Here is a 67,562-nt window from a genome sequence, read left to right as displayed (position 1 = left end):
GCAATGCGAAACCTGAGATACAACTATTTTAACACTAAGACAATAATTATATTTGTCTCTTATCTCATAAAAGTCAAATAAAAAATCACCATTACAAATAAGCGTGTTTCAGGGTCACGTCAGGTTTAAATAACAAATCCTGCAGGCGATGGGACACTTGCGATCGGTAATAATTTCTGAAACATCATGGGCTAAACTAGAGTGAATATCAATACTGTATGTTATCTTCCTACCAGAGCCTCCATTATCTTGACCCTCATTAATCCGATAAATATAACGATCTTAAAATAGTTATATTCTGCTAAAAATAAAACGCCGGGATACATAATTATAGCGCGGAAATAGCCGAACAAGCAAAAACTCATACTCGGACTGCAACACGACCAATCCATTCGTATGGTTTCGACGTCATTCTGCTAAACATAGAGCGCATTGAGACAAAAAAATGGGTTAAAACGACATGAATAGAAGTAGTTCTTTGGAGTTTGTGGTCTTAAGACTACCTGCGCGCATGCGCAGATAGTCTAAAAATAGTTGGAAGTAAAAGGAAATAAAGACAAGCAATTATGAGTCTCTGTAACAACATTCGAATCCTGGCAGGTAAGAAGGATGGTAAGGAGAGTTCAAGAGGTCAACTCCACCTCTTATTTACATCCTTATTCGTGAGTAAAACAATAATCAAACGGTCCTGGGTCCATATTCACTTACTAATTGCGTAAAGAGCGTTGGACATTTCGCTGATCGTAATTGAAAACCTTTATGGTTTGACATTTAATTTATTTCATTGATCATTTCAACTATTGCCGCAAATCGACTAGTTGCTGTTAACGGTTGTCGGTGAGAACGATGGAAGTTGCAAGAACGTATCGTTCATATACCAGATGCTAGTGTACAATAGGAAGATGGCAGAGACAAGGAGGACGTATTTCATATTATGCAAAGTCTTAGACTATGTGCAAGGTGGTTGTTCAAAACGTCATGGAAATCATGTCTTGGTCATATCAATCAGAATATAAATAGTTAATCAACCAAACCTGAAACGTTTTGCGAATGTGTCTATAACAAGTACAGAAATTTAGAACAAAACGGTGTGTTTCCACTGGTCGGCTCCTTTGTGCCATTGACCACGATCACTTAATGAGGATGATGTCAAAAGGTTCCCAAACCTTTTTCATGTTTATTTATTTTTTCACTTGGTACCGTCTGGAATTAAACCAACGAATAATTATTAGGATATTTGGTATAAACTTTATTGCATTCATATATACCGTTTAATCTGCACGAATATGCACTTTTGAGCTCCACCCCTCGTAACCTAAAACTGAGGATCTAAGTGTGTTACGTATACGGGTATTTGTACTACGGAATTCCGGAAAGGCCATTGCCTATGAATGTGTTAATCTTAAACGCGATAATCCGATAGTAGGATGATGAACACACAAAATCACGAACTGCGATAACGAAAACGCGACAGTACGATGACATTAACGCGACAGAAAGATAACGAAAACACGATAATACGACAGTACGATGAAGAGAATGCGATAAACTATCATGTTTTCACCATCGTTCTGTCGCGTTCTCACCATCGTAATATTGCGTTTTCGTTATCGAAGTTTCGTACTGTCGCGTTATCATTACCCTAATAATAATGCGATAGATCGATGATGATTACCCGACAGTAAGATAATGAAAGCCCGACAGTACGATGATGATCATGCGACATTACGTTGATGATAACGCGATAGTACGATAGTGATAATGCGACAGTTCTATGATGATCAAGCGATAGTACGATAGTGATAACGCGACAGTTTTATGATGATCAAGCGACAGTACGATGGTGATAGCGCGACAGTTATATGATGATCAAGCGACAGTACGATGTCGATAACGCGACAGTTTTATGATGATCAAGCGATAGTACGATAGTGATAACGCGACAGTTCTATGATGATCAAGCGATAGTACGATGGAGATAGCGCGACAGTTTTATGATGATCAAGCGACAGTACGATAGTGATAGCGCGACAGTTTTATGATGATCAAGCGACAGTACGATGGTGATAACGCGACAGTTTTATGTAGTGATAACGAGACAGTTTTATGATGATCAAGCGACAGTACGATAGTGATAACGCGACAGTTTTATGATGATCAAGCGATAGTACGATGGTGATAGCGCGACAGTTTTATGATGATCAAGCGACAGTACGATGGTGATAAAACGACAGTTTTATGATGATCAAGCGACAGTACGATGGTGATAACGCGACAGTTTTATGATGATCAAGCGATAGTACGATGGTGATAACGCGACAGTTTTATGATGATCAAGCGATAGTACGATGGTGATAGCGCGACAGTTTTATGATGATCAAGCGACAGTACGATGGTGATAGCGCGACAGTTTTATGATGATCAAACGACAGTACGATAGTGATAGCGCGACAGTTTTATGATGATCAAGCGACAGTACGATGGTGATAGCGCGACAGTTTTATGATGATCAAGCGACAGTACGATAGTGATATCGCGACAGTTCTATGATGATCAAGCGACAGTACGATAGTGATAACGCGACAGTTCTATGATGATCAAGCGACAGTTTTATTTAGTGATAGCGCGACAAATTTATGATGATCAAGCGACAGTACGATAGTGATAACGCGACAGTTCTATGATGATCAAGCGACAGTACGATAGTGATAACGCGACAGTTTTATGATGATCAAGCGATAGTACGATGGTGATAGCGCGACAGTTTTATGATGATCAAGCGACAGTACGATGGTGATAACGCGACAGTTTTATGATGATCAAGCGACAGTACGATAGTGATAACGCGACAGTTCTATGATGATCAAGCGATAGTACGATGGAGATAGCGCGACAGTTTTATGATGATCAAGCGACAGTACGATAGTGATAGCGCGACAGTTTTATGATGATCAAGCGACAGTACGATGGTGATAACGCGACAGTTTTATGTAGTGATAACGCGACAGTTTTATGATGATCAAGCGACAGTACGATAGTGATAACGCGACAGTTCTATGATGATCAAGCGACAGTACGATAGTGATAACGCGACAGTTCTATGATGATCAAGCGACAGTACGATAGTGATAACGCGACAGTTTTATGATCATCAAGCGACAGTACGATGGTGATAAAACGACAGTTTTATGATGATCAAGCGACAGTACGATGGTGATAACGCGACAGTTTTATGATGATCAAGCGACAGTACGATGGTGATAACGCGACAGTTTTATGATGATCAAGCGATAGTACGATGGTGATAGCGCGACAGTTTTATGATGATCAAGCGACAGTACGATGGTGATAGCGCGACAGTTTTATGATGATCAAGCGACAGTACGATAGTGATATCGCGACAGTTCTATGATGATCAAGCGACAGTACGATAGTGATAACGCGACAGTTCTATGATGATCAAGCGACAGTTTTATGTAGTGATAGCGCGACAGTTTTATGATGATCAAGCGACAGTACGATAGTGATAACGCGACAGTTCTATGATGATCAAGCGACAGTACGATAGTGATAACGCGACAGTTTTATGATGATCAAGCGATAGTACGATGGTGATAGCGCGACAGTTTTATGATAATCAAGCGACATTTCGATGGTGATAGCGCGACAGTTATATGATGATCAAGCGACATTTCGATGGTGATAACGCGACAGTTTTATGATGATCAAGCGATAGTACGATAGTGATAACGCGACAGTTATATGATGATCAAGCGACATTTCGATGGTGATAACGCGACAGTTTTATGATGATCAAGCGATAGTACGATAGTGATAACGCGACAGTTTTATGATGATCAAGCGATAGTACGATGGTGATAGCGCGACAATTTTTTTGATGATCAAGCGATAGTACGATAGTGATAACGCGACAGTTTTATGATGATCAAGCGATAGTACGATGGTGATACGCGACAGTTTTATGTAGTGATAGCGAGACATTTTTATGATGATCAAGCGACAGTACGATAGTGATAACGCGACAGTTCTATGATGATCAAGCGACAGTACGATAGTGATAACGCGACAGTTTTATGATGATCAAGCGAAAGTACGATGGTGATAACGCGACAGTTATATGATGATCAAGCGACAGTACGATGGTGATAACGCGACAGTTATAATCAAGCGATAGTACGATGGTGCTAACTCGACAGTTATATGATGATCAAGCGACAGTACGATGGTGATAACGCGACAGTTCGATGATGATCACGCGACAGTTCGATGGTGATAACGCGACAGTTCGATGATGATCACGCGACATTAAGATGTTGATTACGCGATGATAACGCGACAGTACGATAATGATAACGCGACATTCCGATGTTGAGAATGCGACAGTTCGATGATGATAACGCGACAGTACGATACTTAGATAACAAAAACTCGATTGCACGATATCACGATGGTGAAAACGCGACAATACAAACGGGAAAAACACAATAGTTTATCACAGTATTATCACTGTATTGCCGTTTTGTCGCGTTTTTGTTTTTGTTGGGTATCTTTAACTAATTTTACTATAAAGTGGTACATTTAATGCACACTGTTTCTACCATATTTAGAATACAACCCACATTTTCAGCCAATGAAATTGCAGATAGGCAATCATTAAGTACTAGGCTTAATCATTAAGAATTTCAACTTTCGCGGGTGTTTAAAGGTCCGCCTACTGCCACTCATCCGATACACACCCTCTGGGTCAGATTTTGCGTTGACAATGTATCAGCCAATGTGGTTCTATTATTGGACAGTTTGATGGCATGAAGTAGTATTTTATGATTAAGAAGGGCTCGTTCTTTACGCTCACTCCGCCCATTCATAATCATTGAAATGTTACTTCATATCTTTGATGATCAACATGCCGAACACATTCTTCTTCTTAATTCAGGAAGTTTTAAAAGTATGATTGTAGACCAGAGTTTTAACAAACAAATCTAGTTGAATATCACGACACAGAAATTTGAAATATTGCCAAAAAATACAGCTCACACAGAAAGGCAGATTAATTGATAAATAATAATAAATGCTTGTTTTATTAGCACGGAAACAAGACCGTATACGACCAGATACAAAGATAAAAAACATGAGCTCAAAATTTACAAATTCTAATTCTCATCTATTTCTTTAAATAATAGTATAACTTTATTATTTGATACATAAGCACTCAACTTTAAACTCCTTTTATCCATGCGGGAAACCGAGAGCAGAAGATTTTTTTGTTGGTTTAGAAATAAACAAAACAATGGAAAAATAAAATAAAATGATTGAGGTCTTTGTGTTTAAATAATCAAATCTTTGTCAACATTAATGAACTCTTGTCACTTTATTATAAAGTGACCAATGCATATGCACCAAAAAAAAATCAAACATCTTGGTGTTCGAAATTATATTTTATCTACTTGCTTAGCCTCATTGTATCACTGGTTCAAAGTATCAAAATGGTGATATGATATGTGTGTTAAATATAACGTTTTAATTAGATGGAGATGTTTGAGATTAATTTCTGTTAGGACATACTTTAATTATTATTGTTATTATTATTATTGTTATTAATTAGATCTGTGACAATTATCCTTGTTAAAAGGATCAGTTAAGGTGCTTTGCGTAGTTTTGAATTTTGTAAAGACTATTCGTTGAAGAGTACAGCGAGATACGATCGATAGGCTGAATAAAAAATAGAGTTCTGTAACGACAGTTTGTTCTTAAAGGGACAAGACACCAGATGGTCTCATAACTACAATTTTCCCCTCAAAAACAAGCAAATAATTTACAATGCGAGCTAGTATGAGGCGGATAATACATTATTTTATATTACATGTATTTAATTTTAATAAAGATGCACTCTTGCTCCCTAATACAATTTACCACAATAAAAACTATTGTTTTAATATTCAAAAAAGGATGAATAAATGTCGAAGCAATGGTTCTTTTGAAGGATACCGAGTTTAATTTGAAAGAAATGAGCATAAAACACGGTATGTCTACCTTATGAGACTATAGTAGACCACAGTAAATCTTTTAATCTCACCAATCATTTAATATTTTTGCGTTTTCAGCTATTAAATACATTGTTTCAATCTTGTTATCGGAAGTTCATATTTTTCATAAATGAATTATATGGTAACTAGTTAAAGGTTTATCAGTCAAATTAATGTTTGTTAAACATGTGTTTGCATTGATTTTGAATAAGAGTGTCACTTTAAAGAATAAACAATAATTATGTCGCTGTTTCAGCTGATTTTCCCCGTTTAGAAATAGCGCAAAATGGTTTTCCAGTTTAAAAAGCGCGGAATGTTTTTTTTTTCCGACAGCTATAATGTGATGGTTTCGCACACTAAACTGTCAATAAGCGTTTTAGCAACTCGCTGTTATTTTCAGCAGCCTCAAAATGTTTGTTTGATCAATTGCATCACCGATGGTAATGACGGATCTGTTTCTACGTTTGTTCGCAATGTCCGTTCTTCCGGTAAGCCATGAAGTGTGTATTATAATTTAGCATGTGAAAGTCATGTGATGAGTACAGATTCATATACCGAAGCTTATTTTTTAACGAACTGAATTTTACGTGGAATACAACCCCAGTAAATTTCGAATTGGAAAAAATGCGCAAAAACAGCGGAAGATGCATGTGTCGTCACCGATTTGATACATCAGTAAGTAAGATTCAATGCGTTGTACACAACGATATCAATTTTATGTAAGTTTTTGACAATTTTCTTTTTTCTTGCAACTGTGTAATCCGGTGTTTAGTCCCTTTAATGTATACATACAATTTGCCAATATATTTTTGATAACACTGCATTGTATCTGACATTTGTAAATCCTTTAGAATTAATGTTACCGTAATAAATGCTTAAGCTACTGTACAGCAGTTTGGATAACACCGGTTGTATGTAGCGGATTCGAAGCGACGATGATGCTTTCTATAATTGTTTTGCTGCAGCTCCTCAGATCAAGCAGTGCCGGACTTGGAAGTAAACATTTATTTAATACGAAATAAACTTAATTTTTTTCGCGAGAAATATAAGGTGTTTCAAAAGGGCACTAACGGGTACATTCCGTCAGAAAGCTGACCCTTAACCATCTGTTTGGCGTAAGTATGTTTGACAAATTTTGAGTTTTTTTATTGAATAATTAGTTTTGTAAACGACCGAATAGAATGTACATGTAACCTTATCATATTAATGTACACTGTTTAAAGTGGCACTCATGTTTAAAATGAATACATACACATGTATAACAAAGATAAAGTTTGAGTGATTAACCTTTAACTACTTACTAAATTATGCATTTATGGAAAAGATTGTAACCGTATATTTAATAGCTGAAAATGCACCAATTTAAAATGACTGGTGGGTCCTAAAAGATTTACAATGATCAACTATCTACTAATAAGGTAGAAATACCCTGTTTTCTGCTGCTTTCTTTTAAAATAATTACCGTATCATGCATTGTGTTTTACTGTTAATATATACAACATATTACATACTCTTACATGAACTTATTGTGTAAGTCAAACATTATTCCAGGTATGTTTAAGAGACTGATTTGCATTGAAATCTTGTACTTTTGAGTATGAATGTTTGTGGTCTATTACAAAAGTCTCGAGCTGAAGCTCAAGCCTTATAACCGTATCTCGGAATTAACCATCGGCAGATCGACTTAACATTTTAAACTTTTGACGAATTATTGCGTGCACGGGCGTATCAACCCTAGCGCTGTTAAAACTGCAGGAGTCAATGACCTTATTTACACTTACATCTTAATTACCTAGTTAAAATGTGCTCCAATAGCTACGGACTGCGATTTGCATATTAAGTGGCTTATTTATAATATTTTATGCGGTTAATATAGTGCAAATAAGCTGTGTTTTTGCATAAATACGCCATTAAACTCATAAAAAATGCAATAATTATAATATCAACGAGTTACAAAAAGGCAATATAAAAAGCAGAATACGCTAATACTTTCAAAATGAACGCGTACTGAAAAAAAATACATGTATTTATCTATGTTAAGATTTCGGGGAACTAGATCTATGTTCTATGTTAAAACAGAATCTGGGTCATCGGCATTCGGAACTCCTCGGCCATTTTTTTCTAAAACAACCTCGGATGTATATATCAGTTGAAGTAGTTCGTATTTTTTTGAATTATATCATTAATTAGATTTAATGTTTTAGAGTTGTATTTATTGATCTAAGTTTAAATTGATTGCCAGTGAAGTGTATTATTGCAAACATAATTAAGATTCTCAAGAGTTAAGACTTAAAGTTAAATAAAATTACTACGCGATCTACTTGAAGCGGACTTAAACGTACCTCTTTTTCAGTATGTAATCCGTCAAAATACATCCGAGATTGTTTTCGATAAAAATGGCCGAGGAGTTCCGAATGGGTCATCGGATTCAGACAGGTTTATTCCCCGGAAATTAACCCGGAGAACTCGTTAAAACCCGGAAAAAACATGGGTCGGATTGAAGGTGCAATTAAATGTTCCTTTTGCGTAAGATATCAAACCAAAATATGACCATGATCGTAGTATATTCATAAGTATATTTTCTATGTTAAAATTAGCCCAAATCAGCTCTTGCTTGACACTTTATGCTTAAGATTTTTATTGTGTAAGTACATACTAACAACATTTAACCATTACTCAATGGAATATAAGTATCTTCCATGGCCGAGAGTGTAAGATAGGTTCATTCCGACCCGAGTGTAGGGTGCGCGAGGGTCGGGATGAACCTATCTTACACGAGCGGCTATGATAGATGCTTTTTCTTCTTTCAACTGGGAATCTATGGTTTCTTGTTCTGAATTTGGCAATGCAATTTAAGTTTTTAGAAAGGTTGATTTAAAATGTATGGCTCGATGCCGAACTTTGTTTTAAATATTCTGTAAAACGTTGCTTTATTGGATGTTTCAGTTAAACTAAACCATTCATTTATAAAAAGATCTTTCAACTTTTGCTTTACCGTTGCCTTCAGCCATTTTTGATTCACAAAGTTTTAGCTTTCCCATATATTGTTTAGTCCACATTTGCTTAAAATCCATTTTAGATGATGGATCCATGGAAATTTTATTTTCAATACTTGCTCACTAAAGTTGACTGAATAATTGTACATACTATTAAATATTATAGACGAGAGTTTCCTAATTTAATTCAATTCAATAATCTTTATTTCCACCAAATGTTGATGATTACGAAACACAGTATAGTAGAAGTACCACAATACTACAAAACACAACAAATATACACTGTTATATACAATGAGCACATACACAGTTGTTATTTTCAACATGTATATGTATTCTCTCTTAACTTATATTTACACATACAACAAAAAACAACAACATAAGTTAATGATATTATTCATTTTCAAACTTGCGGATTGTAACTTATTGTTCTGTATGTGATATACATCTTTGTAGCCCACACATTTCATTGCAAACCGTAATAATATGATCAGGAAGGCTGAATGCATGTCTTTCAAATAGCTCCTTGGAGAACCAGGTACAGTTAGGTATACTGTTTCGACGTTTGCGTGCAATTAAGTTTTCGGTTATATTGATGTCCAGCTCGGCGAATTCACAAAGAAATTTCCATCTTAATCGTTCTATACTCCTGCAGGTGAGATGAAATTCCTCGCCCAGTAAACACATTTGCGAGCTGGCCTAATATTCGATGACAGTGTCTGTTTTATACGAACGAGTCCACAGTTTAGATGCAAATAGTTCTATCTCCTTTTCAGCATTTTTTTTCGAATACCTTGTAAATAATAGCGGGCGCTAATATGGGGTGTACTACTCGGAAATAATAAAAGTCCTCATCCGACAAAGTTCTATATGACCACAGCTCTGATTCTCTTGCGATGACAAGTTGTTTTACTCGTTATTTTTCCATTCGTAACTACTAGGAATCGACCTTGGATTAACAACTATGTTGTTAATAAAGCTATGGAGACCGTATCGAGGGAAAAAGCGAAAAGGTTCTATCTGCTTCTTTAATTAATGTCACTTAAGACCTTTTCGCATTCACCCATCGGTATGTACATAGTATGTTGCATATATCGGGAACAAACCCCAGAGTTACCTTAGTGCTTCCTGATATAAAATCTAAATAGCGTTTCTTAAATATATTTCTGCTGGTACTTTTACTGTCTAGTGACAAAAGCTTATGCAGGAATAGCAGCTTTCTAATAATGACGTTAGAGAATAAGTTGCATGTACACCCAGCATCGACTCGCACATATCCGATCTTTTTCTGATATGGAAACCTTGTATCTTTTTAACAATAAAATGTTGCAGTTTGTTGATAGTTATAATGTCGTATTTGGTGATATTGTTCCAAACTTAACTGCCATATTAGAGTATTGGCAGGATTATTTCCTTATAAAGGTTTATAGAAACTAAAGGGTTAAGACCGTAAGGATGTAAACCTTGTGCGGACGCATGTTTTTTTGCTTTTTGGCAGCGTTCCCCAATGCGAATTTTGCACTTTAAAGTTGAGTCTTGTCTTATCCCCAGATGATTTGCGCTGTTTGCATGTCCAAGGAACTTATCTCCGTATAGCATGCCAACGGGCGGTACATTTCGCTTCTTGGTAAACACTAACACAAGATAATTTATGACATTTATAGCTATCTTCCATTCGGTGCAGTAGTGATACACTATGTCCAGCATATGTTGAAGACTCAAGGGAGATAACGCAATTAAGGATAGGTCGTCAGTAAATGTCGGATTACTGCTCTTGGTAGAGAGCACTGAGTATCCATTGTTGCTTTTTTCAAGTATGTGAAGTAGTTCATCTAGCGAGGTAAAAAGAAGTTGATAAGACCCCACCTTGCCTTACAGATTTCATAATGTTTATCTCTTCAGACATGTCACCGTTTAGTCTTATAAAACACTTCAGGTCTTTATACGAAGATAATAGTATACGCAAAAGTTTGCCTTTAATACAGAGTCGACCACGTTTCAGGAAGAGTCCTTGGTGCCATACCGAGTCGAAGGCTGTTTTCTGGTCCAGCATGCCGACGTATACGTTGCTATTCCTTTCAACTTGGTGATATACGGTCTCTTGTAGGTTGCAGGCTGCTGTTATGCAGCTAAGTTTCTTCTGGAAGTCCTGTTGTAGAAGCGATGGGAACTTTGTCTGCATGAGTTGTAAGTAATTGTCTAGTCTACTTAGCACAATTTTTTTCGAAGAGTTTGTTGAAGCACGGCATAATGGATACAGGTCTGTGGCTATTCGGATCTGTTTTCGATTTTCCTTTGCCCTTATATAGTGGAATCAGTATGCTCGTTTTCCAGCGTCCTAAACATACTTCGCTTGAGAGTATGTTGTTAAATAGTGCCGTTAGTAAATATGTTAGGGCGTCGCCTCCGTGTATCACGTTTTCGTTCAGTATATGATCTATATCCCGGCCTTTTCTTGTTTTCAATAGTTTTATCGCTCTTTTGACCTCTTCTTGGGTAAAGTTTTCTGTTAAATGGTTTGGGAGTTTTATTGGACCTGCAGGATTAAGGTGATTTTCTAACTCGACAAGTTTATTCGATTCTGAATTTCAACGGCTTTGAAGACATTTTGAAAGTAGCCTTGAAATCCTTTAATTACATTTTCATTCGAATACACTGTATTATCAACGACGAGTTCACTTCATACTTCCGGTGACTTCTTATTTCCTTTGCGAAGCAGCTTCCAGAAGAGCCTATAATCCAGTTCAGCCGCTGTGTTAAGATCGTCGATCACTTTATTTTCGTATTCCATTTGCTTGGTGCGCTGTAATCTTCTGAACTCTCGTTTCGCTGCTTTATAGTCACGGAAAGAACCATGATGGGTTCCTCTAGGGCGCCCCTCTGTTATCCACTGCCTGCGCATTTTTTCGCGCTTTAGTATGAGCGGCTTTCACGTCCTGGTTCCAGTATGGTTTGGTATATCTGTTGAATTTGCTATGTTGGAGGTTTTTTTAGCAGCTTTTATAACTCCTGTGATAATATCATTTAGAGTACCTGGTTTCATCTCATGAAAGTTATTAATTGTTGATATATGTGCCAGCCGTTCGTTCATTTCTTCTGATGAATAACGATGAAAGTGTTCCTTGTTACACTTGAACCAGGCTACATTGTTCCGTGGGGGCGGAGCTGGCCTGCAAACGACTGTCGCCGAGATGGAATAGTGCAAAGTCACGTGAGCAGATGTTATAACACCGTCCGATGTCCCTAATCGGAAGTTAGTCACATTGCTGATAAATGATTTTTCAACGATAACATGGTCGATTATTTTGCCCGTCGGTATGAATGTGGCTTCCCGAACCTCCACTTATGTTGAACAGAGATCAAATTATTTTTGTTGATAAATTCAGTTAATATAGCTGACTTTGTAGACGGACATTTGATGGTGTTGACGATATATTGGCTATTAAAGTCTCCTGATGCAATTACGCTCCCCATCCGAGAATAGACAGAGATCAAAGATTGTAGGTCACTTAATTCATATTTAAAGTATTCTACATCATGGTTAGCAGGCATATATACGCAGAAAATATACAATGGTGCTCTATTTATGCATCTAACCTCAATGCCTATTATACGATTATTTTCGAAGGTATCTAATACAGTAATACATGGTTGTAATGATTTTCTATACATAATTGTTGTGCCCGCTTTACCACAGCGTAAAGGCCGTATTGGTCAATATTACAATCAACATTAACAAAGCTGCCATAATTTTCATGATTTGAATAATAGAAACCTATTGACCTTGTAACAGTTTATGTTAACTGATAGTCATGTTATGCCGAATAGTACGGAACGTGTGTGAAGATTTCCCAGTTTGTCTCAGTAATTTCATCCCAGAGTGTTAAGCATGTTGCATATCTTTCAAGTCAAGTTTCCTTTATTTTACTCATTCCAATACAAACATGGATAAATAAGGTTATATCATATGATAAATATCACAAAGATAAACGAATGAAATGCATACATATATAGATTAAGTTTCTCTAGTTTGAAAATATTATGGTGTCTGTAAAAGTAGGGCTTCAGATATTTCTTCCGTTCTTCATCAAACATATTACACTCGAAAAGATAACTCATCGCCTAATTTTTCGCAATTTCTACACACTCTTTTATTAAGAGGTGTTCTATTCCATCTTTAAGTTTCAACTGGGAGTCTATGGTTGCTTGTTCTGAATTTGAGAATAAAAGTTTTTAGAAAGGTTGATTTAAAATGTATGGCTCGATGCCGAACTTTGTTTTAAATATTCTGTAAAACGTTGCTTTATTGGATGTTTCAGTTAAACTAAACCATTCATTTATAAAAAGATATTTCAACTTTTGCTTTACCGTTGCCTCCAGCCATTTTTGATTCACAAATGTTTGGCTTTCCCATATATTGTTTAGTCCACATTTGCTTAAAATTCATTTAAGATGATGGATCCATGGAAATTTTATTTTCAATACTTGCTCACTAAAATTGACAGAATAATTGTACATACTATTATATATTATAGACGAGAGTTTCCTAATATTGTTATCAGTATTTGTTAATAATTTTGCCCAGAAGGCAGTCATTTTATCTTCAATATCGACAGAAAGCGGCGTTACCCCGGTTTCACCATAAACCAAATAATTGTCAGTAGTTCGCTAAAGCTTTAAAATATACTTAAGGAATCGAAGTTGAACTCTTTTTAAAACATCATTTTTGCCATAGCCCCACATTTCCGCCCCATAAAGCAGTATTGGTTTCACAGTTTTATCAAAGATTTCAATTTGTAAGTCTATAGGTAAAGAAAGGCGATTAGCGTTCTGTAATAAACTGTACATTGCTCTTGTAGCCTGATTTGCAATATGTACTTTGCTTTTTGAAAAGAGCCAGTTCTACTCAAGTATATACCGAGGTATTTATATTCATTTACTACATCGATTTGGCTTGTCTGAAAAGAGAAATTAAATGTAACCGGTCTTGCTTTTCTTTATACTAGTATTTTAGATTTGGATATATTTACTGTGAGTTTCCACGAATCGCAGTATTGTGCGTATGCATATTCAATTATTTATACACCACTGACATAAATCTGCTCATTTTGCCACCAGTGACATAGGATTAGGGCAATATCAAGATACATCAAACCCTACAGGGAAAATGTATGTGAGTGATTCATGAGCAAACTTATACTATCGTTAGATGTTTTTGTTAATTTGTTTTAAGATTAAATGACTATAATCGCAAAACTTAGCAGGCCGAAAACCTTGCAACGCTTTAAGCGCTTTGATCAACCATTGTCAATGCAGATAAAGCATAATTATAAGCACGGACAGTTTTTGTTATGTTAACTGTAAATATACTCAGAGTGGGACTCGAAATCTTGACGCTAACGACGAAAGAACATAGCAGCGAAATGACCTCGGCGACTCCTGAATAGATTAGGATAAAACATTTCTGTTAATAACATTTTTACCGGAGTGTGATAGTTTATGTAGTTGATATAGTTTTTAAACACTTATTCAAACTCAAATGTTAGTGTTGACAATGCTCCGACACTGGGTATTTCTTAAATTTGTTTCCGAGCATAATGCGGATAGTTCTATTTTTAGACAAATAAGAAGTTTATCATTCACGCTTCAATGGAATGCTAATTTCAGTACTGCTACAATAGACGGCATAGTTCAGTTTGATTTAGGACTTATAATTAATCAATGTTCTAGTCGTGTTTCATTAAAATTGGTGCAAAAACACAATTGTGACGTCATATACCACGTGGTATACATACGTTGTCTGTCATATTTACATCGAGTTATTTTATTGTTTAAGCAAGTGACAGCTGCCTAGAGGTGTCTTTTATAAGCCGGACCGACTGGAACGCCAGCGAACCAATCGTTGAAAGATCTAACATATACAGAGGGCGATTCCCACTGCCTTATTTCTTTGTCCACCACACTGCGTGGATATATGATGCTAAAGATGCGTTGTCTGGTATGCGACAATGGGAGGAAGTCTGGAAACTGCATGCAATTGATAAGAGTATGTTCAGTAACTCAAGTTTTGATACTTTTATTGTCACATGGAATTATTTCCATTGTTTCTCTTTTATTTATTTGATAAGCCTTTCGTGTCTTTAATTCAATATGACAGTTACTAGTATAACATGCTCACAAATTATACTCCATTCGTTTCAAATATATCTAGTCAATCACAACAACGCGCCGAAATAATGCATAACTTTATGCAGTTTAAATTATGACAAATCAATAAAGCAAACGTTAATTATTTGAAAGTAAATAAAAACTATTTACATGTATACCAATCTCTATAAAATTTCGATTTATTTCTGACGTCTACTGTCAAGTTAAAATTACTGCGCCTCCTGACGTCAGTAAAAACATGTACGCGCACATAAACATAAATTCGTTTGTTTTTCATAACCTGTAACAGGAAAATTGCAATTGTATGTATGGAATCCTATAAATATCTTTCATGTGTTTCCGGCACTTCACTTAAACGCGTGTACATGTTTTACTGAAGTCAATTGGTGCGTTATTGTGAGTGTCTCATCTTCCATAAGAGTGGAAAATCGAACTTCCTAGCACTGGTCACATATCTGGTGTGCAGGTATTACCATTGTAATTGTCGGTATGATACTTTGTTATGTCATTAAATAAGTCCTTATAAGTGGAGTGAAACTGTGTATTATTGAAATGTTTGTTTCTTTTAGAATGGAAGGATATCGGGTACAACTTCCTTGTGGATGAGGCAGGCAACGTTTATGAAGGGCGTGGGTGGAGAAAAGTAGGGGCTCACACTTTAGGATTCAACTGCAACGCGTTTGCTGTGTCTGTAATGGGCAGGTACTCGCAGAGACTGCCTGGCAAAAAGGCAACTGATGGTTAGACTCATAATTCTGGTACATTTTATTCCCACGCGTGTATTTGTTTCAGAGTACTGGCAATATACAATCTATGACTATTTATAGAAATTAATTTGCATATTGTTTTAAAACTTTGCTTTGTTGGTATTTAATATGCATCTTCAGGTAGATCATTTCAAATGTTGCAATACCTCGAGGGCAAGGAACATCCTCTTTTTTATTAAGCTTTCAATATATTTCTTTGAAATATTTTGGTACAAGACGTCATATAGAATTACTTCATTCGGTGTTTTGGACTAATTGGTTAATGTGTTCAGTTTTAAGCATGAAACACCTATAACATAAATCAGAACATGTCAAACTGGTTAACTTACACAAAGTTTAGAAATTTTGAAACCAAGTTCAAAAGATAATCTATCGCTGTTTATTTCCAACATCGATGTTATGGATGACAGAACTCTAAATACTTTTGACCGACAAATAAACCTTTTCTCTCATAGAAACCAACAAATATATCGGAAAGCCCAATAATACTTAAAGACAACATTTGGTTTCTGATCAAAATTTGGTTGCAAATAAAATCAAATCATTTTACATCAATATGGACGAAACTATTGGAATATCTGGAACTCAGCTAAAAATAAACACCCAAAAAGTCTGGACAAAATACAGGAACATTGCCAAATGTCACCTGGTTTTCATTTTAATCCGGTCACCGATAAAGATAATGGAAAACATATTGACCGGTTTAATCCAAAAACGCAACTGCAATAGATCTGATTCCTCCATAAATCATCATCGCTGGCAAAGACACTTTAAAAGCTCCCATCCGAAACATTGCCAATACAATTATAAATCAAGGACCATTTTCATATAGTCATGGGTAGCACAAGTAACCACTATTTTCAAGAATGATAACCCCTTTACAGAAAAGAACTATAGACCAGTCAGTATTTTACCATTTTTGGCAGTATTATATGAACGGGTCATAAGTGAGCAACTGATTAGTCATTTTTATAACATTTGTCATCCTTTCCTGGCAAATTTCAAAACAACATATGTATGTCAAACTACCTTGTTAAGGCTAATGGATATCCTCTATTTGATCAATAAAGCAGCCTTGTATATTTATGCAAATCACACTTTCTGTGTGTTATAAAAATCCTGATGTTGTTAAGACCAGTGACTCTTGAAGAAGAAAGTAACATTTTGAGAAACTGGTTTACTTCCAATCAACTGCAGGCTTACCCTGACACAATTTCAAGCAATTTTAGTTGGCTCAAAGAAATAAAACAATTCCATATACTTAACCACGCTATAATTTGTGAAGAGCAAGTTAAACTTGTAGGCGTTGAGTTAGATCGTTTATTAAATGTTGATGCCCAGATTTCTTAAATGTGCAAAAAAGCAGCTAAGCAACTGAATATCCTTCAAATACAAGGCAAAATTTTGACAATTAGTACTTATAAGTATAATAAAGTTTATTATCTTGAAACATTTTATCAAATCTGATTTCAACTACTATCCCGTAGTTTCGTATTTTTGTAGCAAGATAAAATCAGAAAAAAAGGTTAATTTTAACAAGTACACCTCAACTCTACTGAAAATCTTCTTGATATAGTTCAATTGCCAAAATTACATCTGAGCAGGGTAAGATGCATCGCTGTTGAAACTTACAAATGTCTGTACGGTATCTCACCAGTTCAAAACCTTGTAGCTTTTAAGACATGTAATTTTAATCAGATGTGTCATTATTAAGAACAACTAAATATGGGAAGAACCTTTTCCGCTTTGAGGCCAGTCTTTTATGTTAGTGAAAAAGAAAATAAGGTGCCTTTAAAACTACCTGAAATTTAGAAGGCTGATCCGGACCTGAGTAGGTACCTCTTGTAAATGCTCATTTTCCGAATAATCTTTTATAACTTAGGAAATAAGAAGAAGTTGAGAATGTTAAGGTGTTTCACTGAATACCTTTATCCTTTTTCTCCACGGGATGGCCTACACCTGCAGCCAATTGTATAAAAGTTGGTTAGATTTAACCGCTGGTTAAAGTTGTCCAGCGGTTAACTTTAACCAAGTTGGCCATTTTATCCAAACCGTTTATCCGTTTGTATAAAGGCAGAAAATGCGGCGGCTAAGTTAACCAACTTGGACAACTTTAACCTAACCAAAACCTCATGAAAATACCCACAATGCATTGATAAACATGGTTTCGGTCAGTGCGTGTTTACCGCATTTTTCTGTTAACATCGTTGACTTTTTCGGCATATACCACGACATTACGAAAAGGTCGTTGAATTTTAATGAAAAAAATACCGATCAAATCCATAACCGCGTTTAACACCACAGTAGCGTAAATATTTACCTATTATTTTAATATACAACAACATATAGGGCTTATGGTGTACCTTTGAAAATGTAAATGACAAATGAAAATCTAATATTTCATCATCACGGTACAGTAGTACCAATTTAATAATAAAATCGCACTTACCTGTTTCAAGTGCATATTTCCTCTTTACTGTATAGAATTCTGTGCATCAGCAGATTTAAAGACAAATTTCATTAATCTGCCCAGCATATTAAAATGGTAAATATTCAACCAAATACCTGGAAAAAAACTGTCAACAATGTATACGCTCCTTCTGTCAAAGATAGTTTTACAAATATTTCACATGCAACATCTGAAGGGATTTGCTCATTCCAGAAACAGGGGTGTTGAACTTTTACTTACCACAATATGGTTGATATTGCAGCAACTGAAAATGCATATGCCTGCAAACATCATTCATATAATCTTCTTCAATATACCGTAACAAGTTTTAAGTGAATACAAGCTGCCAATAAATTGTATTTGCTTACCCGAAAAAAAAATATCACTTTCATTAAAATGCAATGGCTTCGTCCATTCAAGTTTTGTTTTTGTGGAAGATGCCATCAAAGGAATGTATAGTCAGTTTCAACATTGTCCTTGAAAAAATAAAATGAGTTTTATGTGGGGCCATTCCTATTGATACTTATTTTATATAATTATCATGTTTTTTACATGTTGACATTAAAACGTTTAGTTTTAATTTATATGTTATTCAAAATAGTACCTTTGACAGTTATAGTATATAAACTATATGCTTTTATTTCCATGTCACCATCTCTTCGTTACGTTTTGATATGTAATGTATGTTTGCTATTCATGTCGGGAAAAAGTTAATTGAGCTAATGTTTCTTGTTAGCATATACCCGTGTATCTTGTATTTAACTACATCCAATGTAACATACCACCACTGAACCAATGACTTCGAATCGCCTTCATTACTTTATTTTACATTACAGCCATTCAAAAACTCATTCAGTGTGGTGTTGAAGAGGAACATCTTCACAAAGATTATATACTCCAAGGGCACAGAGATTCAAAATGTACAGCCACAGAATGTCCAGGAGAACGATTGTATAAAGAAATAAAAACATGGCCGCATTATCCAAATAGAGGTAACACAGTAACATTCCTTGAATATGTCTCATATTTCACTTATATATAGCAACCGCAAAATTAAAAATACAATGTCTTGTTAATGCATGGCATTAGGTACTTTGAATTGTATCCCTCTGTCTGCAGATAGAGTTGGATTCCTAATCAATGAAGTATTTGGGGTTTACCTATTCGTTTATAATTATTTGTTTTCTTATTAAGTTTCCTAAAGGTAATTCATACTTTTATGTACGTAAACTAGTTTAATCCCTAGAAAATTTATATATACTGACCGTTCCAAGGCGGTACCTAACAATCTTTGATAAACATGCCTAGTTTTTATATAGTATATATGCACTGTGTTGTTTGTAGAGTTTAGTGCTGTTGGTTCATATTTCTTGTTTGTGATTTTTGCTTTTGTGTTCTATGTCTTTGGCATTTGCCCAGTGCCATAAAACCGGGTTTATGTTTAAACTTTTGGCTACTGAGCTTGTTCCTGTAGCTTTTTCACATACATATTTAAAACCCGACGATTGTCGTGTTTATCTCAATAATTTGCATCAGTAGCATCGGCAGCGTCATTTGCAAGTACAATTTGTATAGATAGCAGGTAAAGGCTGCTATACCGCGGTTGCAAACCAAATGATAACTTTGAACCTACACATCCAATGAACTGTACAGTTAACAACTTTATTTTGGCATGTGATATATGTCCTACTTGTATCCCAAGGGGATATGTTGTATCCGATCCTGATAATTATCCGATATTTTCTAGATAATTGACTGATATATATCCGATATCGGTGAAATGTGTAGCCGACATTGAAAGGGAAAATGATATAGGTCCGATATCGTTCTTATATTTATCCTACATTAGATACTATATCGGCCGGATTTTTAAGCCATGGTCAAAGCAATATAAGTCCGAAAACTAAATCTATCTGTTTTTTGGAATATATCGGTCCGGTGTTGGACCGCTAATGTTTTCTGATCCGTTCAAAATAGATTTCAGTTTTTCGAAAACATTCTTTACATACTTTATTTTGTACCATACAAACAGGAAGAATATTGTGTTAATATCGGGCAGTTATCGGGTCAACCTAAGACTGATTTTCCCACATTCCGAAAATAACCCCCCCTCTCCCCCCGCCCCCCCCAACACACACTTTTTTTCCGATACGGTCATTATTATTTTTTTTGACTTAAAATTATTATGAATGATGATATTAGGAGTTTGTTTTTGATAAATATCTTTCGATTCTTTTGTTGTTGTTTTTCTTCAGGTGATGTTTGCTGGAAGTTTAGCACTATTGACAGATGCAACTGGGGTGGAAAAATTAGTTCTTTTAAAAAAATGTCAAACATTGCGAAGCCTGTCCCATATATTGTTATCTATCATACGGACCAAATTTGTAATGAACGTGAAAGATTTGTAAATTGCAGTGAGAGAATGAAAGAGATTCGTAATCTGAAAGGTAACCTCGACATCGTAACGTCGTTAATTTTCATATAAACATAAGTTTAAGAATACAATTGAAACATGACTATTTTCTGATCTTTTCGAATTGTTCAACCAGTGACAAATCTGACATTTTATTTCAATATAATTTTGCATTTTGACATTTTTTTTAGATATTCTTTTGATTATTTCGGACATACCTCATTTTTAGCATGCGATCCAAACTACGTGCCTTTTTAAATTAATTGATAATTATATATTTCTATCCATGAAGGAAAAATCGCCTACAACTTTGTTATTGGGGGCGACGCCAACGTTTATGTCGGTCGAGGTTGGGATAAGAGTGGGGATCACGCACCTGATTGGAACGAAAAGTCGTATGGGATTACTTTGATTGGAGATTTTACCTTTACCGAGCCGTTACCAGACATGTTAAGCAGTACGTTAAATGCCCATATACAAGTACATATTTGTTATAAAACTTATGCCCACATGTGCCTAGCTCTTGAATTAAAACTGAAAATTAACACAAAATCATCATCTATCTCGGTTTCAAGTCACTAAACCGCGGAATCTTCTGTTCACATAATAAACCGGAACTCGTTTTTAATATACTAGTTCACATTTATTCCATACAATCAAACAGTCAATCAGTCAGCATAACAGGATGTAATGGAACACAACATAACGCAAGTGTACGTAATGGAACGGTTATCTCAAATAACCCACACACAGTAATCAAGACACATACATCACATACACAATAACAACCACTCACTGACCAAATATACTTTCGCCCGGAGCCCCCGCAGCTGCCAGACAATCAAAAACAGGCTCATGGAAACTATGCAAATTATACTTTGCATATCCTGGTCTAATTATGAAAACAATGGGTCTTATTAATTTCTGCTATCATTCGCACAATGAATCATACTCGCTAGCGACCAACAAGCTTATGAATTTAATAAACATATTCCTAGCTGCGGCACATCATACTTCGTGAATGTGGCAAAATGTAACGCGGAAGAGTTTTCTTTGAAATAAAAAAGAGATAACACTTCATTCTTTTGTTTCGCAATTTGCATTTTCGGTGTTTTACCTTTCTGGCATTGGTATAATTATACGAATTTGTCAATTAATTTACGAAATAATTAACATTGTTCAGGGCAATTGAGGTTTTAGGGATTTCTGGACATATTTAAAGGTAACTGTTGTTTTAGGGATTTCTGGACATGACCACCTTGTATATTATATATACATTTATAATGATATTTGTTTGGCGTAAAACTTTAAGATTTGTATGGAAGTGTCATATGTTTTTACTTTTTAAACAGTATCAAAAGACTGAAAGGTAATGTTTTAGTGTACATGCTATGTGACAACTTTGGTATAACTTGGAGAATTTTGATAAGTTTTGTTAGCCAAATGCCCATAATGTTCTGAACACACAATTTTATTTACCAATCTCATTTAAGCGTATTAACAAACGTTTCATCTTTTTTACAGCCTTAACACATCTTATCGAGTGTGGCGTGTCCCAAGGTTTTATCCGATCGGACTATATTCTTTTGGCGCATAGCGATATAACAACCCTAGCTACCAAATGTCAAGGGAACGCATTTAAGGAAGTCATCTCAAAAATGGCCCATTATAAAAAGTTCCCTGGTATGTATAGTCACCTGTATTGATATTATCTAGTATCGAAAAGTATTGGTTACTTTATAAGTACATTGCCTTTACCCGATCTGTGTTAATACCATTTACTAAAAGTCACTCGTAGTTCATAACATGTTTCTCCGATAATATAAACAGGAAACGAATCAACAACAGAGGGATCATTTCACCCCCCGACGCCACAGTTTCAGAAAGTGTATGCGACTTCAATGGAGATTTTTGTGATTGGTTTCAAGAGGACTTTGCTCAAATAAAATGGATGAGGAAGAAAGGCGCTTCGGATAAAGCGGGTGTTACAGGTCCACTAGCAGACAGAAGTAGCGATGGAAATGGTGATTCATTTATAGATGGAAAATTCAAAGATCGTGAATAAATTCTCCCTTTAAACGGTATCGAATCTATACGACCAACATACAATATCGGCGTGGTCCATTCTGCTGTGGTAGTTTTTGAAAATATAAAGATGTTTATAAAACCCGATTAACACCCTTAGCGGTTTCGTTTTTAAACATTATGTAACCATTATAGAATTAAGATGTCGTTGTTGTCCAATGGTGTAATGTATCAAAACAGTATCTTTGAAAACATTTCCGAAAACGAAAACAGATCTGGGTTCAATTATATTCCTTTATTACAGGCTTTTACCTGCTTGTCGACGCATCCAACAGTAAGGGAAAAGATGCCGTAGCAATTTTGTATTCTGCAAGGTATGATTTCCAGTGGTTTGAGGAGAGTATATATTGTGTGTCATTTTGGTACCACATGTATGGTCGAGATGTTCAGTCTCTCTCCCTTTTTATTGTTGCGGAGCCTAATATAGTGGCAGAATTGTTTGGACGGGAGGAGGAAGTCAAACAAGTTTGTAAAATAGAAAATGACCAGGGACACGAGTGGAAACAGAAACGTATTATGGTCGGAATGGATACAGGACTCTCAACCGGAAAATTATATGTAAGTGCAAAGTATTTTACATTTAGATATTATGTCAAAACAGTTGCTGCCCTCAATTTACTTAAGAACTGAGCCATTCTGGAGAGATTATTTTTCAAAGATTGTCATTTGTAATTGAAATGATGTAATAGACATGTACATATTTATAGACCATTACTTTTCAATTAACTTATGATGCAATTTTTATCTAGAAAGTTTCTCAACCCCCGTAAAACAAAACTGTTGTCTTCTACCTCAAGTCCATCGATACTGACCAAATAAAATGATTGTAGTTTGACAATCTTCTATCAGAAATGTATATTATCCACATGCATCTTTTCAGTTCAAGTTCGTCGCTAAAGTGCATGGTTACCAAGGCGACATAGCGCTCGATGACATTCATGTTATAAAGGGTCATTGTTAGCTGTGCTCTGACTATGAGGAACTTTAAACTCGACAAGCTCATCGTGTTTCATGAAATATCTTTCGTTTGTAGATGATGTACATATGTTTTTCGCAGCTTTCCAATGTTTAATGTGATTTACTCGTTCAATTTGATTTCATCGTTGATGCGCTTGATCAATTTTCTGAATTTGTAATTTGATAATTTGCATTTTCCTTGCATATTCATTCATTCAACATGATATTTCGCTGTGTGTAATAAAACCATATGTAATTTGCTTCACACAATAAACATTTATTCAGAATTGTTTTGTGTGCATGTCTTATGAAATGATATAATGGGAATTATAGGGACAAGCCTGAACACACACATATAAGCCCTAACAAATATTAAACAAGAGACACAACAGACAAACCACAGACGCATCAAAACATCTTCATGACAATGGCGGCTACCGACACAGAACGGTCACCGGGCAGAAGCTAAAGGGAGATTTAAACAAGCTTTTGGGTACTTAACCTTACACTTCTGTGTCTTTTTTGATGCCAAGACTGAATGCCATAACTCGGTTTTTATTTATTTTTATTTAAAATTGATTTCGCAAAAAGAAATTGAACATAACATTTAAAAATGGTACACTTTTAAACGGGGGCAGTTTTTCTAACATTTTCTTGTTAGCTTATATGCGATACAATATTTTTCTCGGTGTTTTCCGTATTGCGTTTAAAATATCACCAAGCCATCAAACAATTTTGTCGTCCTCGTCACCAGCAATCAACATCAGCACGTGCAATGTACGTTGTCATGAACTAGGCCTGGAGAACCCGAAGTCGTGGCTAGGGGTTCCAGCCTGTGCCACTTTCCAGAGTGCTTATGTTTCATGTATTGCATGCAGGACAAGAATCTTTATCGGGTATATGCTAACAAGAAACATTAGCTCAATGGGCTATTTTCCGACATTTATCGAGCCAACGAAGGCTAAACGCTTGTATATTTCGTAGCGACTGAGGGTGTAGAAAAGCATTCAAGAGGCCTTAGACGACATGTTATCTATTTTTGTATTCGTGCATATAAACGAGCAAGCAATAATATACAACAATATACAATAACAATATAATGTAGATACTAGAGGTAATAATTTTTATGATCGTGTAAAGATATTGTTTTTGAAATGTTTTAAATACTTCATTATTGTTATATAATATAATTATCACAGATTTTCTAAGACATTGCTGTTTTAGATAATCGCCATGCGATCAGTTCATATCAGCACATGTGCTTTTTTCTTATGTATTTATTACGCGCACACTGTATGTAAACAACATGATTTTACTGAATTCATTCCGAGTCTTGACTCACCAACTATAATTTATTAACTCACGTTCATCTTTTTCCCAAAAATGAACATGTGTGGTTAAAATTTCGAATACCGAGACAAAATAAGAAAATAAATTAACTAATTATCTAAATAATAACTTAATAGTGAATATTAAACAGTCAATAAAAAAATAAAGTATAGTTAAGGAATATGGAGAATGTTCATCTATGGCAATATTGTGATACAAAATACTTAAACAGGCTGTATATACAGTTTATTAGATAATGGACATGTGGGTGGCTTGTTGTTAATACAATGGTTATACATTTAATAAAAAAAGTGAATATGCCATGTTCTAATTGATGTGCTTAGCACCTGTGCTAAACCTAATAAGCATCTCCCTTATGCACAAGGTATGCTTTAACATCAATGCTTACAACACCTGTGCTAAACTATAATGTATTAAGTGCGTCTTAGTCGCAAGGCAGTGTATTAATTTTTCAAAAGCGGAAGTCCTTGTCCAAGGAGAAGCAATATGATATCATTAAACACTCAATTTGGACGTTAGCGCATATTGGATCAGCTGAACTCAATTGATCAGCAATACATTATAATATCCACTACGTGCTTAAAGTTGTTAAAATACTGTTATCATTTAAAGTTAATCTGAACAGTGCGAAGTATATGAGTCTTAATCAGTTTTAATAATTATATATGATGTACAAGTACGAGGGAAATAATAATCTCTTTTGAGTCTAACAGTCGATTTAGTAATTGCGCACCCTAGACCATAATGATATCTAACTTATACTTGAATCCTGCTGTCAATCAGGTCGATGGAATTTGCTAAAACGTATCGTTTGTCAACGAGATAACAGGTGAAAGGAAGAAAGATTGCAGATGCTACCTGAAATTCTTCAGTAATCAACCTAAAGCTTATGACTCTGTATAAAGGGGTTGGTCAATATGATAATTAGTTCATGTTCTCCCCGCAATAATCGCTGTAATTCGCCGAAATGGAAATTTCTTATGTAATTTATGTAATGGCCTACTATGATTTACTTGAGGGAGCATGTATGATAATTACATGGTATCTGTAACCTTAAATCGTAAATTTATAAACTTGTTTTTGCTTTAGTTTAAATGCACACAATACAGTATAGGTTTTTATCTGTTCCTAAATCATATGCATTTTTGAATCAAACAAAAGTGTGCGCCTTTAAATAAACAAAGTAAATATTTATCCAGAGAGGTCCAAATCAGAGTTAAGTATTATCTATCTACACAGCCTACTAACACAGGAACTTTAGATCATAAAATGTGATCTGAAAGTGTTTGTGTTTATTTGCTAATGTATCTGTTTAACCACTGTTCAAGATCTGTACGAATATCCCTTATTATATTAAGCAATTTATATGTTAATTATACTAAACATCATAGCTTTAAATAATTTATATTGTTTTAGTCAACAAGAAAATACAAGCTGATACACTGATAAATGCATAATACAAAAACGAGAATTATTTATTTATTTTAGATATCATCCAAAGAATTATCATTCAAATACGCAGATAGCTTGGCTATTCGCCAAAATAAATACTGGTTATACGTGCGATACGACATGTCTTTGATCGTCGACATGACGAAAGCTTCTTTATATAACGGAAGTTTAAAAAATGGTTTAACAAACGATACTTAAATGCCATTTATATTACAGTAAAAAAGAACTTATTTAAACAGAGAGTTGAAATATAGCCATAAAATCGATCAGCTCAGACAAGCAGTGTAAACATATGAAGGTTGAATGCGTGTATAAAAACGAAACTGAATACGGCTTATATCATTAAAAATATATGTGACCGTGTTATACATCGGCGGCAAATATTTTTTTACTAATTTTCAAGAGGAATAAACTATTAACATGGTTATTTAAAATGGCAACGAAGGAAGAAGATAAGGTAAAACAAAAATCTAGAACCATTTTCCATGTACTAGATCTTGCTGGTGCTTCCGACTATGTTAGAAGACTTCGCCAACACTGTACTCTCATACATGACGTGCATGCGACGGTGATGATAAACATGAAAAAGTACAGCTCTATACATACATTTGAGAGCACCTCGGAAGGCACAACAACACCAGGGCTTAACTCAGACATAGACACAATGATGTGCTTTCGAATGTTTCCTGTATATGAAAATAGTGAAGATGCAAAACATCACATGACACAAATGAGAAGCCCGGGCAATTTGCAAGAAGGCGAAAATACACACCATATTGTGATGCTGGTTGATGATCATACACCAGTTGGATTCAGTAAACTTGAATTTGTGAAAAATACTAATCTCCAATTGCCATTCATCTTAGAACAAGACAGCTATGGAAAAACAGTTTTAGATAACATCTGTATAGTAGAGGCTTTGACTGGAGACGAACGTAATGGTCCGGCTGCCACGATCCTTAAACGGCCAGGATACACTGACATAGATCATATACCATCGTTTCACTGTAAAACGTGGCCTGCAGTTGCAGATGAATTCTTCACCCGAAACAGAATGTTTGAATTTCCCGGTCAAAACATACGGGCTGAATTTGGCAATCTTGGTATCTTCTTTGTGCCGACTGGACATGGGGATTCGCAAGAAAAACATCTTCAATGGCGACTCTCTTTTTCCCTGCAAGAACGGAAGATAATGCTGAATCTCAATGAAACACAACACAAATGCTATGTTCTGTTGAAGATGACGAAAGAAGATTTCGTGAAACCAAACGTGTCGGGAAAATCCTTGACATCATATCAATGCAAAACAAGCATGTTCTTTGAGATGGAAAATTCTCCAGATTCTTTCTGGATACCAGAGAATTTGATCTATTGTTACATTAATTGTTTAAAGAGGCTACGTGGCTGGATACAGAATGGGTTTGTACCAAGTTATTTTATGCCAGACGTGAACATATGGAAGGGAGATATGACCGTGCAAAACAAGGTTGTAAAAGTACTCGAAGACGTTTTAGAATCCCCTTTAGACACACTGATGCAGCTGAGATGCGACAAAGTTGGAAGTTTACTCAATGACATGGTTGATTACAACCTAGACGAAGCAGATGTACCAGATAATGATTTCAGCACTGATTTGACTCAGGCTGACAGGGCGCTGCAATTAGCTGTACACGCGCTTCATTACTGCTTCATCGTGGAAACGGTGGAAATTGCAGGAAAATTGATTAGTGAGAATAGAGGTAATGTCGATGCAAACATCACACATCGCGAAAAGCTGATTGAAATGTTGAATGATAAGGATTCACTTTGTGACCAAACTTTACAGTCAAATACCGTGGTGAACCAAGCCGTCGACTATCTGGTCCCGTTTATTTACACAAGCCTGGGATCGCACTTGATTGTAAAAGGAATTCAAGAATCTAGTGATATCTTCAAAAATCAGGGCCTCGGATACTTGAAACGTGGATTAGAATCAGGTTTGAAGAGTTTTTCTGATATGGAGTGGTATTTCAAATCATGCATAAAAGGCCAGTCTTGATCATATTAAGATATTATTATGAATGCCCGCTTAATGCATCTGTGCAAAAATATGTAAAGAAGATATGTAAAATTATTTGCAATATAGTGTCACCTCTGACTAATTTTGTTTAAATATTTATTTTTATTGAACGTTTGATTGTTTTATAAACCAATACTCTTTGTTAATAGTTGTTCTATGAGAACGTTTGATATTTTTCTGTACTAAATGATATACAGTTGGACTTTTGGGGTTTATTCGCGGTGGTCGTATTACACGTGGAAAACATATTTTCGCGCGTAACTGATGTGTATCTTAAAGCAGTTAGGTCGAGATGTCATTGCTCCGGAATACTTTATTGAATATTCAAAATAGAAACAAAACATTTATGTTATAGAATCAAACACTATCTGAACACAACGGTGTTATCTAAAAAACATTAATCATAGATAATCCCCCAAAAAGCTTTTCTTACATTATAACATCGCTCTGGAACGCCACTGTTGTAAAATGTGTTTTAAATACTTGTAGATTTTCTCGCCGGAAAGGTAAAGTTTGCAGCCGTTCTCTTTGCCTTGCGCATGTACGAGGAAGCCGCGGAATTGCTTGAGAATCTTCATGAAAGTCTTGAACGCGACATCATAACACAGTGCATGTGCGGGAAGGCTGAAGACGATCACCCCCCCACCTTTATTATAAACAAAATATTAGTCTACAAAATACTCTCAATGAAACCTTTGCCTTCTGAAATCCTTAGACACAACACATCGACATGTGCGTTGTTCCTGCCAGATGAACTTCCCATTTTACCAAAGGAACTACAGTACGAACTGATTTGCGTAAGTACAATCGAGTGCGGATTCTTGCTTAATTTTAACAAATTCTGTAAGTTCAATGTAACAAACCCAATCATCATAAAAAGTGCTGGATTGGTATGTTAATGACATTATATAAGTGTATTTCTTTATTTTTAGGAAGAAGCATCGGAAAGATTACCCGTAGTTGCCGTCGATTCGAAAGTCCTTCGCTACTACTTGCTGTACAGAATTCACGAGAAACTCGGGAACAAGCACCAAATGAAGGTCTCGCTTGCTTTTCTGGGCGGCACCATGGGATATGACCCAAAATTGTGTCATCTTGACACTGCAAATAACCTGATGGGTTGTATCTTTAGAGAAATGGGTGAAACTACTGGAGCTCTTGAATGCTTTGTCAAGTCTCTTAAAAAGAATTCGAAAAGAACTGTTGCCATATGGCATATACTGATAACTTGTTTTGATTCTTACATCAAGTTAGGTCTTGACAAAGCTTATATGCAATCAAGCTGAAACAGATCGATCCAATATCAGTTCGATATCATGTAGGGTTCGGTTGACCTTTGCGGAAGCAAAAACAAGTGGATGGTACTGAAAAGGGTGCATTATTGTCGTACCTTTGTCTACAAACTCGACTTAGGGGAAAAGGTGCATAAGTGTTGAAAGCTAAATATCACATGAATAAGATCAGTATAAATTAAACCAGGAACAGTTGACGGAATCTCTCGTTATTGATGTTTGTTCTTCTTATTATTATGGAAATGGACGCTATATTCCTATTATTTTATCAACTCTGTACGTTATACACATAGTAATCCCAAATGTGGATCTGTATTCAACCGTACATATATACTTGTCAAGTTGCTGGAAGAATGGTAGAAGCCCAGAGTAGCCTGTCCAGCAAACAAAATATCGGGTTAGGACGTTGTTTAATGAATTGTCATTAAATCTGAAGGCAATCTGCAAAACGAACATCTTAAAGATGCACTCCCAAAAAAGATTTACCACAATTTATTATTTTTGTTTTAATATTCCAAAAAGGATGAATAACTGTCAAAAAGAATGGTTCGTATAAAGGATATTGAGTTAAATTTGAATGAAATGAGCATAAAAACATAGTAGTTTTATCATATTAGACTATAGTAGGACACAGTAAATATTTAAGCAATCACCAATCATTTAATATTTTTGCGCTTTCTGCTATTAAATTCACGATTACAATCTTGTTATCAGTAGTTAATATTTTCCATAAATGCATTATTTAGTAAGTAGTTTAAGGTTTATCTTTCAAAGTTTATGTTTGTTATACATGTGTGTGTATTGATTTTGAATAGAAGTGTCACTTTAATCACAAAACTATGCATATTCTTTTTATCCCTTTTTGTTTTTCTTTGCATTTCATTTGCATAGTTTCGACTGTAGGTTATCTTTGCAGTTGTGCGCTAAATATTTGTTCCTTATCTTTCTCCTTTTTCTTTTTCTTTATTTACCTAGATTACATTTCAATTATCAATGGTCTTAACCTTTGTCTGTTACATGATTTGCGCTTTTATTAATCAATAATATGTGCTTATGAGGAAAACTATTAAAATATTGTACATAACGTGTGTCTTACCCATTTACTCTTGTTTATACTTTATATTTGTGCTGTATATATTGAAACTGTTAAAAGAAACAGGCAATAAATGTGTTTAAACATACTTGTTTGTAGCGATACATATTTACTTTGGGTTGCAGCCTATTGCAGATTTCGTACACTCCATGCGGTCATATTCTTACATTTTTGAAAATACCGAATTTCTTCACGAAGAAGGAATCTTTGTAGAATATTCTATGTTGGTGTCGGTCACTCTTTGAAACTGCTTACCCTGGTGTAAAGTTATTTGTGTTGGTCTTATTTATGGCTTCTTTAAAAGAATAGAAGTTGAAGTGACAAAGCCCTGACAGTAAAAAACTGGTCGAAAAGGTGATATCTTTGAGTAAGGGACAGGCGGTTGTCCGGTTAGCGTAGTGGTTAGTCCACTCGCTTCTAACCTAGGCGACGCGGGTTCGATTCCCGGCTTGGGCGCACGTGAGTTCGGTTTGTGATCACCAAGTCGGACAAGTGACTTTCCTCCAGGTAGTCCGGTTCCCCCCACAGCACAAAACCACACTCTCGCGCAATATCGTGCCAACGAGAGGGATTAATATAAGTTGCAATAGCTTGTTTCACAATCGTTATAAAATCAGTTTAAACTAAGAGACAGGTGAAGAAACAATGATAGGTATCTTCAATTTCTCATCAGTGGCAATAGTGGCTATTGACAATATTTTCTTAGAGAACAATTTTTTATCAAGATCAAGGGCATCTGCAGCCTTGCATGACTGACTCTCAGTTCGCGTTCACCCTGACAGTAAAAATGTGGAACTGATTTTTATGCATATTAATATTTTACATTAAGGAGGGCAAGGATTGAGAAGAACGAACTGCCGAAAATCCGTTCCACGCGGCTATTGGTTTTACATGAAATGTTACAAAGGTAAGCATAATTTCAAAGATTGTACGAGGTATACCAATTGGTGTATTGAAATGGGCAGGTGTAAGAGAATAAATAATCTTGTAAAACAGCGTTAGTTTATGGTCCCCACTCCCTCAGATTTCCAAGTGCTACAGATTGTAAACAGAAAAACGTCGTGTTGCACCGGATATGAATCTCGCTGTCTCGCCGTTTCATTCTGAGCTTTTCCTTGGTCCATTTCGTCTGCTTGCGTAAAATTGTCCCAGTATTTATATGAAAACTACAGAAACAAATCCAGTAGTTGAAATATAAAACATGTAGAACATAAACCCCGTTCAATGGCACAGGGTCAACGCCAATGGTATAGAGCAGAAAAAACAGCTGAACGACTTAAACAACATTGCGTTCAAGAAATGTCAGTTGTGTTGGTACCATTATATTTTGTTTTTCTTTTATTTATATTTCAATTCGTCAGTATGAAGTGACTTAATAAGTATCAGTCAATGCAGCTCGGTGCAGTTGATAAGTGCAGTACAACTGTTAACACGTTCATAAAGGTAAGAACTCATTGGGTAGTAACGTGTCGAAGTGTAAAAGTATGGTGTACCAAATTTAATAAAATTCCAGGATTGTTTGAAATTGTTTTAACGTATTGTACAAAAAATACATGCATACTTTATTTTGATTATAATTATGTAGTTTATACACGCCATGGCTATAAACAGAAAAGTATAACATTACGGTCGGAAAATTTATCAAGCCACTGGAAACATCGTCAACGCTTTATTGAAAAGGCAATTGAATACAAAAAAATACTTATCGAATCATATAAAACCTTATCAAATTGTTAGAAAAAAATTATTCCAATGGCAAATATTATATAAAGCTGGTGGTGAAATGCTTACCAGTTTTGAAGTGGAAGAAATGAACATTGTGTCGGACATCAGGGTCGAAAACATCTATGCAAGGCAAAAAGTTTACTGGGAAAAAAATCATGAATCTTATACTGTTTTAGGAATCATGTTTATGACATTAACACACATGTATGTTTGTGTGAAAAGGCTAGAAAGGTAGTTTGACAAGGAATGTCGCCCGTTGTTCTGAAGTACGTGCCAAAAACGAATGACCTATTTAGTATTATAGTCGCACAGTGCCACGGTTTCAAACTTCAGGTCAAGGTTTCAAACCATTAAGTGCATCCTATGGATTTGAAGGATATAAGCGTGCGGGAAGTCTGGGACACCATTACATCAAGTAGAGGTCAAGCCCAGTGGAATGATTGTCTTAAGACAATGGACATTCCTCAGATGCATTAACATTTCTCCTATGGATTTGAAGGATATAAGCGTGCGGGAAGTCTGGGACACCATTACATCAAGTAGAGGTCAAGCCCAGTGGGATGATTGTCTGAAGACAATGGACATTCCTCAGATGCATTAACATTTCTAGTATTGAGAATGTTATTGGAAAGTGGTGGTATAGTGTTTTCCAGAATAAAAAGAAATAAGAACGAGGAGAGTGAAAAACATTATGCAGAAGGTCATACATGGAAGGCCTCTGCACGATGGCTGGTGGTTGAAACGGACACACAAGCATATCTATGAACATTATGGGATGTTTTGTCCGCCTTGTAAAAATATTATGTTTTTTATCCACTTATACGCACATGAGAGGGAAGTGTTTTGTCCCCCGTGTGGTGGTGGGGGGGGGGGTGTGTCCTACATTCCAGATATCTATCCAACCCATGAAGCCATTGGTAATGTGTCAAACCTTTAGATTTAGATACAGATACAGGGACTCCTAAACATAATTGAGAAAAAATGGTGTTCTTTCATTCTAAGGGGAACAAACCGATATGCCATGTACATTGAAAAGATATATCGAGATGAAGAAACTTGATATATGATTGTTCCCAATTCAAAAGCATTCTACTATCAGTCTTTTCTACCACAACTTGCTTGTGCAAGACTTTAGACTTCTACAGGCATCTACAAGCTTTGTGTACCATGTGTGTGTATCGTATACTATTTATGTCATTGTTTAAACTAAAGTATAAAAGTAATGTTTGTTCAAATCCAGTTCTTGTCTGATTATTTAGACAGCTAAAAACAAAAATTAAAGAAAAACAATCTCAAAGGGGGGGGGGGGGGGAAATCGGGTGAACCATTGTATGTTTCACAATGAATGCTACACTGTTTTTCTTGTTATTAATTGTTTCAATGAGCATATAAGTTTAATTATTGGGACGACATTTGTTCAAGCTCAGTTCCGTAAAGAATTTTCCAAACAATAAGTAAACCTTTAGTTGTGTGAGTAAGATGCTGTTCTTAATCAGTCATTGGCTACATCTTTTGTCAGGTATTTTTCACAAGTTTTACTTATAACATGTTTAAGAGTGTTTTCTTTGTTTTCATCAACACATTATCTCCCTTATTGGAACGGTAACAAGTAAAATGGGCGTAAACGTTCTATAATTTCCATGCAGATAAATTACAAAGCTATTTACTTATACCGCATACTATTTATTGAAATTGTCCTTGACAAAATGGTACAAAACAGGTTCATCCCCGCAACCCTCCTGATTAAGGTTATAAATAATCTTAATATGTCGGGTTATTGGTGCTGTAACTATCAACATTTACCTTATATAAAAGGATGTTCAAACTATGATATATAAATTGAGAAAAACCCACCTTGAGGACATAATCAAATACATGAAGAAAAAGCAATAAGCCCAGGTAATAATATATTTATAACTTAAGTTTTCAGGTGACTTGATGAATTATAAAATGAAAAATTATTAAAAGTGAATTGACAATCAAGGTATTATCACAATGGTGTTTACCTATCCATATAATAAGCTTTATGTTTTATATATGTGCATGTACTGGTACGAGTCCTACCCTGGGAACAACGGTGGCCAGTCAATATGTCTTCAACACGACCAAAGACACCCGCTTTAAAAACATTTTATCTGCGAATGGGTCAGATTTGCCCATAACCTATAGCAACGCATGTTTGAAATTTTAAAATGTTATTTTTGAAAACATACATATGTTGAGCATTAGCTTCTTAGGGCTGTGAAGTCATGATTTTAAATCGAAATAATGAACCAGTAACATAATATTTTAAAAGCTTTCATGGCGATTGACATGCAGTTTCAATGAACTTTTACTACACCCAAGTTATTGAAATAATCACGAGTGTAGTGTGTATAAATCTTTATTTCCTCAAATGCATGAAGAGTTCAACAGGTTATATATATATATATATATATATAAATATATATACTTATTTTAAAAAAGTCATATACAAAAGGGTAAACACATTACATATAACTGAGAATGTAAACATTAGGTAAATGTGTCTGCACGGCATACCGTTTATTAATTTAGGGAACCTGTATTGATTGTACCAGGCGCGTCGGAAGGGAATTGACATTTGGGCCGCGGAAGGGGTGGGCTGGGGAGGGGTCCCCTCCCGTCATTTTGTTTTCAATTTTAAGCATTGAAAGACTCGATTTCCAGTGAGTTTAGGTTTTATTTTTTAATGTTTTTATCTAAACCCTTTTTGGTTAAAATAGTTGATAGATATAAAACTATTATCGTTTAGTAACATTTTTTCACTATTAAAATTTATTTCATATTTTCTATTTCTGTACCAAATACAGTTATAAATTGTCACAGTAATTCAAACACATTTAATACATGAATATGCACACTTTGTCGAACAATCAAAGCACTTTCATTCAGAACTTGCCGAAAGATGCCCAGAACGTCCATTTTAAAGTCAAACTTTAATGTGACGAGTTTGAAATAATACAAATTACTCGCCAATTAGCTAGATGGTGTAACCATGACATGGTGACCTCTATATTCAATATCGTGTAAGACTGGTATTGATATATATGCGCGTAGCTTTATTTAAAAAACGATTATTAAGAAAATCGGTATCAAGAATGTCAGAATGTTGGGGCCGCGGCTGCGGCCCCTGCCGCCCGAGCTCCTACGCGCCTGTGTACTCAAAAGAGCTTAACAGTACAAGCATCATTCTTTAATGATACATGTAAAACTTAGCGTATTGAAATATGTAAATTGTTACTATGTCTTTTTGTAACATGACACCTACTTTCTTGAATGTTTGACCTCTCTGTAAATAATCTGTGTCTTCATTGTTCCATATTGTACTTTATTATATGGCTATAAATGTGCACATGCCGTTTAATGCTGAATAAAGATATATTATGTTATATTATGTTATGTTACATAGAAGGTCAACTTATACTGAATAGGGAGACGATTAATTCACACTTCTTAAAGTTAATCTAGCTCGAAGGCGATAACCTAAATAAACATAGCGTGTTCAAGGCGGTACCTAACAATCCTTGAAAAATATACCTAATTTTGTATATACAGTATATATGCACTGTGCTATTTGTGGAGTTTTGTGCTATTCTTCGATGTTTCCTGTTTGTGATGTTTTGTTTTTGTGTTCTATGTCTTTGGCGTTTACCCAGTGCCATGTAACCGGGTTTATGTTTAAAACTCTTTGCTACTGAGCTTGTTTCTGTAGTTTTTCACATAAGTGTTGCGCCGTGAGTTTTTATATCTATTAACCAGTAGATTGGACCGCCAATGGGGAATTAGCTATTGAAGTCCAAACCAAATCCTTTTCACGGAGCAAGTTCTTTTCACGATTTTATTATGTTGTTCTTTCCTTAACAAATACTTGATGCAATAACACAGTATGTGTAGTCCAAAAATTAACACCAAATATATTGTATAACAGCGACAGCGCTATAGTTTGCTGGACTGTGGTAAAACCATCTCCGAGCTCAGACAAATTTCAAGAGTCCGTTTTCTATTAAGAACTACCTTTTTTCTCTCCTCTCCTCTCAACATTTAAAAATCTGTTACGTTATATTGTGCGGCTCGGTCATGCATTACATAAATTAAAGCAATAGAAAAACAGGAAATACTTCAAAAGACTGTCAGCTCAGCTCAAACTAATTACTTCTGATTTCAAATAGTTCTCAATCAAAACATATGTCAAGGTGCTAAATTAGATACAAAGAAACAATAAAACAGTAAGCTAAGGTCAATATGGCTTCGACTGACACCTCCTTTGTTTGGCAATTAACAACATCCTAAATCATTGGCGTTTGCTAACCTGTCACTAACACAGTTGCATATTTCAAATTACAGATGTAAAAACACCTAACAAAACAATAATTTGTAAATAGAGAAACGTTGAAATTATGAAACTAGTTTCAATTAACAAAATCATTTTAACCAAAATATGACATGACGTACAGTATAACATAAGTATTGCATTGTAGTTCATATCATGAATAAATAATAGAATGTTACAGTCGGAACATGTTGCAATTGAGTTTTGCAATATAGATATTTTTCATTTCATATCTTACTTTGGTACCCATGACTACACATACTTATACGTTTTGGCATTAGTTTTTCAGAGATCTAGATGACAGCTGAAGCTACATCATCCCTTTTGGATATATAATTTGACCCCACAGTTTCTCTCTGAGTGTGTTAAACTCGGAACAGAAACACATTTTATATATTATGTGATTGTTGTGATGTAAATAACACTGTTCACACTTAAGCAGAAAAGTAAAGCTGTCTACTTATGGGCAATAATCTAATATATTTTCACGCTGTGAACCAAACATCAGCAGAAGTATTTTCCCTTTAAATAGTAAATTCAAATGAAAACGTCTGTCGTTTATGTTTATTAACCTTTATTTAAATTTGTATATACATGCATGTATGTGTAGCAATAAGCTTAATTCAGGCAATATTATGTTTATGAGTATATGTCTTAATTTTGTGAGAAAATAGAACAAAAGCTTCTGCTTTGGTTTTACATTATAGTAAATATTCATGTACATTTGGAAAGGCTAGAACACGGTGGAGAACCAACGTGACTTATTGGCAATGTGCCCGGCAAAAAATGTAAACAAAAGGTCTCGATTCAGGTAGGCTTTTTATAGATGGCTTTCTTAATACTGGAAGAAATTTTGTCACATAAAGACCATAAACTCCGCAATAAAGAGCGCTTTCCACGGTTATACAGAACTTTCTCTAAACTCCTAAACGTTTTCTGAAAATCTTGACCAACTGATTTCTCGGATTTGAAAATTTCGGCAAACTGCACGGCTCCTGACAAATATGTTAAATTCGTAATACTTTCTGGGATTATACTGAGTTTGAAATAATTTCGTCTCGATAATTAAAAGCTTTTATGCTCATTGAAACAATTAATAACCTCAATGAACAGCTAATTTTATAAATTGACACAAAGTTGCAAGAGAAGCAGTGTAACATTCATTGTAAAACATGTCATTACAAATCAATAAATAGTATATGATGCATACACATGATATACAAGGCTTATGGATGCCTGAAGAAGTCGGACAAGCAAGTTCTGGCAGAATTAACCTGAGTAAGAAATCTTCTGTTATGGAAATCATCAGCTCCCAAGTTCATACATCTCGATTTGTCTTTTCAATGTACATATCAAAAGGGTTGTTCTCCTAAGGATCAAGTCACACCATTTATTGTGTGCTTTTCAGTCTTATCTAGTCGGTATACTTTTTCTCAATGCAAAATATTTATACCTTACAAATGACTTCATGAATTAGACATCTGTTGTTTTGCAACAACTCTTTTTTCGATTAAATCAGTTACAAGACCATCTCGGCCTGCTGCCAAAAAGTGATGTTTCTTAGAAACAACCAGTCCACGTTTTTCAACAGTGCAGTTTTTTTATTTAAATAATCCTTTGTGACATGAGCCTCCTCGTTTAATCAACGAATGGCGAAAATATATCCAAAGAATAGAATGAAGCAGGGTTTTTACCAGACATGTGGAATTGTTTTTTGCTCACCTTAACATAAATCACCGTAATTGGAATTTGTCAACCGTATTTTTCGTTCTCCTACTCATTCATTTCAGTTTGACTGTAAATTTCAGTTTTGCTGCAAGTGTGCTACTTGTTCAGGACACCTTTCATGTAAACCTCTGTGCATTTTTAGCTCGACTATTCAAAGAATAAGGAGGGCTCTACTACTCGCACAAGCGTCGGCGTCCGGTTAAAGTTATAGGGCAAGTTGGGATTTTCACTTACAAGTCCAATACCCTTCATTCAATTCCCTTCATTTAATTCCCTTCATTTAATTCCCTAAATACTTCACACAGTTGTTCAGGGCCATCACATAATGAGGTTAGATAACTCCATATCATTCTTATACAAATAATAGCCTGATTGACTATGGAACTTCTTCACCCTTCATTCAATTGACTTCATACTTCACACAGTTGTTCAGGACCATCACACAATGAGGTTACATAACTCGATATCATAATTTATACAAGTTATGGCCCCTGATTGACTTAGGAACTTACATTAAAGTTATAGGGCAAGTTAATTTATAGGGATTTAATAAAAAACAATTCTATGCCCTTCATTCAATTGACTTAATACTTCGCACAATTAATGACGACCATCTTACAATAAGGTTACATAGCTCCATTTACACCCTAAATACCAGTTATGGCCATTGATTGACTTTAAAAAAATCTTTTGATTTCCTTTGACAAGCACATTTTTATACTCTTAACCAGATTTTCACAAAGGAAAACAAGTTATAAGAATGACTTGTGCCATTGTTTGGGCGGGCTGGTGGGAGGGGAACTTCAAAGTCACCTTATGTATCGAATAATTTTAGCTAGGTTTGACATCTAGTGACCAAACTTGGTATATAGGAAGAGGTTATGGAGTCCTTTCATGGGATTGCGTTTGAGGCCCATAGGATCAAGTTCAAGGTCAAAGCAACTATTAATAGAAAAATGGTTGGTATTGAATAACTTAAGTAAGGGTCGACATATTGCGAGCAAACTCATTTATGTTATCTTTAAAACCTTTTTGGCCGACTCGGAGTGTTTTGGCATTTGGCTTCATTTTCTTCAAATATTTTACATTTTCAAATCATTTGGAAGGAAGTATTAGCTAATACAGGTTGCTTTTATTTTTAGCTCACCTGAGCACAAAGTGCTCAAGTTGAGCTATTGTGATCAGTCTATGTCCGGCGTCTGCCGTCCGTCGTATGTCGTTCGGCGTCAACAATTGCTTATAAATGTCATCTTCTCCTTAACCACTTGGGAAATCTTAATTAAACTTTACAGGAATGATCTTTGGTTGGTGCTCTTTCAAAATTGTTCAAAGAAATTAATTCCATGCAGAACTCTGGTTGCCATGGCAACATTAAGGAAAACACTACAAAACTTCTTGACAAAAACCATGAGGCCTAGAGCTTAGATATTTAGTATTAAACATTGTCTGGTAGTTGTCTACCAAGTTTGTTTAAATTATGCCCCTGGAGTCAAAATTGGCCCTACCTTGTTGATAACAAGTTCATTATAAATACATTTTGTTATAATCTTGATAGTTATGTAAAGTTCACTCTTGAAGCAAGGGCAGCAAATATTGCTATATAGTCTCCCTTTCTGTTGAAGAGTGCATTGTCTATTTTTAGTTTTTCTAGTTTTAGTAACAAAGGATTATATGTTGTATTTATTAATTCTTTAAATTAGTCACTTCTACGGTAATAATTGTTCTTTTTGTAGGTTTGAAAGTTAGGAAATACTATATCTCTTTATTTTTTAAAAGAATTATATTTTTACCCAATGATGAATTTAATAATCAGACTTTTCCATTGAACTTCATGTAGACCATTGTAATCGTATCTTATCTTTTAAGTGATTAGTGATTACACGTTATATAAACAAGATTTTAACTCTCATTCATAGATGGGGAGCCATGTTGTGTTGGACGGAAACTGAGGCATTGTTACTGTGGGCTGTTCACAGAATAGTTTTATCAAACGCTCATAGTTTATAGCAGTCATATATTTTATTGGTTGGTGAGCTGTTTGTCGTTCCTGTGTCTTACACTATTGCTTGTGAAAATCAAATTATTCCTCTGGGGTCAAAACTCGCTGTGCCATAAGGTTTCCTGTGGACTAAATCGACCATTGTAATTTACAACAATTACCTTATCTTTTATGTGGTTCGTGAATACACCTTAAAATATCAACGCAAAATGACTTTATTTATGGTGAAACAGGAAGATTAAATGTAGTAAATGGAAGATATTATATTATTATTAAGTATTGGTTAAAACTGTGTATGTGCGGAGATAACAAATACATTAAACACGCGTATAATATGTTAAAAAATTCACTTGATGTAAATCCTAACCAAATAAATTGGACTTCGAAAGTGCAAGTATTACTTTCCCAGTTAGGGTTTTACGAAGCTTGGTTAAATCAAGGAGTAGGGAGTACTAAACTATTTTTACTGCTAGTTAAACAAAGATTGCAAGACAATTTCGTCCAAAATCTAAATGCAACTATACATGAATCATCTAGGTCAATGTTTTACAGAAACATTTTCAATTTTAAGTTTAGCGAGTACCTCAACCTTGTAAACATACCAAAATATAGAAAAGCTTTATCTAGATTACGTTTGTCGTCACACAGGTTAGCTGTGGAAACTGGAAGGTGGCGTAGACCAGAAAGTTTACCATATCACGAACGCAAATGTATGAAATGCGGGGTATTGGAAGATGAATTTCATTTTGTTCTGCAATGCGATAGTTATAAAGATATCAGAAAAATATATATAAACAACTACTTTTGGCGTAATCCAAGTTTCTTCAAGTTTATGCAATTGATAAATAGTGAAAGTTCAGTCAAATTAAAAAATCTTGCCACATTTACTTTTAAGGCCTTTGAAATAAGACGCCATTTAGTATATGACTGACGTGCTTTTACCTAATACAAATTGAATCGAATACATGTTGTCTCTCCCGACATGAATTTTTTTTCCTTCAAGTATATAAGTTTCATATTGCTATTTTGAATATATTATGTAAACTTACTATGCCAGATGACATCTGTACCAGTATATTATTATTATACGTTGTTGTTAATTATGCTATGCTATGGATCTTGCCAGATTTGTTTGCATAATAAAGTCTTCTTCTTCTTCTTCTTCTTCTTCTTCTTCTATAAACAAGACTTTACCTCCAATGCACAGTTGGGAAGCCATGTTGTGTTGGATGGAAATTGCCACATTGTAAATGTGGGTTGTTTAGAGTGTAGTTTTATCAAATCTGCATAGTTTATAGCAGTTACATATTTTATTGGATGGTGCGCTGTCCGTTGTTCCTGTGTCTTACACTATTGCTTGTGAAAATCAAATTATGCCTCTGGGGTCAACACTCGCTATGCCATGGAGGTTTCCCGTGGACCTATCGAAAATCTTCTATCGACCGTCTGACACCGCTAGGCCCAGACCTTTAATAATCTGCATCATACAGTGTTCCTCTACCAAGATTGTGCAATTTACGCTCCTTGGGTCAAATTTGGTCCCACCCTTTTTGACCTACTGTCTTATTTGTGAAACTACAGCGAAGAAATTTTGACCATGTTCACAATTCTGTAAACAAATAACAATTTTGCGGTAGGATGACCTTGACTGTGACCCCTGTTAGACTACTTTCTTATTTTTAAAGCTACAGCAATGAAACTTTGACCATGTGTACAGTTTTAAAAACAAATATCAATGCTGTGCTTGGATTACCTTTGAAGTACCTTTTCAACCTTTCTTATTTTTGAAGCTACAGTTTTGAAATTTGGTCATATGTACAGCTTTGAGGACAAATATCAAGCTATATTGTTTACAAGGGTTAAACACTTTTACTCAGGTGAGCGATTTAGGGCCATCATGGCCCTCTTGTTAATAATGTTTTCTTTATTTGTTCCCAGTTTTAGAACAATGATGTTTTTTATAATGAAACTCTATGATCATACAGTTTTAAACCTTTTATTTTATAAGGCAGACTGTGTGTGATGCTCATATTTTCAAACAATGACTGCATCGTATCTTTGAAAAGTTTTTGCATTAGATGCTCTGATTTATGTTCCTCAGTCTGCAAATAGAGTTGGGATCTCTAATCATAGAAGTACTTGGGGTTTACCTATAAGTTTATTAGTATTTGTTTTATTGTTAAGTTTCCTCCAGTTAATGCATACTTTGATAAGATTTACCTTTTGCGTTTTTTATTTATTTAGGATTGTTGGGATAAGAGTGATGTTTGAGCACTTAAACTGGTTTAAACCCCCAGTAAATTTACATTTTACTGACCGTTCCAAGGCGGAACCTAACAATCCTTGATAAACATACCCAGTTTTTTTATATATAGTATGAATGCACTGTGCTGTTGTGGAGTTTTGTGCTATTCTTCCATGTTTCTTGTTTGTGATTTTTTGTTTTTATGTTCTATGTCTTTGGCGTTTACCCAGTGCCATTAACCCGGGTTTATGTTTAAACTTTTTGGTGCTGAGCTAGTTTCTGTAGTTTTTCGCATAAATATTGGTATATATAAAGAGTTTATAGAGACCTTTCATGTGTTTTGGGCCCCCAAGAGTTATGGTTACTGTTTACTTTTTATGTGATTTTTATTGCTTTTGACAGGCACATACATCATTATTGTATTCACTTCTAAGTCAAAGCTGCGTAGTCGAGCGCGCTGTCTTATGACAGCTCTTGTTTACCTAGGTCTGATGTTGATGTATCTGATGTGTCATCCTATCGTTGTCCATTTTGAGTCTTTGCTCTTTATGAGGCATTTTCTCTTGTGCCTTGTCATTCTGTACTTTTCAAATTGTCTATATTTTCTGCATGAAATTGCTTTTCTAGCTTCATTGCGGTTGTTGTTGAAGACGTGTTTCCCTTGCTCACATCCAGTATCTTGCCAAAATACCATCGGTGGCCAAGCTGGATCCTCATTGTTTTCTTAATGCGCCACCATATCATCTTGTATTCCATGACCCTCTACCACATCGATTGATCTATTCTCACAATCAAATTGTGAACATCTATCATGTAATTCTAGCACACGGTTGATGGAATGTTCTAATGCCATGTTTCATTGGCTTGGCAGTTATTTTTTAGGACCTCGTCTCAGCCTTAAGAATGTAATACAGTATAATATATAATTTTATTAATTTAATGCTACTTTAAAGAGAAGTAGGATAGTACATGACTTTTCATGAACATTTCTACACATGTGATTATTAGATAATGTACGGTATTTATGTTGTCATGATTTTTATTTACTATTAATTCGCGATGCCTATCACATGACTGGTCATATAATTACTATATAATTGGTTTCTCAGACATATTTAAATATCTTTATCATAAGTATTCATTTTTTTGTAGATACCAATGAATATTTGTTTTCATGAGTTCTTAACCAATGATAGGACCTTTTGGTGAACATTGGGCTCTTAACTGAGTTTGGTTTCTGGCGTGGAAAGTTAAGTACAAAGTTATATATTTATTTGGAAGGGAAACATCCTAGAGAAGGTAGTTGCTTCCTTTATTTCTATTCTATTTGTATTGTTATTGAGATTCAAGTTGTTATTTGATATTTAGTATTGCTGGACTTAGACATGTTTTAAAAAAAAAAAAAATACTTTCTTTTATTCACGTGCTGTTTCAAGTTAACACAACAATAAGCATACTTTTAGTTATTTGACGAGAGTGTTGGAGAGGGATACTCAAGTCAACTAGAAATTAGACTCTAGGTGTGTGTGTGCGTGTGTGTGTGTGTGCCTGCGTACGTGCGTGCGTGTGTGTTTGTTTGTAAAATAATAATGAGATGTATATTTATTTATATTGTGTTCCATGTAATTATTTCCTACATAAAATTAACGGAATATTCGCTGTATTTATGTTTATTGTCTATGTTCGGAAGTTTGTATTTATGTACATTGTTTAATCTATATTTTCATCATTTTATTATAATTATGTGTTATGTTTGTTTCAGGGCCGGAAATAAGCTCAGCTCAAATATTTAATACAACTGCAAAATAAAGAGGAAAAACGATCGGCCACGCCTTATGTATTTGACTCAATACAAGGATATAACAAGAACAACCGGCGACATTCCTTCTCAAACTACCACTCTAGTATTTTCACGCAAACTTGGGTGGAAATGGCACAAACATGATGCACCAACAGTTTAAGATTCATTATTCTGTACCCAGTCAAATTTTTCGCTATGCATAGATGTTTGCACCCCTGATGTCCGACATAAGTTTGTTTGTTTGAATTGCTAGTCGTTTCACAACAAGTGTTGTATAATATTTGTCATTGGACGAGGTTTGTTTTCTGGCAATTTGATTGGGTTTATATAAGTCGAGATGAGTTTGATTTTTGTATGTCAGTGTTTTTTCTAATAAGTTGTTAACGATGGTTATACGATGCACGATGTTCTATGATAAATTTTGTCCGGTAGCTTGACTAAATTGTTTTCGCATAACTTTATTCTTTTCTTTTCTGTTCATAGCCATGGCGTGTATAAACTGTAAATACAGAAACAGAATAATAAAGTATGCATGTAATGTAAGATAATTTAGAAGACTTTAAAACCAAACATAAAAAAATGTTGATATTTCCCAATAATTTATGTTCCAATATGTTGTATTATTTAGCAAATGTCAACACTTGTATACTTTCAAGTTTTAATATAAATTTATTGAAATTATTTAATATTTACCGAATGCACATAGAAACTGATGATTTTTTTTTGTCAAAAAAGGTTAACTTAAAGTGAACATAACTTTATATAGAAGAAACCTTAGTAGCCTTTGCCAACAAAATAAGCAAATGTCACCATTAGTTTACTTCCTTATTAGGAGCACCGCAGCGATTCCTAAAATTGAAGTGCAATAAGTCTACATAATTTTAGTTCAGCCGATGTATTTATATGGACAACGGTCAAAAAATAAATGAAAATAAACCCACAATTAAAATCAGCAACAACTCTGTTTCGAATTCATTCAATTTTACACCATTACACATGCATTTAACTTAAGACATGTATGTGCTGCTTAAACATCAATATTCAAATATACACTCTTAAGCGACATAGACTGCCCTTTCTTTCGTTTAAAATAGTGAAGAAACAGAAAAGTTATCTTTGTTTTAAGTCATCAATTTAAGCAAAATGTTGTCTTCCGACGTAGCATATATGACGTAATATATCACGTGGTATACACATACTGTACTACGAAATGTTGAAAGCTATCAGCTTTGGATTAGTATCCGGCTTTCGATCATAAACAATTCCTAGAGAAGCCATGGGTGACAATTCCATGCGTTTCTAATTTATCATAACCGCCCTTTTATGTATCAAAACGTTTCGTTCACGATTGAAACTCTAGATCACCAAAAGCGCTATAGGAAAACCATTTAAAACGTTAAAATGAATTATACTATTGGGGATGTGGTGATGGTTTTCAATAGTGTTCACATCGCAGAAGATAAGCCTATAAAAAGTTTATTAATATGTTAATTGAAATCACATGGAAATTTATGTTTGCTCATGTACAACCTGTTGTCTGCTCCTTAATTATCAATTTCATCACACCATCTGCATTTAAACGATATTTTGTTAGAACTGTCAACTCCACTGTAAGCGATTTAATCGCATCAGCATAAGGTGAGGCAAAATAACACACTATTTATGAGTCAACCGATGAAAAAGACTGGACGGTGATATCACCAGAAATGACCTGCCGAGATGTCGTCGAATTCGGAAACCGGTTCATCAAGGGTGATGTTTGTATCATTTGTAAAAATATGCATATAAACTAGTGTTATTGTTAAAATATATCGGCCTGTGTTGTTTACATATGGCATGTATGCACATGTGTGGTTTAAGTGTTTTATTGTGCCAAACATTATTCACAGTTAAAATTTATAAAAATCCATTTTTGAATTGGCCAGATCCAGTGTATAGCTTTATCACATAGGACTTCAATTGAACATACCTGTTAAAAGATGATTTGTTTTATTTGCAAGGCTAAAGGCCAACAGCCCACGGATTGACAGTCATCGGGTGTTATTACTAGACCACCTGTTTGCAACTTGTAATACCCCTTAATTCTTTGAAATTATGATTGAGCTTTTATAAATGACTAAATTTAATGGGCTTCAGATGCACCAACCCTCGACCATGTCGCAACAAGCTAGAACGAAGCATTCCAAGCATCCGCCAGTCATTTAAAATATTTAATTTTTAAAATTGTAGAGTCGAACGCTGGTGAAGCCAAGGAAAATAAATATGCAACTGATGCCTTCAAAACCCTGTCGGTCCTGAAGGTTAACAACGAATTGCCAAATGAAAGGTAATTCTCTCACTACTAATTTTAAACAGGGTTTTTTTAAGTAATAATATAATAACTAGAACTTGTTATTAGCTTGGATGTTGTTATTAACTTCTGATGCTTTTTATTATCTCTGGATGATCAGCTGAAAACAGATGGAAGAAAACAAAAAAAATAAAGATATGTAATTTATATATATAATACCTCTAACAGTTATAACAGTTCTAAGCTGGCCATGTTAGCGCAGTTGGTAAAATGCTAGTATACCAATTCAAAGTTCCCGGGTTCGAACCCGTAGTCTGCTGTTGATTATTGTCAGCATCACCTCGACATGAACCACTCGAGACGCTGGTTGGTGTTGAAGAAAAAATAACCTATTCATGACGAACTACCCTATTCCCAGATCCAAACCCAAACCATGACACCTTGTTTGTCAGAGAGGGCATTAATTGTTGAACATATATGGAGACCACCTACAATTCAAGTAAGCAAAATCTTGGTTTAATTAAATTTTGCTAAAGCTGCTGAAAAAATATCTTAACTTCAAAAATGCGAAGTCAAGTTTATAAATATTAGTTTTATACAGCAGGTGTGTCAGTGAAATTTCTTAAACTGTGCACTTTCTGTGGAGAAGATAAAATAGTGCCCAGCAATGAGGAGCCAATTGCTGGTCAGACACAGGCATTAGGCCGATATGTTGCAACTGTGTTGCAAATGAGAAAAATCTTGCAGCCAGGAATTCTATTCCAATAAAGAACAATAAAAAATGACACTAAAACTGAAATTCAGTAATAATACGGATACATTATTTCAAGGTGAAGTGATTACATTTATTTAAGTATGAAATCGGTGGGAGGGACATTGGAATGTAAGGCCAAACCCATGTGTATGACAAAGTGAGCATTTGGATATGTCAATATGTTTTATAATTTTGAGGCATTGCAGACATTGTATTGCATAGAAAACAAAACAAACATTTATTCATTTTCAAATGTCATTCATATGTGTTTTGGACATGTCTTTTCAGTTTATTGACATTCTAATCTTTGGGTGTCGGGTTTTGTTAAAAACTAATTAACTTGTGTGGATTCTTTTTTTCTTTTTTCCCACCACCCATCCGACATTTAAAATAAATCCGTCAACCAATGAATATAAAAATGGCCTCAAGTACTGTAGAATTATAGTAAAATGATAAGATCAAGCTACACTTATTATTTCTGTTTTTCGACAGTATAGTATCAATAAAAAAAACATGACTGCAAATTGTGATGGTATTAATGCCAATTTAAATAGTTATATCATGCTCTCAAGTAAACCCAACTCATTTTTATTTCCAACGCATACAATGGATGATATTCATACTGAATACAAACAATTATTAACCCTAGCATATTAAGGGGAGGGGCGTACATTCCTCACCCCCATCCTTCAATTGTATTTACGTCATTATCAGAGAAAATTATGAATATGCTACATCGGATTGCAACTTTACAGACTAAAACACCTGGAGTTATCTTGTAAGATGACTCCCCACACAACATTACCATATTAAGTCATTAATAGTTTGGTTTTTGGTGGAGGCGTATGGAGGCTTTTCGTTGCCAAAAGTCCAGACGTGTAATTCCCACAATGTGCTTCTTAATCGTACTAAATATCTCTTACATTTGTCAATGTGGACGTGCTATTTGTTGTTTCTATTCGTCAAATTTTCCGTATTGATTTGTCATTTTTCATTATAGTAGTCAAAATGAATATTTGTCAGATCTACCCTGTATAAACTCACTAAAACATAGATCGTATAACTTGCCTTTAACAATATGATGATGTAATTTAGAAAGCCTAATCATGCATATGTAAAACTGCAATCCTACAGTCGACACTCGCATTCGTAAAATGAACATTTGCAGTCCAACAAGTCCAGGTTTACAAAAGTGAATTGACAAGTTCAGAATTACAAGGATAGACGATTTCGCCTATACCTTATATGGTAAATGTCATCGAAAGAAACGATGGTGAATGGGCGGAGCTAACGAATTGGATTTTCTTTCGTTTATTTCCGTCGAATCAAGCAAGGGAGATAACATCTTTGCATACTTCTTGTAAATTTCCGGTTGTAAGTCCTAGTATTCTCTCTTTATTTCACAATGTAAAAAATTAATTTCATCTTCTATTTTATTTTGACGATCAATGTTCCTAAATGGGTTATAAATCACCATATTATTTAGTCAATTGCAGTTGGGTGTATCTGAGCTGGGCTCACGGACCCAGATTTATACTGCCACTGTCAGTTTTTGTTTTTACTTATATACCCAAGCAAGCAAAAATTGTTCATTTATTTTATTTACAAGTGGACCATGGGCGGGTCGTTCAGTGGGGGGGGGGAGCTGTAGGGCCTGTGTCCCCCCCAGTTGGCCCGCAAGTAAACTTAAAGGTTATTTTTTTGTCACTATTTCTCAGAAAAAAGTACTTAATTACGCCATCATGCACCAATTCAGACTAAAAATATTTAAAATATTCTAGGGGGAGTACCCCTAAACCCCACTTCCCACATTTTAAACATATTAATGTCATGCCCACTCGAGGGATCATGTCCAAAAAGTTGTGCCCCTAAGTAACGCCCCTCTAACGCAAGTCCCTGTTCAAAACCTGCTCCAGCAAACCCACGAAACTTTTGATGGACATCATAATGATATCCACCTAGTTTTGTCTGATGTAAACGTGTAATTTCAATACATCATTGAAACAAAATATCCATGTGGATGGAAGAACAGCCCTCCGACCCACTTGTGTCCCCCAGTTATGAATTACGGGATCTGCCACTGTGAACCATAACAATCAAGTGGGGAATTTCAAGAACATAAAAAAATAGATATCGTGAGTCATAGATTAGAAAAACAAACGCGCGATTTTTCCCCTCCAAAAGGGCTAGGGCCGCTTCACCTTAATGTGAGTGATGGTGGGGTATAAAAGGTAGCAGCAAGTAATAATTATTTATTAGCAATAAATTGACTTCATCATTAAAATACTTTATTAATAACTTATAAAATAATATTCGTTACAGTATAATGTACGAGTTATATTAAGTTGTAATCTTAGTGTATTTTATCCATACAGTTCCAGCTACCAGGAAATAAACCTAATATTACTTGCAATCTTAAACATTGCAAAAAAGCAAGAAAGTGTCCTCTAATGGTAGAATTTAAAATAGTGTTTATAGTAATTTAAAGTTGCACTCTCACAGATTGACAGTTTTGACAACCTTTTTTTTGTCCCAGACTCGGCTAATTTTGGCAGCAATGCTTTCTATACAAATAATAAGATTACTCACAATAAAACAGATCTAAATTGTTTGGAAAACTGCCGACATTTTTCATTTTTCTTTAAACGTTACTGTAGTATCACTTTTAGCCATAAACATCAATTTGCGAACGTAAAACTGAAAAACTGTATCTGGTCTTTTGTCATCAGTCTTATAGCACTGGTATCCAGACATTTACGCAAAAATTGGCTCATTCCAAAACAAAAAATAAAAATAGTTGTCAACACGGTCAATCTGTGAGAGTGCAGCTTTAAAAGATAAATAAGACAATGGGACTTTTCATTCTTGAAGTATAATTTAATGCTAATGACTAACATTTTGTTGTGTTTGAGTCAAGTATCATTTTGCATACATCTCATATCATGTCATATGTGCGTATTTATTACTATTATATAGACAATAACATGTTGTAATATCATATATTATTTTATTCGACATGAAATAATTTATAATCCATCCTGTTTCCAAATCATAGTCCAAAGTGTCATAATATAGATGATTCGTAATGTCCGTAACAAGGTTCGCAATGTCCATGGTCCAAAGTATCCATAATTGGTTTAAATAGAGCCGAGTGATAGCGGAAATTTCCCAAAGACGTAAGGAGGAGTTAAGACATGGTTAAGGCGGAGCTATCTATAAATAAAATTAAATTCATCTCGTAAACATGTTCAACTGCGAATGAAAAGTCACCACCATACAATGTACTTTGTAGAACTACGAACTGAAATCTGTCTTCTATAAACCGCAACGTAAAAATCGGCATGTGACTTTCACAGAATTACAAGTGTTTACCATAAACGACTCTATAAACACGACTGAACCTTCTGTTGAATATATGCAACGAGAATAAAACTGCAATCGGCACAATGAAAAATGGAAATGTACAGTGTGAAATGTAAACATACAACCGTTGAGTTGGCATTTGTAAAATGTACATTAGTAAATCATCAATGTTACAAACATAAAATACACACATACACGTCTGGACTTTTGGCAACGAATAGCCTCCATAGAGGCGCGCATCCACATGATGCGCTCTCGTAGTAGCAAATCCTGAACCCGACCCTGATTCATATTTAGTGTTGAGCTCATGAGTCCGCCAATGGGTTCAGACAGCCGATTACCTAATAGGCAGACTGCCAACTTTCCATTTATTTTCGATCTTCTTTTTATCACATATTTTTCAAGTATCAAAAACAGCCTGCCTGTTTTACCTGCTCTATTGACAACTGAATACCTCAAAGCAATGCTATTTCTTGCGCTACATGCATTGCAGAAATGTTGTGCTCGAAATAATTAAAAACCACAGAAAATGCGATTATCTAATACTGTTTAAAAAGTAGAATATATATTAAGATGATATTCAGTACGGCAGTAGAAATAACAACAAAAAATAAACACTCACTAGTACTTATGAACTGCGTAAATGCATTATGTCTTTACAAAAAATTAGGTTATCCTTTACTGCTTTCATGGAAGGATATGATATTTCATGGAAATTGAATACTTTGAAATACGTTGAACGACAGTTATTTGGTAGAAATTCGGTAAGTGTTGAACACATGTAGGTATGCGATACGATAGCTGACATATGACACGGCTTATCATAATATGGGTTCACATTTACCTTGTCCCAAAAAGATGCCGGCTGCAACATGTTTGTGCAAGCATTCCCATGGTCGGTTAAAGGACTTTATGAGTACTCTCTTAAAAGTATGAGTTGAGTTCATTTGTTTCGAGTAATTGACAAACCAGGATGGAAATTGAAAAATGTCATTTATTCACATTAAATGACGTATATCGTTACAAACGAACAATATACATGGCCGAAACAAAGTTGGAGGTAAATAAAACGCCATCCAATAAAACATATCAAATAATACAGAATTATGTAAGACAAAAGGTTAGATAACAGTAAAGCAAATGTAAGATAACATTATAGCAAAAAGTAAAAATATAATAGAAAAAGAATATCAACACAAACAGGCATGGTGTTTAAGCGAAAATGGAAAGAACCTTATTAGGTATATTAAGTAAAACGCACTGGCCTATAGATAGGGTGAGGTAGGGTGGGATAAAAAAGCTTATGAAAATACTGCGTAATTCAGGTTGGCATAAGTTATCTGTGAAATTATTGCGTTGTGTTATCCGCAAGATGAGATGGTTAAATAATACTATCAAAATTGTAAACTCAGTACTAGTAATTTACTACGTAATGCGTTATGTCCCGTGAAAGTATCATAAATAAATTTATTTCTAAGGCAATAAATTAAATTTTTATTCTATACAAGGAATGCGTTGTTTGAGACTAAAGTGCACATGACCTATTCATTTGGCGTATAACATTGAGTCGTAAAGCTAAATCTGTTTAAAAATGCCCTTGCTTTTAGATTTGGCACATGGTTTCTGTGCTTTCCTCATATGAAAACTGATTTAGCCAGATTGGGTGTTACTCATGTTAGAAAGCTAACAAGATCATGCCGATGTATTAAGACACATGCACATCTCGTTTAATGACAGGTTTTTGAAATTGCCTAGACTTCCAATTATGGATTTCCCTAGCGCGTATATATTATAATAATAGTGATCAAAATGAGGATTTAACTCATCACACTTTTACGAGAGTCATGTGGTATACCTTATGAATGATACGGATGTAAGAATTATTAAAAAGTTCCGATTTTATCAAACTGAACTGGATTTGTTAAAACGTGTTAAGATTTAAGTTAAATTTTCATAACTTTTTCATAATTGTTCGAGTTTTGATAGATCGTGGAAACCTCACAGAATGAAAATATGTACAAAAACACAATAAAAACTATTTGTAAAGGCTTTCGTCGAAAGTTATTTTTTAAATAACTCGGTTACTTTTGAAAGATCATGTGATACTTCACGTAATGTAAATATGCACGAGGAACACTATAAATCATTGTAAAGGCTTTCATGGAATGTTTTTTTAGATAACTCGGTTACTTTGCTTAGTGATAATGTGATTAACATGACAAAGTGGAGTGTTTAAATGTTATACAATATCCAACAACTGCATATCATTATATGTAATTGAGCAAACTGTCCGACAACCCTTTTTAGCTCGACTATTCGAAGAATATGGAAACCTATTCCACCCACCCTAGCGTCAGCGTCGGCGTCACAACTTGGTTAAGGTTTTACATGTAATGACCTTGAACTCATTTTCTCAGCAAAACATAATGTACGATTGCATTGAAACTTTAGAAATGTATTCCTTAGTATCCAACCTACTTAATTAATGAAGTAAGATAACTCTATTTTGCATGTAAGCACTTATAGCTTAATATCTCAGCAACTACTGCATGTATTGCATTGAGACTTTATACTTTGGTACTAAACTACCAAACCTATTTGAATAACCATGTAAAATAACTCTTTTTTTTGCATATAATCCAAACTATTGCCCCTCATCACTCGACTTAGAAATTCTGGTTTAGGTTTTGAATGTTACCATATTTAAGTCAATATTTCAGCAAATACACCATGTTTTGCATTAAAACTTGAAACGTCTGATCCCAACTATCCAACATACCTTGATTTAATAAATTCTGGTAAGGGTATTGCATGTTAATACACATAGGTCAATGTCTCAGCAACTATGTACTTACATTGAGACTTTATGCAACGGTACTCAACCATCAAACATACTTAAATAATCAAGTTAGATCATTCTATTTTGCATATAATGAAAATTATGGCCATTTATCATTCGACTTATAAATTATGGAGAGGTATGGCATATAAGCACATGATTCAATTACTCATCAGATACTTGACGTATGGTATGGCATTGTAAAATTTTACAATCATGTAAGATAACCCTACCTTGCATATAATCCATTTTGTTCCCTTTATTATTCAACATAATACATAATCTAGGTAAGGTTTTGCATGTGAGCACACATACGTCAAGATCACAGAAACTGTTGAATGACATGCTGGTGTCACGGAAGCATATATATAGTGTCTGAAAGTAATACATGTATATTGAGCTCGAACAGTTTAAACAGGCTTGAATAATCTAACAGTGTGTATAATAAACAAAACCGTATTCCAACATATTGATTTTGCAACAACAAATTTTGCAATGCTTTTCATAATTCGACTCAATAGTTATGTGAATATCTACAGAAACAAGCTCCGTAGCAAACAATTAAAACATAAACCCGGTTTAATGGTACTTGGTAAAACGCCAATGACATAGAACACAAAAACAAAAAAACAAACAAACAAGAAACATGAAAGAACAGCACAAAACTCCACAAACATCACGATGCATACATACTATATATAAAAAACTATGTATGTTTATCAAGGATTGTAAGGTACTGCCTTGGAACAGTCAGTAAAATGTAATTTCATTGACATACACAAACTTAAAATGTCACCTTATTAGCAAAATATACATAACCTTAATGAAATATTTATTTATTTTTGCAATTAACAAATTATTGAAAATTATTTTAAAAACCTTGTTAGGCAAAACTTATATTGAATATTATACTTTGATACTTTTAACAAAACAAAATTAATGGCAAAAAAAGTATAAGTCAATGGTATAAGACAATCAATGAAAACTCTAACATAACGAGCAAAGTTTCACGCTGAAATACACATTTACAATATTTCAAAATAATATGACTAAGACTGAAAAAAAAAAGATTTATGAAGGAAGTAAAACTCGGCCCAATCTTCTTGTTTATTTGTTGACAAGCAACTACAGGGTCATACATTACTGTTTTCATGGAATATTTTTTTTTTTTTTTAAATTCCAAAGCGTTCAAGGTCAGTCAGTCGTTTTCTAAAATCCGGTTTACAGAACGTTTTTATGCAATACGATACCTAGCATGTGAAACCTATACAATCTAAATATCCAATGGTATTAGGCGGCGATGCATTGGTTAGACAACTAGTGGATGTGGACCTATTAAATATATACCCGGAAGAAGCGAGGGTATATATTCTACGAGGTGTGTATCCGACTAAGACTACGTAAACCAAACGAGGAAGTTTGGTATTGTTCTTCAATGGAAAGAAAAAACACATATAATGTAAATTTCATAATACTAAGAAAACCGCAAACAAAGCGTATTTGTTTGGCTCTAGCAAGAACTGGTAAGATAATTAATGTTTACCTTACACATGAAAGGCATGGATTTTGACCTATTTACCATTATTGGCATAGGGCCATTCACATTTAAAATTCCGTTTAAAGACTCAGGACGGACTGGGTTTAAACCGGGTGGTCAAAAAACTTTTAATATTATTGTGCAATATTAATTATTACAAAACACAGGTTACACCCTGATACAGTGGACTATATATGTATACATTGAACGATAGCCAGCGGTCGAGTTTATTGCAGTCCGGATGAGACCGCCGTACTAGGAGTTTCTTAAAACGTATTTTTTTACTCGATGATAGTGTCTAAACATCCAATGTCTGCAATGCCCGACCCTTACCTATTGGGGTAAAACGTCGATAGGTGCATTAAAAACATATCAACATACTATTAATATTTGGTCGTGTACGACTCAAGTAAATGTTTGAGAACTATTATTGTGCCAGAAAACTTTTTCATACTACAATTTTAGAAGGAATTCATCAATATCAATGTTATTATTTTTCGACAAGCATTTGATCGCTTTTTATTGTTCTTTATGCTATTTACGTTTTATCTACAGTGTCCTTTTTAGTCATGAAAAAATATTTCATTAAGATGAAAAAGATACTTGCTGGTGAAAAGTCAAACCATAACATTTGAAAAAGTTCTGAAATTATTCATTTATATCAGCATATAAATAAATCGATACAACAGAGTAAAGTGACCTCTCTGAAATATAATGTAAATCGTGATAATATTATATTATTGAACCTTTTTGCATAAGTAGGTAACAACTAAACATGAGCGAGTTAGATCGTCGAAAGGCCAACCAAAATAGTGTATATCTACTTACGTACCACCGTATTTGTTTTGCTACATTCCATTTTATTTTGTATTCCAGTGTGATATAGTATTTACTAAAGTTGGATGAGTTTCTAAGGGATATTGTTGAAGCTTGTTCTACTGTGTGGGAAACCAAAACTGACAGATAATCTGGCGTATTACCATTTTCATTTTTAAAGAATAGTAGAAGTTTGTGTTTCTCTCATCTAGTATTTAAACTCTGCCAACCAGATTTTATTTGAAGCACGCGCAGAGAAACCAGTCGAGTACAACCAGTAACAAACGTACACATTCATTTTGTATTTTTGCCAAATCGTCTTTTTCATATTGTGTTCAATTATCCCCAATAACATCTGCATATTTTAAGATTGGCATAATAAAGGAGAGAAAAAAACCTCCAGAGACCGCCTATCAAATCGATTACGAATACGTTTCATTATATTAACTCTGGACCAACCTTTATATGTGATGTAGTAAATATGAGCATGCCATCAACAACCATCAGAGAGAAAATTACCTAGATGTTTCCGAGATTCGACAGAAGTATACGTGACACTGGTAGATGAATGGGGTCATTTCTTATGCTAGATATGACCAATTATTCCGATTTTGTAAGATTGAACTTAATAAATTATGCTTAAAAAATACATACGTATGTAATTTTAAAAGTGACGTTTATAACAATAATACTTACAATGGCATGAATTGGGCAGATATAGAATTTCAGATAAAGAAAGATGAAATGTCAGAGATATTGTTAAATCAAGAGTTACATATATTTATATGAAAAACTACAGAAACAAGCACAGAAGTCGAAAGTCTAAATATAAACCCCGTTTTATGGCACAGGGTCAACGCCATCGATAAAGAACATTTGTTTCATATGTTTTGCATTGTGTTTATGAATGGTTTACAATTTCAATGATGTTTTGTCATGTTATATTATTTACTGATTGTTCCTCCCGGGTGAGAACCCAATTTTCTTTCATGCTTTTCGATGAAGTATGGAGTTTAATCAATGAAATAACAACAGTGAAAATATCAATTTGACATTTTCACTGCAAAATAAGGAGTGAAAATAACAACTTTCAGAAATACTTTTAAAATCCCTTGTAGTTTACTCCCCTTGATCTAAACAGAACATTTTACATTGAAGCATATAATGTTGGCAAATAAAATATTCAAAATTAAATAAAATATTCAAAATTATAAAAAAAAGTTACACAAGTTAAAATAAAGATGTTTTGGGAAATTAACGACTTAACGTTTATAAGAAAAATGGTTTTCCCGTTGTTCAAACGGTTCATTGATCTTGAAGCCGAACGTTCGAACATTTGTTTTCATACCAACTAAATTACAGGCGAAACTGTTCGAACATAAATAGAATGTTATATCCTCTTCCAAACGTATTTTGAACTGTTTGGTGTTGTAATACGTAATAAAAACTTCCCGGAAAATTCACACAACAATTTACAATTAACTAATATGTTTTTTACCCCACACATGCCTCAAAATTTGTCAACAAACGAGCGTGGTTCTCATCATAACCTTGAAAACGACAAGTAAGTTGGTTATATATTTATGCCGCGTCAAAATAAAGGTGTTTGCGTTATATTTTGGAACATAGATACACTAATAAAACTTCAATGGCAACTGGTCATAAAATCTTTGCACTAAATAACTAGCGAGTAATAAACTATAAAAAAAGAATATCAGAGAACTTTTTCTCAAGAAACCGGAAATCAAAAATTTACAGCCACGTCACCAGCTAAAAATGATATAATTTTGCGCGATGGGTGTCACACGGGTAGCGGCGTAAAAAAAACACCCTTTTCAAAATGGGGGTAATTAAGAAAATAAATAAGATTATTATAAAACACGGAAAATAACCATATAAAAACTTAGAAAATTTGTTTACTTAAGTGTAAGATCGTATTTTATTCCACTCGTGATCATAAAAAAACGATATTTCCACTCGTGGTTTCGCCATTCGTGAAATACTTTTTTAATGACACTCGTGAACTAAAATACGATCTTACACTGAAATAAACAAATATCCTCTATATTCTTAGGTAAATAATGTAAATATCATTTTAATTAGATGTTATAAGAATGTCCGTGAAAAGGATCGTTATCAAATTAATAATTAGTATTATCTTTGTTTATAAGAAAAAGTAAGTAAATCGCACTCAAATGATAAAAAAATCCCACAGTGAATGAAAAGTAAATAAAACTTAATGACTTCTAGTAACAATTTTATGTTAAATTATTCTTATATAATATGCACATTTACATATGAAACAAAGTCAATTCATTAGAAAATCACGGTTAAACCGAAAGTCGTCGATTCTCGCTTCTTGCCCAACGCGTCACGGCCGCGTCATAGCCGTTTTCCTCCATACAGAATAAGCAGAATGTTTATTATCTTATGCGTAAACAGCATATCGATGAATCGATATAACGTTTACGCATAACGTCATGGAATGTTCAAATAAATAAAAACGATAATGAATTCATGTACAAAGTTAACGGAAACATTCAGTGCATGATAGTAAGCATGAATAAAATAAGCTAAGATATGTTTACAAATACAAATGTCAGGACTGTGATTTTGCGTGATTAAGTAAATGTTTTATCAAATGAAAACAGACAGACAGACAGAGACAGATTGACAGACAGACAGACAGACAGACAGACAGACGTGCATTCCTATAATCCCCTTCCCACTGTGGCGGGGGATTAAACGTATAGACGATCTTATATAAATTGACAAGTATGTAGATAACTCAAATACATGTTGAAATTCCTTTAAGTATTTTGTTTTGTATATTTACTCGTTTGTACTGCAGTGTTTGTTAATATATATGCATACACGTTGACATTGATAAATATAAACATTTGTTGTTGACGATGTACATTGTACAAGTCGAAATAAACTGTCTGCCGTCTGCCAAATGCTATTTTATGCCAATTTGCCAATAAATGTTTAAACTTTGTATTAAATCATAAACATTCTTTGGAGCACAGCTAATTAATCAGCGAGCGCAAATTTTACAGCCTTCCTGCAGGCCGGTTTAAGATCAGTTACACGGTTTATTGCATAATTTATGATATGTCGGGAGCCTGGATTAAGCATGTCGGAGCAATTAAGGCGAGTCGGGATTCCAGCTCTGCATGTGAAGACAGTTCGGTACCTACGTCCGATAAAGCCCTGGGCGAAATACTGCACACAGTTGTTTGGTTGTTTTTTAAATTTATTTAAGTGGCCTTTTGCCATACTTATAAAATGTTAGAGGTCTGTATTTCTCATTTATAGTACGTTTGTTTTCTATTTACGTTTATCCTTTAAAACAAACGTCATTGACCTTACATTGACGCAGAGGAAAGGCTGAAACTAATGTTGCTATAACTTGTAACCCAACCCATTTGTTCTTTTTGTATAATCTGTGTGTCTTAATGTATGCCGAACAATAACAATAGCATCTGATTAACATAAACTTGAAACTTAAATGACTTACATGATAAGTATAGTATTTAATGATGAAATACAATATGCTCAAGATTTTAAACAAGTTATTAATTCAGTTTCATCAAAGTTAGCAGTGAAAGAAAACAGTATAAGATATTTACAGCATAAGATATTTCTACCAACAACCATAACTTATTCACATGTTAGCGGACATAGAAATATCGTTTACCTTATGAAACCTGCATGCTGCAACTGGTTTATATTAACGTTTTTGTAATATTGCTGAAGAAGTGTTAATTTAAATTTTGAGACTAGGAAGTTGCGTTCATTATAACAAAACGTGATCTATATTTGTGTCAAGGACATACTTCGTCTGTCTGTGCATTCTTCCTTCCTAGAAAGAAAACAAACACTATTTGGTTTTCTAAAGACCAGACAAGGAAAACTATCTAGTTTCTTAAGATCATGACGACGGTTGTTCAACAAACCATGAAAAGTATTGCTTATATAATCAACATGCCAGGGTGTTTCCGTCACTCTCATGCCGAAGACGTCCATATAGCTGGCTGGTACGTTGGGCAAACGGTGAGTAAATGTGTAACATGCTGGAATACTTGTTAATGTTAAGCAGATAACTACTGCATGATTAAGTAAGTTTATAGTATATTTTATGTTCTTTCGATGAAAGTGCAAAAATTAAAAACAATAATAACTGCATAAATGTTCTTCTGTTTTGAACATTTTAAATACTAGTATATTTTGTTTCGCAAACTAAGCCAGGACTCTGTAAAAGGTTAAAGGTAATTTCAACTATTTTAACATTTTGGTAAGGCGCTTCATCGAATTGTTAAATGATTCCGAAGCGTTTATATTTTCCTGAATGCAAGAATCAGTCATTAATTAATCACATGGACAGAACATAACATTTATTTCTCAGACGGTCACCGACCCATCTGGCAAATTATGTACAAATACAATGGCAATAAAAGGCATCCAAAACGCAATAAACACAATTTATGTAAAACGATTAAATTACAAATTATAATAATTAATACACAATTATGCAGAGAGGTAAACTACTAGATTATATTTATACTCGTAAATGTCTTTATAGGAGAACTGGATTCACTTCAAGTTATTTTGTAATTGTTAACAAAAAAATAAATGACAATTACACCACACCTAAACAAATCTAGTATAATGAAGTGTTTCTTAATTCAAATGCTTAAAAAACAACCACACTTACATTTCTCAAAGTAGCTTCATTTTCGATGTTATATAGTTCACATGCATCTAGCCATTTTCAACAAGACGATTTTTGATGCAATAAAACACGACAAATTATGTTTAAGTATGAATATGTATTTTTATCATGATTCGAATGGGGGTAAACATTAGTTTAAACATTTTAATAAGTAATTGAAATGTAAAACCAAGAGAAGCAAATTAAAGATAAAATCAAAACATGAATAATCGACAACGAAACCAGATATTAATGTCAAAGGGACTCGCTCATGGTTATTAAAAAGCATTTTTTATTACAAAATAGAGTGTGACAAATCATTAGGAGTGTAAAAACTAAAATACTGAAAGCTGGAACCCGCCAGCAAATGTTGATATTTGTTCAAATACCATCTTTTAAGACCACAATTTTTAATAACTTTACTAACTAATTTTAGCGATTCGTTGTTGCGTGATTGCTTTATTGATATTAGCATGTGATGTTATCAATGTTTTGCTAAAAGGTAAAAATATCCGTCCATGCTGTATAAGTCCTTTTGGCCTATTGGTTTCAGGCGTCGGTTTTCTATTTTGTTCTTGACTTTACCGGCGTCGGTTTACACCCCACTGAAACCGATGTATTTTTCTGCAATTTTGATAACATTGAGTATAATAATGATAAAAAAGTGTTTTCAGATGCAATACCGCGAAAACTAATTTTGGGTCCAAAAACATTAGCGAATTCCTTTAATATATAACCTTGTGACCTTTTCCGTTTCACAAATACCTAAACGTACTTTACAATCCAGGTTGTATTTACAGAATATAAACACACATGATTCTTTTTTTTTTCATAGAGGAATGAAAAAGATAGTATTTAAATAGACCGTTGTCGAACAAAATAAAATGTTAGTTTATTATAGTCGGAAGCTTGTTTTTGGAAAAGTCACATAGGTAAAAGTCACATAGGTAAAGCAGTTTTTTTATCTCTTTCTGTCCCTCTTATGTCTGAATACTAATTATACTAAAATACAGTTCAGTTTATGTCAACCGGTTTCATGTTCAGACATTAAACGTGCCGCACTATATCTGTAGTTTTTTTTGTCGAGCCCGATTGTGTTGAGCGAGGCATAGCAGTCATAAAGGCGATTTCTTGTTAGCGCGTCAGTCCGGAGTAAACCTTGTCCGGCCTGTATCCTTACCATGCAATATAGATTTTCCTGAACTTTACCGTAAAGGTTCACAATGATAAAGTAGCGAGTCGCGCACAAGACACAGGTCTGTTCCTCAATTGTCAATCTTAGAATTCAAAGGTTGAAATGATCATTGACCAAGCTGAATCTTGACCATTCATTATACGATTTTTTCAAATCACGTGTCACGAAGGTTCGCCATGCTGAGGTAGCGTCTCACTAAGTCGGCCCAGGTCTGTACCACATAGGTCAAGGTCTTGCTTAGAAGTCAAAGGTTGAAATGATCCTTGTCCGGACTGAATCTTGACCATGCATTATATGAATTTCAAAAAAATGGTCATGAAAGTTCATCATGATGTGGTCGCGTGTTGAGGACAAGACATATTTCTGTACCCAAAGGTCAAGGTCACGCTTAGAGGTATTAGCGTTGAAATAATTACTATTGATAGGACTGTTCAGTTTTCTTTTTTTATTTGCTTTTTAAATGAAATACAAAATACTAGTATTTCAAGTAAAATAGGAGAGCGATCTGTTAACATATGTTCAATCTTAGTGCAGCAATTACCATCTTTTAACCACGAGAGCGCCACTACAGAAATACCATCGTCTGGAAATATTAGTACTAAATCACCATTATACCAACTATTGTTAACAAATATTGCAAAACAGAACGAGGTCTCTTCAAAAAGCATAAAAAGCAACCTGTCTTACTTAATGCCTCTATTCAAATATATTGGTCAAGCCTGTATCTACAACACATGAAACGTTCTTAGAACACAACTTCATATAAAGCTGGTCATTAAAGTATAAAATAATATTATCGTAATAGACGTTATGGACGGCAACATCGTCTTTGACAGTAGAGTAAGATGTAGCTGTGAAAGAGATGGTTTAAGAAAATTAATGATAATTATTTTAGGTATCGCTCATGAGGGAAGGATTTCCGAAAGGAATAAAGTATTAATCGGACTAAGAATCGCAACTAAAAGAGCATTTTCCTGTTTTATATCAATTGTTACCCTGAAAATCAACAAACGAAATTGTGCTTAAATATTAATCATTGTCACTAAATTTAAGTTATTTATACTTTTTTCAAATGCCATTGTTTCGAAAACGTGCTTAAGGGACGGAAATTTAAGATAAGGACTGACATTTTAAATTAATTCATTTGTCAAGGGCGGTCTTCTCCGATTGTGTAAAATAATGATAAGATGAACTACAGAAATGCTTCTATGTACATGGGTTAAACACCGTGGGACATAACTATCTATGGTGGTTTGCATGATATTTACCACATACATGTAACATAAAACGTTTGAAGCTCTCTCGTAAGTATTTTGAGCGAAAACAGCATTTGAAGTCCAAAATTCTCGTTTCACACAGTTTTGATTATCACTGACGACGATGATTTCCCTTCGATATCATTTTGGAACTTGAATGAAACAAACAAAACTAGGTCATCTTAAAGGCAGTACAGCTGAAAGGGCGTCATCATATATAGGATACTTTCAATCAATGCTTCTTTGTGTGAAATTTTACACAAAACAATGTGTTTTTTAGATTTTCGCCGACATATTTGCTCTCAAACACAAATACAGCCGTAGACTCACATTACGTGTACCACACTGTATACTGAACATGTGGTATTTTGATAAATTAATACCTTTGTTGTTATGATTAGCTTCAGAAATCAACAACGATACGATGGCGGATATAGTGTTGGTCGACAATCCAACCGATCGAGAGGTGAAGTGGGTACTGTACTACTATGAAGAATGGGAGGTGCTCCCCAACAAGAACATGCAATCTGCATTTGACAAGTTCAGGACGCAACCAAACATGACGACTATGGGCAACATGCTAATTGAGGAAGATGTGCTTAGGAAGTTAGAAAAGACGATTGGGAAGACAGGGGCCAAAAAGGCAATAACATCTGGATTGAATCGATTAGTAGCACGAGAAATAGTCCAGGCTTCTGTCGGTGGAATAGCAAGTCAAACTGGACGAAGAGGGGCCATAGTTGTTGCTGAAGAATCAGCCCGATTAGCTGCAGCTAGGGGCGCAAATGTGGCCTTTACAGGGATAAAAGCAATTGGATCGTTGCCAGTGGGAATAACCGCCGCAATCGGTGAAGCGGTAGGGGATGCAATATCTTCGAAAGCGGGTATTAAAAATCATCACGCGAAAAATGCAATCGGCGTAGGGGGTTCTATTGCAGGAGGTGCAACTGCAGGGGCAGTAGTCGCAGGGCCCATTGGCGCTGCAGCTGGAGCAGCAGTGGGTGTTGGATCTTGGGCTTTTGGCCAAGGCTTTAAAACGATCTTACGTAAGACAGATGCACGTTCCACCGACAATCGGTGTTACATTGAAGTTGGAAATATCGGTGCCCATAAAATTTGCGTTGGAACATACGCCGGCGATGATACACTATACTGGAAAACATACAAGAATGAGTATAAGGAAAGCAACAGCAAATTTAGTATGAGTGCAGGTCAGCCATCAACGAGAAGGTTTCAACTCTGTATTTGGCATGAAGATCGTGTCATTCATCACTTCAATGATGTGTATTACCGTGATCTGTTCGGTATCGTGAAGATAGGAAGGAAGTTCAGAGTTTTGCATTGCAGAGGCGAGTATCATCCTGTAGACGCTGGGAAGACGTTTATTTTCGAAAACTGAAATGTATAGCCATCGAGTTGTTACATTACAATAAATACATAGCTCATTCTTCTACGTCTATGTACACCTTAATACAACGTGTAATGGATTATTTTCAGTGATGTACTAGTTATTTTAAACATATATTAAGTTGGGAATTGCATTTGAAGAAAAAAGATTGGCTTAACAAACATTAATAGTTACTGGAAAGAGTAAAATCTGTTGAACACACGCTTAATTTATTGTGATGATGAAAACATGTCAAATAAACTATTTTACGAATCATTTGTTTATATACATGTTGTATTGAAGTGATGATGGTATTAATTTGGTAAAGAAGAAGCCATCTGCGTGTTTTTTACATCTCTGTTAATATACAGTTAAAATATATTTGCATATATACAGTACGAAATCCTACAGAATAAAAGACTATACGAATATTTGATGATTTCATTTTTTGTCACATACCATTTAAGATATGTTTAGAGAGTCAAGAAAACATTACAATGGTATTTACGGTTAGAACATGCTTCAAAATATAATGAACGACACTAAATCAATGTTGTTGTTTTTTTATTAATGAAAACTCGCTTTTTGAAGGAGATGAAGAATTCTAAAAATCTAAGTTTGTATATTCCAAAGTACGTGAGTAATTTTATAAATGAAGCTTTAAACACGTTTACTCATAACATTTATATAACAGATAATAAATATAAAAATAAATAAAAAATAAAACATTTTAACATTATTGCCTGTTGTTAATGTAACATAATAATGTGATACTGATAGTTATTGTTTTTGTTTAAAGTCATCTATTAATTGAACTTATCTGGATACATAGTAAGTTTTTTTATAAATATATACAATCAACAATATAAAATCAATTTTCGTTCCTACAAAGCTTTACGTGTTATCCAACTAAAGAACATCAAATAGTTTGTTTCACCAGTATAACATTCAGTATGATCTAATGGCAACTCTTCTCTGATATAATTTTTGATTTTAAATGTAATGAAATTGTAACCAGTGATATTTGTTGTATTGATGTAACATATGCTGGGTGTGTTTATGAGCTATGTCATTGCATATCTATCTTAGTGATTCATATCCATGCTGCCTTTTAATATTACTACTGAGAGTTTCAACTAATCAAAACGTTAGCGTCGACCAATGGAAATACTTCAAAAACGACATATGGGAATGCTTGGAAAGTGACCAATGAAAATCCGTGAAACGCTATGTTGAAAACGTACACGGCAAACAGTTTGGTTGTGTTGTTTAAATTTCCGTTTTCGGTTGGAAATATAAACAGTCTACAGTGAAATAAAACATTGCAAACTATCCAACTATTGCAAAAGCATCGATGAGCTTGAGACCAAAGAAAACAATATACTAGTAAACCATACTGAGCAATATAGATCGTTATTCAAACAACAAAGTGAGTACAATGGCAACAGTGAAACTCAGTGTGGCTTTTCCATCCCGATTTCATAACACCACTGCTTGGAATACTTAGACCAATGGTCTCAAATCTTACATCTAGAAATAAATTTCCAGCAGTATCCAACTCTGTTATTCAGCTATTTGTTGAGCTTGTTTGCATGTGGGTGGACTAACATAAATAACTATATTATAATATGATGTGTATTTGTTCTAAACATTTTATGACATATGTGATACTAATCGTGATTATAACATATTATACATTAAAATATAATACAATATAGTTTTTAATTGATTTATGATGACATTATAAGTAAGCAGCAGGGGTGGTCACTCGACACCTGGTATACTGATTGATGGGAGGGCGAGTCGTTTTCTTTATACTCCCAGTCTCCAAAAAAGGAAGACATGTCGCCAATTGGCAAGACACCAACACACCTATTACTTAGTCTACCTGCAGGATAAATAAGCTCATTAATGGATAAAGATGTGCACAGATCATCTAATTACGATGAACTGTACTCCCTTAAACACAGCATTTGACAAAGCATTTGATTGATTTGAAAGTACATGTATTAATATTCTGTGAATACAAGTAAAAAAGTAAAAGTTCAAACAAAATACACAAATAAACATTCCCGGCTACAACACTGAGTTTGTTCTTCATACAAATTTAAGTGCTATTGTAGGGACCAGCTTTTTGTCTTAGTCAATTCATACTCTCGTGAAGTTATAACACTCACGTCACTGAATTCTCGAAAGCTCCTCATCCATTGACCTCACTATTTTGATGTATAATTTCGGTCAAAATTCCATCTGTACTACTACTGTACTGGCAGTCAAACCAAAACTGAGGTGCACCTCCAAATGTATAATAATAAGATGGCATTTCCTGTATCCGCCAATCAACTACTTCGAATGGCAAATTTTTAGTTTTCAACACTTTTGGAGGTGTTTTGAAAGAAATCAAAATTGAAAACGTTTTGTTTGTGTATGCCCCGAT

At 34.6% G+C, this 67,562-nt stretch overlaps 3 protein-coding genes across 4 annotated transcripts; all 3 read left to right on the top strand.

Moving 5' to 3' along the window:
- The first annotated feature begins 6,920 nt into the window (after window positions 1-6,920).
- LOC128244788 (peptidoglycan recognition protein 1-like) lies at window positions 6,921-24,754 on the top strand. Of its 2 annotated transcripts, XM_052962868.1 has the most exons (10): window positions 6,921-7,040; window positions 14,877-15,086; window positions 15,778-15,948; window positions 19,261-19,416; window positions 20,680-20,871; window positions 21,130-21,294; window positions 22,362-22,520; window positions 22,668-22,861; window positions 23,167-23,480; window positions 23,803-24,754. In XM_052962868.1, exons 1-8 carry the CDS (start codon window positions 6,980-6,982, stop codon window positions 22,781-22,783), a joined length of 1,230 nt encoding a protein of 409 aa, XP_052818828.1. In that variant the 5' UTR covers window positions 6,921-6,979; the 3' UTR covers window positions 22,784-22,861; window positions 23,167-23,480; window positions 23,803-24,754. The 2 variants fall into 2 exon arrangements, with proteins under 2 accessions (XP_052818828.1, XP_052818829.1); XM_052962869.1 differs by lacking the exon at window positions 20,680-20,871.
- A 2,360-nt stretch (window positions 24,755-27,114) lies between these two features.
- Window positions 27,115-28,719, top strand: LOC128243978 (uncharacterized). The gene has a single exon (XM_052961998.1). It carries the CDS (start codon window positions 27,115-27,117, stop codon window positions 28,717-28,719), a length of 1,605 nt encoding a protein of 534 aa, XP_052817958.1.
- Window positions 28,720-29,405: 686 nt separating this feature from the next.
- Window positions 29,406-30,489, top strand: LOC128242437 (uncharacterized). Its single transcript, XM_052959588.1, has 2 exons — window positions 29,406-29,537; window positions 29,673-30,489. The coding sequence occupies exons 1-2, from the start codon at window positions 29,427-29,429 to the stop codon at window positions 30,024-30,026; spliced, it is 465 nt and encodes a 154-aa protein (XP_052815548.1). The 5' UTR covers window positions 29,406-29,426; the 3' UTR covers window positions 30,027-30,489.
- The last annotated feature ends 37,073 nt before the right edge of the window (window positions 30,490-67,562 follow it).

This window comes from Mya arenaria, chromosome 8, assembly GCF_026914265.1.
Source record: "Mya arenaria isolate MELC-2E11 chromosome 8, ASM2691426v1".
NCBI classification, from domain to species: Eukaryota; Metazoa; Mollusca; class Bivalvia; order Myida; family Myidae; genus Mya; species Mya arenaria.
The sequence above is the reverse complement of the archived record's forward strand: the minus strand, read 5'-3'. Positions and strand labels throughout refer to the sequence as shown.

Excerpts from the sequence above, each read along its gene's own strand:
- LOC128242437 (XM_052959588.1), top strand. The coding sequence starts at position 29,427 with ATGAAACCTTTGCCTTCTGAAATCCTTAGACACAACACATCGACATGT. Across the intron at positions 29,538-29,672 it reads TACAGTACGAACTGATTTGC|GAAGAAGCATCGGAAAGATT; the intron begins GTAAGTACAATC and ends CTTTATTTTTAG.
- LOC128244788 (XM_052962868.1), top strand. The coding sequence starts at position 6,980 with ATGATGCTTTCTATAATTGTTTTGCTGCAGCTCCTCAGATCAAGCAGT. Across the intron at positions 15,087-15,777 it reads ACTGCATGCAATTGATAAGA|AATGGAAGGATATCGGGTAC; the intron begins GTATGTTCAGTA and ends TGTTTCTTTTAG. Across the intron at positions 19,417-20,679 it reads GCCGCATTATCCAAATAGAG|GTGATGTTTGCTGGAAGTTT; the intron begins GTAACACAGTAA and ends GTTTTTCTTCAG.
- LOC128243978 (XM_052961998.1), top strand. The coding sequence starts at position 27,115 with ATGGCAACGAAGGAAGAAGATAAGGTAAAACAAAAATCTAGAACCATT.